General features: G+C 45.2%; 1 protein-coding gene across 3 annotated transcripts; it reads left to right on the forward strand.

Annotated features, from left to right (window-relative positions):
- Nucleotides 1–9890: 9890 nt before the first annotated feature.
- On the forward strand, nt 9891–48401 carry CD82 (CD82 molecule). 3 transcript variants are annotated; one of them, XM_058806598.1, is made up of 9 exons: nt 9891–9958; nt 28886–28967; nt 34062–34134; nt 37453–37577; nt 38683–38757; nt 43458–43565; nt 45216–45407; nt 45699–45782; nt 46285–48401. In XM_058806598.1, exons 2-9 carry the CDS (start codon nt 28905–28907, stop codon nt 46360–46362), a joined length of 798 nt encoding a protein of 265 aa, XP_058662581.1. In that variant the 5' UTR covers nt 9891–9958; nt 28886–28904; the 3' UTR covers nt 46363–48401. The 3 variants fall into 3 exon arrangements, with proteins under 3 accessions (XP_058662581.1, XP_058662579.1, XP_058662580.1); XM_058806596.1 differs by lacking the exon at nt 9891–9958 and adding an exon at nt 10158–10218; XM_058806597.1 differs by lacking the exon at nt 9891–9958 and adding an exon at nt 21782–21806.
- The last annotated feature ends 22393 nt before the right edge of the window (nt 48402–70794 follow it).

Below are 70794 nucleotides of genomic sequence, written 5' to 3' on the forward strand. Positions count from 1 at the left end.
CAACATGAAGATGACTCAGCCACATAGCATCTTTGCTGGCATCCCATTAACTGCTGTGGAGACGATTATTTCTTTATTGCTAAACCAAGTCTGTCAGTGGCTTGGGGCATTTCTATGAAAAATGTAACAGAGGAATAATAATTCAAAACATGTCAAACCAGAAAGCCGTGGCTCATCATATCAGACTCCTTCTGCCTGAAAATCAACCAGTTCAGATGGTTCAGAGTGGGTGAACCAATGCCACAGATGCTGATGACTTCACTGAAGGCAGTGCATCCTTCCAGGAAAGCAAGATCCTCTTCTCATACAAGCTCCCTAACAAGTATAGAAACAGAGAAGAGCAGAGTAATTCTCAGAGTAGAAGCTACATCAGCAGAACTGACTCAGAAGCAAAATTTGCTTTTCAAAGTTTTCCAAAAGGCGTCAGCTGCTCCTGGGTGAAGTGATGCTAGCAAGCAGCGTCCAAGTTACTTTCCCACTGTGGGAACCAAACCCTTTTAAAACTGTTTTGACTGTAACCAAGGAATTAGAGAGATGGATGAAGCCAGCCGAAAGTGTGACAATCTCCTAAAGGCACACAGATGGTGAGCAGACACTGCAAACTGATTCACTTTGAGCGATCACTTTCCTGAAGCACATTTTGGACAGTTTTCAACCTCTCTGAGGACCTGAGGAAACCCGTAATTCCTCCAAGGCAAAATGAGGGGCGGGAAGGGAGAAGGAAAAAAAAGCATGATTTTTCCCTGAAAAGCACATTCCCACATAGTTAGTTATTTATTTGCCCTTTGACATTGAGAGAAGCTCATCTCCAAGAATGATCACCCATGGCTCAGCCCAGATGGAGGTGGGCAACAAATTTCGTTGCTAGTGCTAACCATGAAAAGATTTTCCCATTTTACTAGAAACCACAATCTCCCATCATTCCCATACTGTTTAAGTGATGTATAGCTTGGTAATTGTCCTGAAAGATAAGGGAAAGCCTCCTCTGTGGTTGCATTTGATATTGGCCTGATGTATGGGATTGCTCAGGGGAGGTTGTCTAGAGAGAGCGTGGAATATGCTTCTCTGCCTCTTCTTGCTGGGGAAACTCTGCTGGTGGCAAGCAGCGTCCTGAGGGTTGAAAATTGCTTTCCCACATCTAACACCCCTTTCATAGCAGCCTTAGTCAGTTTTTGGCATGAGGACTAGAATTAAAGAGTTGTTTATAGCTGCTCCAGATACTCCGTTGCACCAGGGACTAAGTGGAGCTGCTGAGACAGCTCAGAAGGCTAGGAGTGAAATGGGGCAGGGCAGGGAAAGTCCTGCAACTGCAAGAGGGCAAAATCTTCTGGAGAGGGAAACCTCTACCCCCAGCAAGTGACAGAAGCTCCTTTTCTTGGGTCAGAGGAAGGGACAGTGGACATATCCCTGACTGACTGACTATTAGAAACACTGGTTGCTGAAAATCCAGCTAACCAGATGAACCCTGACACAGAAATCTTCCAGCTCGATGCTATAGGGAAGAGATGGACCAGGCAACTCTGCAATGTCTCTTTTTTAACTTTCCAGAGATAAACAGGGGACCCTATTAATAATTTGTGATAAGATTGTCCAAGCAGTCGGGACAGGCAGCTGCTAGATGGCATGTCCATCCTCATCCAAACTCACAGGTATCTCACAGCTGTGAAAGTCCAGGATACCCTGCTCATCCCACACATGCACAGAAAAAGGATGATATATTATCTCAGATCTACTCTAAGAAAATGCTGGCACAATTTGCAGTTATTTTGCATCAGGGATCTGCAATCTGATGAACATTCCTCTGTGATTTTAAAAGGATTTAAAAATAAGCTGCACACAGATTTTGCCAACTTGCACTCACTGCTTTCAGTGAAGATGTACTAGGCCTGCAAAGAGCATTTATGTGCAAAACAGCTCGTAAAAAGAAATATACAGTGCTTTGTTCTCCCACAGGAGGGCTAGTGAATTATTTGGATAGAACCCACATGAAGTAAGACGTTATTGGTAGACACTATTTTCCAGATCCTCAGCTGCTGTTATGTGGTATACTTCCCTCATTTATACTAGCTGAGAGTCTAGTCTCTAGGTCTCCAGATCAGAATTAAGCAAGACACCAAGCAGTCTTTGGAGAAAGGAGCTTTTATTTGAGGGGAATGCCAAACACATTAGATTTGGACAATTTTCTCTCAGAGATTTAATCTCAGAGGAACTGGCAGAACAGAAAAGGCCCAGAAACAGGAGTGGATCAAGCACATTAGTACATACATGCCACGAGCCACAGTGTTTTCCATGTAGCTGCAAATACCTGAAGTCTTTAAAGCAGAAACTTCCAGTGTATCTTTAGTCTCTGAAAAACTGGCTTGCACTATATATAAATTGAAAAGGAATCTAAACTTTCAAATTTCCCTACCAAGTAATTCTTATATACTGTAAAAAAATTGGGTTCCAGTGCAAAAAAGCTTAAATCACCTTCCCCCCTGAATTTTTTCCACTATAATATGAAGATAGTTTAGACTCCTTGCCTTTTCTGTTTCTGCACAAGGGCAAAGAGTGTGCTCTTATTCAGTGTTACTTTGAAATCATCCCTTTAAAAAATATTATTTTATTAATTCAGTGAAGTAACAATCTACATTTATCTTGCATGCCTGTGAACTTCTCCAGCATTTTTTAAAGGGTGAGTCAAACCAGCCCTGCGACAAATCTTTAATTTTTCTGCGACATTCTAATTTTTTCTGCGACAAAAATTAGATCAAATTAGACAATGAATATATTTCTTTCTCAAAGACAGACAATAACCAAAAATAAATATTTGAGTTTCCTGAACACATTTAAAACTGATAGGAAGCATATAGCAAAGCTATACAGCTGGGAGGGGAGTCTCACATTTTGTGAGTTTTCTGTGTTGCTAATCACAGGGGAGTTGTGGTGCACCACTGAAACTCTGGGGTGCTTTATATGGTGCAAATAACAAATACTCGTCCCCAGGAGAGCACCACTGGCGATGCAGCCCCAGATTTGAGACTAAAGGGAGACACCAAGTGGAAGAAAGACTCATGGCTAATTGCAAGATGCCAGCGGCCCTCAAGGATTTAATTCCTCTGGGTGGTTTGCTGCAGCTTTGTGTACCCAGGTAGGTGATGCAGGGGTGCATTTGGGCACTTCACTGGCCATGTGGTCATTGAAACATGCATCCGTGGGAGGAAAGAGAGAGAGGCAAAGGCGGAAAAGAGATTCTTTCCAATGCATGATTTGAAATGGCTTAGCATAGCAAGGAGGAACTTGGATGCCTTAATAAATGAAATTGAAGGGAATTAAGTCTCTAAATACTTTTGTGGATCTGAGCTTATGTAAGAAGTATCAGTGTCATAGGATTGTTTGTTCCACTTGCCTTGCTCCTTTAGGTAAATCATGCTAGTGCTGCACACAATTCCCTGGGAAAACACCCAGCCTGCCAGTACCAGCTCCCAAATACTCTCATTTACTTCAGCAGACCTTAAACTGGGTTCTCCTTCCTCAGCTTTTCTGAGGTGTTATATTAATTGGACTCAAAAGGATGACTTCTCACCAGCCTCTGGAGCTGTGAGGTGTGGAAATAATATTGCCTAGGCAAGAGCACCTCTCCTCACACACACCCCTCTCAGATCAATGGGGATCAGCAATGTTCATTCCTCTCAATCCAACGTAAAAGAAAGTTAAAAGAAATTTCAAGAGATAAACGAGTGTTTAAAAACATTTATTCAGTCTTCTATCAGATGAAGCTGGTCCAGGTCAACATGGGTGCCAGAAATGAACGATGTATTAGATCTGCCCAGACGTGCCCATGTTCTTCTAGTGCCAATTCTCTTCTTCATACTTTGAAAGACAAGGGCAGATGCATTCAACTCTGCATTCATGCTATGAACTTAGCAGGAAAGCAGTCTTATCAGTACTCTGGCTCCTTCTTCCTACCATGCAGAAAAATGCACGTACTTAGCCAGCAGACCAGCCTCAGAAATACTGTTATGGAAAGATATTAAGCAAAACAGCTCAAATCTTGTGGGAGGGTACTAATCCCATAGTGCTTTGGCATTTTGTAACCTCACAGTGCAAACCTGCACATAAAATCCAGAATATCATTTCAGTCTGTAAATATTAGATCAAAAGAAGCTTATAGTTGAAACTTATTGTGCTCCAGAAATCTGCCTTTAGAAACAAGATTGTACTTGGTTCCTGGAAGAGCAGTGGACATTCTTGCTGCTCTCTGAACTGGAGGTTGGGATTCAAAGTTACCCCAGTGAGCAATGAAGCCCTGTGCAGCTGCTTGCTCGCTTGCTCACTCCCTATCAACAGGATCAGGGGGAGAATTGGAAAGGTAAAGCTGGAAAACTCAAGGGTTTAGGTAAAGACAGTTTAATAAAAAAATATATTAAAAAAATTAAAAAAAGGAAGCAAAGTCAGGCACACAAACAAATCAAAACAAGGAAATCATTAAGTTCTTCCCATGGGCAGGCAGGTGTTCAGCTATCTCCAGGAGAGCAAGGACTTGTCACATGAAGCGGTTACTAGGGAAGACAAATGTCATCACTCTAAATATCTCCTCCTCTTCCTTTCCCCACACAGTTTATATAATGAGCATGATGCCATATGGTCTGGAATATCCCTTTGGTCAGCTGGGGTCACCTGTCCTGTGTCTCCTCCCAACCTCCCATTCACCCCCAGTTCCCTCTCCACCGTAGCAGCATGGAAAGCAGAAAAGGCCTTGGTCTGTGTGAGCCCTGCTCAGCAATAACAAAATTACCTCTCCATTATCAGCCCTGTGCTCAGCACAAATCCAAAACACGGCCCTGTACCAGTCACTGTGAAGGAAATGAATGCTATCCCAGCCAAAATCAGCATGCCTGCAGAAGACAAAAACAAAACACCTTGTATCTCTAAGGAAAGAGAGCACACCAGAAAAAGCAGGATACTGCTATGTAAGAGGAAGAAAAAAATTTTGGTGTCTACTATAGAAGCCTCAGGAATACAGTCAAGTTCTTCAGGTGTTCATCCATATCTACAAGTGTTTAAAAGAACTGAGCCTGAATGCTCCCACTTTGAAATTAATATCTGGTTGCCAAAGTTGACTGCAAAAGGCACAATGAGGACTGTAAAATTGGGTTAAGTTGTATATTCACCTAGTTTCCTGAAGCCTCACCTTGGGGATGTTCTTAGCCCAGGCATGCCCATGAGCTCAGCAAAACTAGCAAGAGCTCCTTAGTGAGTGGGATGCATTTCTGAAACCCTTCCAGTAATTTTCTGTCTTATCTACCTCAAATGAGCACGCCCATGGCAACAGTCGTGGATTCTTCTCAATCCAGAGACATCTGTGACCTGCTCACACACCTTCTGAGATTTGTTTCTATGAGTACTTTTTTAAAAGGGAAAAATTATGGAAAGCACAGGATGGTAAATCTTGATGATTTGTTCCAGCAAATTTTCCATCTCAAGGATCAGATAGTTATCCAACGTGTATGGAGGCACATGCTTCCATACTTAACAGATCTACTTAACATGCTCCTGCTTAACAGATCACAAAAACGTAGAGTTCAATAGCCCCAAATCTAGTGAAGACACATCCCTGTGTGTTGGATTTTCCAGCACTTATTGAGGGGGATCAACAGTTTCTTGCAAAATACCAAGTTTGGGATTGCAGTTACCTCTGTAATAGTCAACGATGACGGACCCATACTAGGATCCAAAATAACCCAACTACGGACAAATCTGCTTCCCAGTTATATGATGCCTCTGGCAGAACAGTTTACTTTTAGCTTATGCAAGTCCAACTTTTGGAAAACTTCGATTGCCTGCATTTCTCATTTCAGCCAGGGGAGGGCAACTGGTCATCAGGAAACTAAGATCAGCTTACTAAAGCTACCGTGAACTTCCTAAACCACAGAATATGAAAAATATTTTAGTCCTGAAAACACACCTTTTGATAAACATGTCTTTCCTTGATATAAATTAAAATAATCTCCTCTTGCACCACAAGCCTCAGCATCCACTGCACTTTTATGGCTGTTCACTCTAACCATTATTTTTCTATATAATTAATCTGATACTAAATCACAGCTTGGGACAAATAAAAGAGGATTCTACTTACAGTGACATGAACACCCTTCAAATTAGACTCGAAATTTTAGATTGTGCTTTTCGTTCTTTCTATTTTATACTGTGCTATCAAACACACACTAACCATGAACTCTGTTGTTTGGTGATTTTGTTTTTAACTTGGAGTTTAAACAGAAACACACTCCCCCCTCCCCCTCAGCAATTCTTTGCTCTATTTTTGAAGTCTCTTCTCCTTGTCAAAGCAACCTTGAAAGAACTTTTTTTTTTTTTTTAAGTTAGGCAGTTTGTACTGATTATTACAGTCCTTGTCATGATATCACCTGGGCCACTCAATGTTTTGGCCCTATCAGGAAAGAAATCCTTCCTCTCTTAGAGTCACAGTAATGTGAGGCCAATTCAAAGACTTTTTAAGGGAAATAGATATGCAAACACTAGAAATCCACGTGTCTTCCTGTTTCTCTGTTCCCCCCAATGCCAAAGACTAATTTCCTCCTTCTGGTGTATGTGGTAGAGCACAGCAATCTGTGCCAGCTGCAACTCAAACCCTTTATTCTCAGAGATCCTCTGAGACTAAAGAAAAGAAGTTTGGTACCTTCCACTCTTCAGCCTGCAGTCAAACAACCCTGAGACCTTTCATACCAGCTTCAGAGAGATATGAAGAGCTGCCTATACATAAAATGGTGGCAAGTTTCTTGCTTGCATCCAGCTGTTCCAGGATGGCCCCTACCCAGCCAGACATGGGTCTACTACAGAGAATGAGGGGCTGTAGCTCCCTCCATCATTAGCAGCCACCCAGAATTAGCAGCCATCCATGCCATATTTGTGTTTTTCATTGCAAAGCAATGGGGACTGTGCAGCTTCTCACAACCCTGGGCAAGGCTGCAAGCAGCCATAGAAGCACAGCCAGCCAGCTCCGTGCAGAGCATTAGTATTCCCTTGTGCCTGAGGAAACAGACCTTGTGTACAAATGAATCAGAACCTGTATGAAGCTGCATCCCAGGGACTTGGACTCCTGTGCAGACTTCCCTTGTTTACCCACAGAATAGGCCATGACTTGATTTGGTACAGAGATTAATTCCTCCTAAAAAGAAAGTATTCATTTGACAGGGAATGGTTGTTGTGTTTGAAATGAAGATGCAAAGGCAAAAACAGATTGCTTGGCTCAATGACCCATTGGCTGGTCTCTGGCTGCCTTTGAAATGGTATTCAGTTTTCAGCCTTACATGCCACATAATGGTGGGTTTCTCCAGCCTGGGTGTTTTCTTACAAGCACTTTTGTCTAATCACTAGCTGAGAATCCAGCCTGATGTGTACATTGTAAAAGATGCTGTTTATACTTGGGCTTTTAGTCCGCCATCTGTGCAGAGCTTAGCTACAACATCGCAGTAGATCTGTTTCTCCTCTGCTGCCAAGTCCCTGTTGCAAGCCTTCTCAAGAGCATGATTCACGTCAGATTTTCTAATAAAATTCAGGCACTTTGGAAGCTCTTTTTTAAAACCTATTCCCTTCTCTCAGCAAATGCAGTGGTACAGACTTAATGCTTTTTCTGGACTCACTGTTCATATCCGAGTGGCACTCGAGCATAACCAGTTAGGCATGCAGTCACTGATGCATATGTACTCCCACACTGCCCTTGCTAACATGGATCCTGCCCTCAAAGCCTCTGACACAAATGAATTCAGGCACAGAGCTGCTGGCACAATCCATCTGCACTGCACCTTTAATCACTTTTTATTTTCAACCTATTTTCTTTAAGAAACAGCCTTTGCACTAATCCTCAGGGGAAATATTTTGAGCCGAGGCTTCCTTCCTCAAAGTAGGACAATTTTTGTAAGAATCAGAAACAAGCTACATGCTCAGTACCTGTAGGCTTGGATAATCTGTTGGCACAGAGATGAGGAAGACTAAATATAAGAACAGGCAGATGCTATTTCACCTGCCCCACCAAGCCTTGTGTCTTTATAGGTAAGCATTCTGGCTTACAGGGTACAGGTATAAGCCTGACCAGAAGTTTGAATTAAAGACAAAGACTATTACAGACAGGGAAGAGGTAAAGAAAAAGTACTCAATATTTTGTTTGAGAATAGAAGTGTTTTTAATGAAGCTAAATTCTGCTTGAAAAGAGATACTGGAGTGCTGCTGATTTCCAAAAAGACACAATCCCCAAGACTGGTTGTAAATGAGTTTTCAGATATTGCCCTACATTATTCTCAAGCATAATTTGTCTCTTAGACACTAACAACCAGCCTTACAAATTTTTTTTTGGTATGAGGAAGGAGTCTGAGCAAAATCAGACAGCTTGCAGGCCATGGATAGCCTGGTATTCTGCGAGCAGCTGCAGAAATAGGGGTGGTGAGACCACACCCACAAAAACCCCTTTGCAGAGCGAGTAATTTCACTTCCACCTTAATGTCCCTCTTCTTCCTCAGCACCTGCACTTCCTCCCCTCTCCCCAGCCGAGCCCTCATGCCAGCTGACGAGCCTGCAGCTACCTGCTGGTGGCACAGAGGAGGACGTGGAGCCCAGGGTGCTGCTGCACACAATGTGTGTGGTACTCAGCAAGTGTCACCTGCTCTCCAGGTGCAGCCTCCTCCCACGGCCCCTCCTGCCTCACGCCATCCATGCGTGAAGGAGGACTTGTTACGTGGCCTGGCCCTGCCCAGTACATGGCCACATGCTTATCGGGACAGAAAATATGTCCACAGGATAAAATACAGGCTAGTGGGAAGGCTGCGAAGTGCCACTGCTGAAAAAGGGAAGAAGGATGAGTTTAATCTTGGTACCAGGGGAGTTGCAGGGAAAGGTTTGGGCTGGATGGGGCTCTAAACACTTGAATGAAAGTCAAGTAAATTCAGTGAATAAAGCACAGCCCACAAAAGGACCTTTTAAATTATTTTCTTCAAAGCCTGGTGGCATAGTAAGGGATCAGCCTTCAGACACAGAAAGAGGCCCAAGAGGCATCTTGTTAGGAGAGAGTAAGGTGGCCATGGCACACCTGTCTCAGCACAAAAGCCAAACTGGCTTTTGCTGCCCCAGGAATGGGCACTGAGACTTTGAGCTGCACGAGTTGCCTGGTCCTCCCGTCCAGGACAGCAGAATACATGAAGGTGAAGAATGTTGCTCCTCAGAATGGTGAGGGACCTCCTGATCTTCCTTCATGTTAGGATTGGCTTGATGGGTTTGGTTTCAGCATCTGTGAAATGAGGATTTACAGAGAATCACGTTGATACTGTTAGACTGCCTTATCACTTTTATTTTTATTTGTGTTCTCCCAGTAGAGAAGAGGCAGGATCCCATTGGGCTAATTATGCCACGTGCCAAGAACAAAGAGCTGGTGATTTGAGCTTGCTGCCTGTTGCGCAGAGCGGATACACTACACAAAACAGAGAAGCCCATGGAAACAATGCAGTGGCACTGGTCAGCAGAGCAAACAGCAGCCACAGCATGCGAACGCCACACCATCTTCACACTGCTGGAGGCACTGGGGCAAACAAGAGCTTAACGGGGTTTGGAGGGGGAACAATGTGCAGCCCGGGGTGATGTTTACAGGATTCACTGGGGCAGCGAAATAGCCCACTGGAAAAATCTTTCGGTGGGTCATCAGGCTTGCTTTCACTGGGCAGGGAGCCACAGCGTGCGTCTCTCAGCACCAGACAAGCTGCGAGCGGCCTTAGAGGGCTTTAAGGGGTGTTTGTGCGTGCGCTTATTGCACCTACCTGGCGGGCCAGGCAGGGGGCTCGCGGGAGGAGACGGCTCACGGCAAGTGCAGCGAGCAGGGCAAAGGGCTCAGCGCTGCCCGGCCACCTGCCCCAGGGAGCGGGCTGCCTTGGGCTCGGTGGGAGAGGAGGAGGCAGCGGCCGAGGCCTCACAGGTGGGCAGTGGGAAACTCGAGGCTCGGTGTGAGGAGCGAGCAGCACGGGCTCGGAGCGGGCACTGCTGGGCGATGCAAGAGCCCACAGGCGCGGGCACGGCGGGCCCGGGCGAGGCGCCGGCTTGCGCACGGCCGGGCCGGGCAGAGTCCGCCCCCGGGGCCGGCTCAGCGCAGCCGCCGGCTCCGCCCCGGGGGCCACATCGGCGGAGGGGGGAGCGCTCTGCTGAGCTTAGCCGTGCCCAGCCCGCCGAGCGGAGCAGGTAGGCGCGCTGCGGCCCCCCGCCCCAGAGGGGCCGGGGAGCGGGGCGGCACGGGCAGGGGGGTGCGGGCCGGGACGGCGCAGACCGGGACTCCCTCCACGGCGCCCGGACACCCCGCTCCACTCGACCCGGGGGTCTCGGTGTGGCGGGACGGGGCCGTGCCCGGCGGGGACTTCCCGGGGGTGTTCTGCGGGCCTTTCTGGTGGCCGGGGCGGGAGCCCCCGCTGCGGTTCGGCAGCCTCGCGGGGCCGGCAGCCCCGGGCACCCCCGCGCCCCTCCGGCGGGGCTGCGTGCGGGCCGGGGGAGCCGCTCGGGGCGCCAGTCCCCGCTGCTGGGCGCCCCCAGCGCGCCCCTCCACACTCGAGAGGGGGCTGAGCTGTGATCCCCTGGCGGAGCTGCTGTGCGACCTGAGACCGCGCCAGGTGCAGCGGACACGGTGCCCGCAGGAGCGGGTCCGGCTGGCCCGGCGGGCTGCTGCTGTGCGGGGATATCGGCCGAGTGCCTCTGCTGCCTGCCGATGAGACTGGGCATACAGCTGGCTTCAGTCGGCTCTGTCTTGATTGATTTCCAAGATGTGGATTAGATGCTTCCGTAGCGATCTTACCCTATTACGACTACAGAAATCTGGTGCTGGCTCAGCCTGCTGTGTCCCTTTTTCCTTCCTTCCTTTTTAAGATCCCTGTGAGCAATTCAGAGTAGCGCTTGCAGTTCAACAGCTGGATAGATGCTTTAAATGCGAGTTGTATTTGCAATGAGACTGGTAACAAATCTGTTGATAAGGGAATAGCGGCTTGTTGCTCTCCAGGCATGCTGATTCTGCCCCAGAGCATTAAAGCTCTGCTGTGAATGCTTTCATATAAAATGGGGTGTTTGGTACAAAAAAACCAAGAAATCAAGAACCCAAACCCAACCATCCTGGGTTCTAAATATTGGATTCAGTGAACTGTAAAGCTGGTTTAGGATAAAGTGTTTCTCTGTATTGGACAAGCTCTGGTATATTGTGTATAAGATGAGAGCGTGAAACTTACTAGCTGTGCAAGGGAGGGACAGTGTGCTATTGCAGTGCTCCCAGAGGCAGTGGCTGGGGAGAAGAGCTGCTCTTGGAGATGTTTGAGCTGCTGTGTAGGGTGGAGGTTCACAGGGATGTAACACATCCCACCACTTGAGAGGCCTCTGGTTGTTAGCTTCTGACAACACCCGTGTGCTTCTGTGCAAGTGAGGGTGAACAGCTGGAGAGTGCTGTCTTGAAATCTGCCATCAGTGATACTTCCCCTCCATGGATTTTTTGTTTTTTTTTTTACTTTCTCGGACATCTTGGGCTTAAGAAAAATCCCCTTCAAGGCCTGAGATGTGAGCCTGCTGCTGTGAAGCTTGCTCACTGCATGGGAACTGTCAAGCAGAACCCTGTGGTTAGAATAATTTTGGTGGACCACCAGGTCGAAGTGTAGAAACACTGCTCTGAAAATCTAGATGGAGGTGTCTAGTGAGAGGAGTATTCTCAGTAGTGTGCTGCTGTATGCTGATGTCAAGCATATGATAAACTGTAAAAATGACAAATTACTCTGCTCTTACTAAATACTTCATGAACACTAAGTGGGAAGAAAGTGTTAATGAGGCAGAAGGGCACTGGGTGGTACAGTGAGTGACCGGTTCTGCAGTGTCACTGCAATGGCATCAGAAGACCTGCCAGTGTTCCACAGCAGAACCTCTTGCAACAGTGAAGTGGTTTTTAAAATTTACATTTATTTTTGGTCCTTTGGTGGGAGCAGAACTCCTAGAACTGCAGTTGTGCTTCTTTACAAAAAAATAAAATCCTTGGATGTTTGCTCATGCTGGGCAGCCCACACAGGTGAAAGGAACCTTTGCCAACTGCTCTGCAAGCCTGTGTGTGGATTTGGAGTGGCTCAGAGGAGTGAGTAGCCTCACCTCACTCATAACATTGTGTCATTTAGCACCCCTTTTAGAGAAGGATCTTGCTGCCCGAATATCTTTGCTTGGGGTAGCCTCTTTGGACCCAAACCCTTCTTTGGCTGCATTTCTCCATCCTTGTCAAGAGCTCTGGGGGCCACTGAGATGACATTCTCATCCCTGTGCTGCAGGGCCGGGTGAAGTCTTGCAGTGTTTGTTCAGCTTCCTACCTGTGTGTGACAGAAATAGAGCAAGATGCAAGCTGAGTGCCTGGAGAGAGCCCTCCCTGTGGGCAATCTCTGTCCTGCTGCATGGAAGCTCTTCCCTTAAGAGGATTTAGCAGCTTTAATGATGTGGCTCATCTGGACTCTCTTCATTACTGTTATTGTCTCTATTTTAGTTCTCGGGTGACAGGCAGGTGTAGTGTGACCTAAAACTGTAAGCTGGTGCAGGAAATGCTCTAACGAGGCCTTCCCACCGCTCCATGGAGGTTTTCTTGTCCCTGCTGCTCAAACTGCTCTGCTTCAAGCTCTTTGAAGTGCAAGGGGTGGTTTTGCATGAAATTTCCTATCTGACTGTAACCAAGGATAGGTTTTACCACTCTTCTCTCACTCTGTGTCCTGGTCTCATAGCTGTAGGGCAGTAAGGGTCTATTCAGGACTGCAGGTGTTCATCCGGTAGATGTTTAAGTCAGAGGGATGCAGGTGGGAGTTTTGAGACCTCTGGTAGCCACAGGCCCCAGGGCACTTTTCAAACCATGGCTGTGGTTCTTGGTGCCTCCTGGCATTGCTGCATCAGGAGGCACACAGCACAGGCAAAAGCATTGCCACAAAGACCTTTGGGCACTGATGGGATAGGGTCTGTTATGGGAATGCCAGGGGGCTTGGATCATGCTGTATGAAGCAATATTACTGCTCCACTTAAATGGTGCCTGTGGCATGGCAGCCACCTTTTTCCTGGTCTGGTTTCCCTTGGCCAGTGAGTGGGAAGTGCTAGAGGGGGTGGGTTCTGTCAGGGCTCAGGCTCTGTTTGAGCAGCTTGGAAGGCTGGAGGAGGTAGCAGTTATTTCCAGTGGGCCTGTGTGACAAGGGGTGATCGGAGCCACAGCCTTCTTGCGCTTACTCCTCAGTTTCCATTGTGGAAAAACTTACGTGCACCAAAGCTAACTTATTACTGCCAAGAATTATGGCACTCACCTTAGATTGCCTTAACTTCACCTCTCTAAAATAGGAGCATGACATCTTTATCCCCTTCTTCACTCCCCCTGCCTTCATTTGTCTCTGCACATGGATCATGCCATCCAGAGTCCTGGAGTCCTTTTGTGCAGCAGAGGGGTACCTGGGCCCTGTAGCCTACCCACCACCATGTGCTTGTCAGCTTTAATGGGCAAAGAAATAAACTGTGTCCTTGCACTAATGCATCTGTTGGAGGAATGTGGGATTGGAGCTTTCTACAGGCTACTGATTAATGACAGACGTGTGAAGGGATGGCTGGGTGAGCCACCTTTCCTTTAGAACTGTCTAATGAGATGCAATCATTACCTAACCACCTCTGTGTCTTTTTGGCTCTTCTGTATTCTTAGAGGGAATGAAACGGAGGAAAGGCTAAAAATTACAGGCTGTCTTGGCATGGTGAAAGGAATAATACAGGAGGCACGGTCAGCGCCAGCAGTTCCTTGACAGCTGGTTGGCTGTGGCACAGCCTGTTTGCTGAAAGCTCTCTGGGCTATCAGGGCCTGGAAACACTGAAGCAGTTAATGGCTGACTTCAGTCTAGATGGGGTGATAAGTGAAGCAAAGGAACTGTGTAGTGGAGATTGCTTAAATCACTTCTTGTGTGCGCTCTCAGATTCAGAGCTAGCTAATTTTCTGGAAGAAGGATGAGGCATTACTGTGAGCAGCTCTGCAGAAGGGACTGTCTGGCTGCTCAGAGGAGAAAAAGGGAATAAAACAGTAGCCTGTGGGGATGGGAACAGGGATTGGAGACTGCCAGCTCTGAACCCAACCATGTGTCTTTTTGAACACGGGGAAGCTGGGTGGTTTGTGGCTCATCCAAAGTAAATACAGGAGAGAAAGGGAAGGAGACTAAGCTGGGGACAGGCTTTGTCCTGTGGGAAGAGGTGCGTGCACAGGCTGTCTGGCTGACTGCTCTAGTTCTCTGTCTCCTTGGTGGAGCTTCAGAACTGGGACACCACCATTTAAAAGCAAGTCAAACCAAAGTCCAGTGCATGTACTTAATATCTGAAAGTTGCTGGTGTGATAAGTGCCCTGACTGTCTTTAAGGAGCTCAGGAGCTGAGAAGGACCAGAGGAAGAACCTTGCACAAAAGGCAAAGTACTGGTGGAATTTGTTCAGGATGCTGCTGGGCTGCTGATTTTAGTTGCTTTGCAGCACAGCCTTGAGGCAGGTGCATCATGAAAGCGCTTTACCCTTTACTACACAATTGTTACTGAGCTGTAAGCAGATTGCTGATCTCTTCCAGTATGATGATAATCCCATGGCCATGTGTACTGGAGAAATGCTGATCTGGGACGAATGGTATACATTAGGATATCCCGCAGCCTGAAGATTTGAAGTTATATAATGGGGAGTTCCCTTTGTAGGCAAAACAAATCTTCTTCAGTCTCTCATATGCAAGCAAAAGAACAGATGAGCTGTCAGAGCTGCAGCCATGCGCCTTGAGCTAAGCTGGTCTTCCCACAGCTGGAGTTGGGAACTGCCCTTGGTCCCTCCTGTTCCCAGTGTCAAGGAGGTAGTTTGGGAAAGGAAAGGAATTATCTCAGAGGGGTTTGCACAGCAGGGACTGAACATGCTGTAAAGTAGCTATACCTGTAGGGAACGAAGGAGGCTGTTTCCCAGAGTTGTTCTGGAAAAGGGGTTACAGTCACTGGATCTAAACATATTCTTCTCCAGCACCTTGCTTGGGTCACTGTCTCTGTGATCCATGAGGTTTCTGTGCCCTTGCCAGGAGGGTTTAAGGGACTACAGAGGAATGTGATGCCCTCAGCTCCTGCCTCTACAGTTCTAAAGAGAGACAGTGCTTGTCTCTCTAGTTCTAAAAGTAAGCTGCTCCAGGATGCTGGTTTTTCTTGGGCTGGTACACCAGACTGGCACAGGTTTGAGCGACCTGGCTCTGGGGTTTTGTGCATTGGGTTGCTGTGGGGCCACGCCTTAAGCTGTATTGGTGCTGGGCTTCTGGAACAGCATGCAGGGCAGGTGTGGAAGGGGCATTTTTGGCTCTTGACTAGGACTTCAAGGGCTGCTGCTGTCATCCCATAATATAAGAATATGCAAATCCTTAATGCCCGGAGCTGGTATGTCTCCTGTGATAGATGGTAAGCAGTTTTGTTGGGAATCAATTGCAAAGTCTAAATTAAATAGATTATGTGTACTAGCTTAGTCTAGTTAGACCTTTCCAGGGAGGCTTCTATACCTTTTGTGGCATTTCAGTTTGTAAGTGTTCTAGTAACAGAGGAAAAAATATTGGTGTTGGGAGTGTCTTATTCCCTTACTATATGATTTTTTTCTGATTTCTTTTTGGTCATGCAAATGGCTTACTTAGTATTACTTGGAATGTGTGTGGAAAGAAATTGAAAAGAAGTTCTTTATTCAGTGGTGACAGTGTCAAGGGGTTTTTTGGACTTTGGTCCCCAGAGTTATGGCTGCTTTTGAAAGTTGCTATGCAGACTACTCTACTCCTCTCCTCTCTGCTTGTAATAAATTAATTTGTAGGGTACTCTTTGCATAAAAAGGTGCTGTTCTGAGTGGTGTGGTAACAGGACACTGTCTCTAGGGCTGCATTGGTTCTGGGGCTTCTTTCATGTGGTGCTGTGGCACAAAGTGTCCTCTTGCCTGCTGTGGAAGTGGTCATGTGTCTGTTGTGGATTGAAGTTGCTGGTAATGAGTCAGTCTTGAGTGGCTTTGCTGGAATGTCCTCAACTTCCCAGTGTGCTTCCTCGGCCTCTTGGTCCCCTCACTCCCTTTATTGTGTCATGGAGCTAGGCACCCTGTAAGACACAGAAGCAGAGCAGGACTCAGATTAAGGAGAGAGAGTGCTGACCTGCAGGTTAGCAAGGCTGTTTGCCCTTGCTGCTGCCTTGTGTTTTGCACTGACCAAACAGATATGGGAGCTATTCTGCAGCATCTGTGCTGCATGGTTGAAGAAACTGGGGCTTAAAAGGCAGGCAGGAATTCTAATTATGCTCATCTCTGAAGTCTTTCAGGGGAGGCAGGACCAGATAAAACTCCAGTTGCCTAAATGTACTTTCCCAACAGTCTGAGAAGCTGCTGGACTCTTCTTTGCCTTCAGGTCCCTTTCTGATTCCAGCTTGCAGCTATGCACGTGGAATAGCTAAAGAGCTCTCTGAGCTGTGCAGTGAATCTGCCTATTCCCCGAGGAAGCTCTTTTAATTAGAGAGGACTTCTGCTCAGCAGCTGCTGTGGAACAGTGCTAGGCCACAGCTGTGTGGAGAAGCCCTGGTGAGCCCTGTGAAGCAACGTAAAGGCACAGCCCTTCCCTGGTTCTCATGGATCTGCTGCACTTCTCTGACTGCACAGGAGTGGGGGGAGAGGCTTCAGGAACAAGAGAAGTTCCTGCAGGCTGGTGGTGTGGGGGAGTGGAGCCCTGTGTGATAGATCAGCCCTGCTAGTGAGCCCCAGCCCCTCCCTCCAAGTGGGCCTTGGATCCTCCAAGGGTGAGAACACCTCGTGCAAGTGCAGCTGTAATTGGGGTGATCCTGGCTGCTCCTGAGGGGTTGGTGATGCCCATAGCTGCTGGTGCTTCTCCTACCTGATGTGAGAGGACCTGAAATGTCAGAGTTTCCTCTTGCCCTTTCTTGCTGGGGGAGGTATTCTGACTCAGGGCTTCCTGGAATGAAACTGAGGTGACAAAAAGGCAGTTGCCAAAACTTCTTGGGAATTTTTTAATGTCAAAAACTGCATCAAACTGGCTGCTGCCTTGGCAGAAGAGACTACTTCAAGGAAGGGCTATTTTGAGGAATGGCAAGCTGCTTTAATTCCCAAATCCAAGACCTCAAAGGCTTCTTTGATTTGGTGCTGCAGTCCTGCTGGTGGCCTCAGAGCCTGAGTGTTTTTGCATTCATTACCAGTCCATCGTGTAGCAGCTTTGAAGGCTGTTGTGGCAGTGATTTAGACTTGATCCTGTAATAAAACACTAGGTTCCTTCTTTGTGTAGCTTCAGGCAGATAGGAAACCTCTTCCTATCCCAGCCACCAGCAAGACCCACCGGTGTGTCTACAAGTAGGTGGCCATGCACTGGTGCTACCCCTTGGGAACCCAACAGTTGCTTCTTGTTTGCCCAGAAGAGAGGCAGCCTTTGCCACAGGGTGTTTGCTGTCAGGGAGAGCAGCCTGTGCAGCCATGTGTGAGCTGAGGCAGCTCAGCAGCTGTGTGGTGCTGTCTGATGGTTATTCCATAGGTTATTCCTGTGCCCAGGATCTCAGCCCTGGTGCCCTGTGATGGGTGGGAGGAGGAGCAGGCAATGGGGCTTTGCTGGGCTGGGTTTCAAGCTGCTGCAGTAGCAAGGGGTGGGTGTGTATGCTGGGGGCAGAGGGAGCCATGGGTGACAACCATAACCTGCCCAGGTAGCGTGCATGACACCTCTTGCTGTAGTTCTAGGGGATTGGTGAGTTTGGCTTGATTAAAAATTGTGGGACAGAGGCAAGCAAGAAGAAATTGTGTCTGCAATCCTATTATGAAGTAGTCACTTAGCCTCAGTCATGATTTATTGATTAAAGATGGAACAGTCTGCATTTTTTCCCGCTGAAATGGGAGCATTTATGTCTGCACTGAGGCTCATCGGATTATTTGTAAATTAGTTATTCTGAGTTCTTTCTTATTTTAAAGTAAATACCTCTGAACTACTCTTTTCCATCTTATTCTTCTAGCATTCATCCATCAAATAGTCTTTGGAAATATTTATGCTCTAAATATAGAAAAGGAGACCTTTTCAGGAAAGAAAAGGCCACCCAGCTTCTCTTGGTTCAGGTTCAGCTGAACCCATTTTCCAGACCACTGTGCATAGGTCTGCAGACTCCAAGGAGGCCTCTCTTTTTCCCAAAACAGACCCAGCTTTTCAAAGTCTTGCTGTCTTTTTTAACTGCCAAATTCCTAGGGAACCTATCCCATATGTCTGTTCTTCTTGGCTTGAAACAGTTCTGTCCAGAACCTACATATGTAGTGCTTAGAAGGATTGATTGATTATTTTCTTGTTTTGGGGTGGTGTTGGAGGAGTGATCTTAACTGCAGGTGGCAGGTCTGTCACTAATCAGTGTTTTTGTATTGCTCCAGTTAATTCTGCTGGGATTACCTGCATGGTAATGTAACAATCGTCAGGGTAGCAAAACTGCTCTGTGTGTTGTAGCCTGCCTTGGAATTCAGGACCATCTTCATAGAAGGGCAACCAAAAGTTTTTGGTTATCTCTTCCAGCTGGCTAAGTGTTTTCTAGAGGACCCCTTTGCTTTCCAGCCTTGTCTTGCTGAGATTTCTTATTGTGGCATTTCACTTCCTAAAATGCTTAGACTGGGAACAAAGCAGCTTCGCTGCAGCTTCTGTAACAGCTCATGCTGTGTTATTCTTGCTCCTCACAGCGTTGCTCTTTACTGCTGTACAATGTTGCTTTCTTTTCCATTTTCTGTCTCCTGTCAGAAGAGCTTGGCATGAGGAGAGTGTTCTCTAAAGGTGAAAGGAAAAAGTGCTAGACAATGCTGCCGTACATCTGAGAGACTGTACAGCAGCCCCTGTTGGGACTGACTGTTCCAGAGCAAAGTTTGAAATAGCTTCTGTGTTGCATCCTCAGAGTGATCAGGCCAGCAAGGGGTTTGGCTATTGTGGCTAGGTACTGCCAGTTATAAATATGAAACTATTCGTGTTATTTACCATGATGTTGGAGAGGGAAAATGTGGTTGAGGTGAAAGTTTTTGAGTACCAGGAAGTGACTCAAAATATCTGTGATTTAAAGTCCTGCACTTTAGGGCTTTTCTTGTCCTCCTGCCCTTTGTGTGTCATCATTTTGGAAATGGGCTGCTTGAGACAGAATCCCTTCCTCAGGAGCTTTTTATAGTTCCAGCTTTCTCTTTTCATTTGTACCCTTTTGTAGTGTCAAATGGCATCTGTGGCATGAAACTCAGGATGTTGTGAAATATTCATCCCCAGACTGTCTGTGACAGTGCTCCCCATGTCAGCAGGGCAGACCACGCTCCAGCAGGGCACAAGGTCTCCTGTGACCCTGGGGTGGTCTGGTGGAAGTACAGCTTCTTCTGGGGCAGAGGCTGGGTCAGGGAGTGACCTTCCGTGGCTGTGTCACTGCTGCCACACACAGTGGCAGCACACAGTGTGTGTGATTCTGTACCACTGAGGCTGGAGACCCCAGGCTCAGCTGGCACTGCCTGCTTGTAACAAATGGTGTGGCTGAGTTGCCTTCCTTGTCTTACCCAGTATGCGAATCTGGGAGAGATCACGGGGTCCTTTGTGTGAGAATCTAGCAGGAATCCTGTACTTCAGATTGCTGTATTGTCAGCCTGCAGTGGGGGCCTTCAGGTTGGAGGCCCCTGGTGACGGTAGGACAGAGCTTGCTGAAGAGGGGCAATTGTTACAGCTGCTGATCTGTGCTCTTCTGTTCTAGAATCCTAGGTAGCAGTGCCAATGTACTAGCAGGGGCACAGGAGTGGTTAAGTAGCTAACTATTAGCAAAAGGTCTATTTGGCAAAACCAAAGAAAGTCTATTTGGCTGTTTCCAATAACAAGCCAAAAGATGTATCCCCTTGCAGCCTGAGGCACTTTCCTGTGCCAGTAGGACTTCTTTTCACTTTCCAGTCATGATGGGTTAGCAGTACTCTTCCAGCTCTACTTAATCTGTGGGCTAAAGGGTTAAAGCCTCAGCTTCTTTAGATCAATGCCTTGCTACAGTAAAGAGTCTGATACAAGGCATGTGATATGATTAAAGTAGACTATTAGCCTGTCTCTTCTGTTGTTCAAGGAAGATTACTTAATTCTAAAGCTTCATAGTCATTTAGAATAACAAGCCAGAGGCCTCTTCTGTTTGCTCTGTGGTGGGTATTGGATTTTTGCTTTGTTTGTTGGTTTGGGTTTTTTTTCTGCCACTTGAGAGCATGTGGAAGTACTCTAGGGAAAGAGTTCTTGGGGAGAATCCTTGTGGCAGAGGACACTTCCATTCTCCAGTGGGCTGTCAGCTGCAAGGGACTTCATTGCTCTGGTGAGTCAGAGCAGTTTGGCAGGGTGTCTGAGCTCCTCCAGAGGTTTAATCTGAGAAGGACAAGGGAGTGCTCATTGCCCTATGCCCTACTGAGTAGGCAATCTCTAGAACTCGGACTTAGAAGTGTCTGGCTTCAGCTATGAAATGAACTCCAGGACAACCTGCAATTACTGGCAGTGGTGCTGGGTAAGCTCAGCTTCCTTCCTATGCCAGGTGCTGGTGCCCAGGCTCTGCTCAGCCCATCCAACTGTCTGTGGAGGTGTAGGGTGTGAAGGCCCAATAAGCAGAGGGCAGGTAGAGAGAGAAGTTGTTTGTTTAAGTGTTGTGCAAGTTGCTAAGCTGTGGAAAACTTCCTGCCCTTGAAGTAAGACTACTTTCCCTGCTAATTCTTGAAAAAAAGAGTAGGAGGTCCTCATTTCCCAGGTCAAGCAGATGCTGTAACTTCTCAGAAACATGTTTGTCATAAGTGTGTTGAATCTAACCACCCACTAGTTACTTACCCTAGCATCTGAGAAAATGGAAGTAACTGAAAACCAGTTTGTTTGGAAGGGGAACTTTATAATAAAAAGTCCTCGACCTTGACCTCTTGCATTTTATGGGGGGAGGAGGAAGCAGGAAAGATAAAAATCAGTTCTACTACCTGGCTCCTACTTAAGTTTCACAGTCTCTGTTGCTGTTGCATAAAATAGAAAAAAAGGCTTTCTTCCTGCCTGGATTGTGGTAGCTTTTGGGTGCCCTGGCAGAGTCTGAGGAAGGTGTCTTCAAGCCAAGTGGCGTTGGGAGGGATAATATTGTGCAACTCCTTGGAGGAGATTTGTTGACCTCCAAGGCATTGCGTGCATGAGAAGGGAGATAGGGGAGCCTGTCCTGTGCATGTACTTTCACCTGGGATTTCCAGGCTGATGACTGGCACAGGGAAACACTGAAACATCCCTTGTGCTGCAGAACCATGCTGGGGAGAGGCTTATCAGGTAAGCACAAGCAGAATGCTCCTTGCCTGTGCTGGTCTCCCTGCTGCAGTTTGGAGTGCAGGTCCTGCTCACAGGTTTTGCTCCTTTGTGGGAAGGTGTGGGGCAGGCCAGAGCAGGGGGACTGCTTCTGACACACTGATGCCACTGACAGATGGCAGTGGGAGCTGGTGGGCACATCCATTTCAGAGGTTAGGTTTGCAGCCTGGCAGCTCCAAGTGCAGAAAACAAAGCTGAGCTGGTCTCGTTGTTGAAGCGATTAAAGAGCCAATGTAGTCAAGTGACAGAGTTGCCCAACCAGTTTTGTGAAAACTCTGCATTTTTACTGCGTTGTGTGCTGGCTTTTAGTCAGTGTGGAGACCTCTTTCTGGACCTGATCTGCAGAGCTTGTTGCACAACTAACATTCTAATTCATGGTAATTAAAAAGAGAAAGTCCACTAAACTCTACTTTTGGCTATTTCTTCTGTCTGCTATTTTTGGTAAGTTGATTAATTTCTTCTACTTGTTTTTTTTTTTTTGTTTTTTTTTTTTAGGGGGAGAGGAGAATCAAATGACTTCTGGGACAGTTTGTCGGGTGTGGGATTGGTTTTTTCCTCCCATTTTTGGCAGATTTCTATCTCTGGTCTTGATGTATGGAAAGTTTTGCTTAAGTCAGAGAAATGCTGTCCTGCAAATACTGTCATGCTGTGCAAGCATGAGTGTGTAGGCTGAAAATAGCAAAGAACTTTCTCAATTTGCCAGTTGTAGGGACTGAAGACCTACTTAAATGTTGGTTTTCAGTCTGAAGTGTGAAGGCCAGATGTTCTCAAAACGTGTTACCCTGCTTGTAAACATAGAGATAAAAACTGACGCTTCTAAAACCTCTGCTGCTCTTTGGTACTGAACTGTGGGCTTGGTTTCTTTTTAAGGATATGATAGTGGTTTATAAATGTCTGATCACTTCCTGTCGAGCATCAGAAGTAAATTTCTAAAATACGCATTTCCTTTTTACAAAGTACGCAACACATGCTTGCTGTGATAAAGCACACTGAAAAATCTGTGCCATCCTAGGAAGTCCTACAGGTGCTTTCTAATCCAGGGTCTTGCTGGGGAATGCAGTTGCTAGTCAGATAATTCACACAACAGTGTATTAATTATAGAAGTCAGACAGAAATCTGCATGTCTTACCAGGTGCACCAGGAGCAAGTCTACCTTTGCATTGTGAGCTGATAAGTTCCCTCAGAAACTATTTCTCAGGAATAGTTCTTTCCAGTGGTATTTCTGCAGTACCTTCTGCAGCTGTTGCCTTGTTCTAGTCTGCTCCCTTTGCCCCAGGAGTAGCAAATGCCGGGGGACCACACTCACGTTTGAGTCTCTGTCCTGCAGATGTCTTGCAGATGCTGTTAGGGTCTCTGTGCATGTCTGTGCTGGTAGTTCAAAATTTGTAGGTAATTGAGTGTGATGCTGCAGTTTGCAGGCTGATATAGCTATGCTGGTCTTTCTGTGCTTAGCCCTCAGACCATCTCCTCTACCATTGAAGATGACTACTTCAGAAGAAACTCTCTAGTAGTAGATGGAATAAGAGAGGATCTGGTTTGTTCTGTTTTCAAAATTTGTAATATGCAGAAATACTTTTCTATCTTGTACTGACACCTTCCTTCAAAAAGAAAGTGTATCCGTATCACTGAGATACACACATAAATATATATATATAGTATGTAATATATGTGCCTTAATTTTTAGGATCCAGTTTCTCCCTCCATCCTTCCACTATAACTTGTGAAGAGATGCTATTTGGAAAATTTCCATGACAAACATAATCTTGTTTATGTTTTCAAGGTCAATACACAGCTGGTATTATCTCAGTGAAGCTTAAAGCAAAGTTCAGAGAATTCAGACTTGGGTCATTCATCAGCTCTGTGGTTATTTGCTTGCCAGAGACAAGATGTACCTCCCAGGTGTACTGAAAGTCTAAGGCCTTTGTATATTAATGTCAACAAGATGAACTCCTTAGGATATGCTTTGTACGTTAAAGGGGCTGTAACTTACAGTCCCTTCCCTGAGGGCAGTGATGTACCTGGTTAACAGGAGACTTAGTAACTCTGTCATTGTTCATTAACTGGTACTGTTGTGTGAAGCTGTCCTGTCTCATCAGTCATGATCAGGAGACTTTCTGATTGCCAAATGTCTGTTCTGCATGTGCATGGATAGAGAAGCAGCTGGGCTTTGCGGTGAAGGGTTCAGTATCCTGCAAAGAATGACCTCCTCAGCCCCACGGCTTTGTGAGCTGCCCCTCACCCAGTCTTTCCTGCGTGGGGATGTCTGCTTTGGAGCTGGGAAGTGGCCATTTAGTGAGCAACTAGTGTGCTGGCTTCTGTGGCTTCTGGATTGGGATAACACTGTAAAAAGTAACTGCGCTGGCCTTCAAAATGGCCTCAGCCTCACGCAAATTACTGTGCAGATAAACATCTTTATGGAACCAGCAGCATACTGATCCCTTCCTGGGGACACCTGCTAGTTGGGCAGAGGGAGCCAGTTGTGCAGCCTGAGTACAGCAGTGGGAGTTCCATCTCCAGGATTTCTTGGTCGATCTGTCTGCAAATGAATCCAGCTAACTTTGGCCAGTGTTGTGGTGTGAGAAAGAAAAGACAGGGAGGTGAGACAGGATCAGGGACAGCTTTAGGTATTTTAAGTGTCCGGGCTTGTAATATCTTGAGGGAAATGACCTGTTGCAATGTGTAAGACTTAACCTAAGTGAGGAAGGTGGTGCTTGCTTGTTATGTCAAGAAGCACCTGCAATTCTTGAAATCAGGTGTGGCTGCTTTGGAGGTTCCTTCAGTGCATCAGCTGTACTTTCACTCAAAGATCCCCTCTTCCACATCAGATACAAGATGTGAGAGAGGGTCAGGAGCCTTAGGGTATGTTGCAGAACCTTAGTTCATAGTGCTGTCTGCTGCATCTCTGCCTCTGTCAAACTGGAAGTTTCTCTTTGAGCAGGCAGGAGGGATAGCAGATCTGAGCCATCATGCCAACCTTACAGGGCATTCGAGGTGTTTGTGAGGGCAATGGAAATAGCAGCTTGTCAAAGCCAAACCTGGTGCTGGTTTGACCCCATCCTAGCCTGGTAGAAGTTGGTAGTAGCGTGTCCTATAGGGTCTACCTTAGTTTTATGTCCCCTGGTGTTAGAGCCTGAGGGGTGCTGGTCAGAGTACACAGAAACAGCCTGCAGCTTCTTTGTAACCAATCATTTCCTGTCCTTAAGCAATAGGATGTGGAGAAGAGGAGACAGCATCCTCAGGCTATGTAGATACAGTCAAATGTGAATGCTCTTTGCCTGAGCAGGAGTATTTGGACTGACTTTCAGAGCTCAGTGCGGTTGGGAACATGTGTGCTGTCCTTAAGGGTTTGCATGATCTTTGGGCTTTTTTGTAAATCTACTGAGACAGTGATTTACACAGCTGTTCTTCTCTGGTTTGTTTTGTGGTTCTTTTCTTTCATTGCTCTCATAAATGAGCCCCTTATTTGTGCTGTACAGTAACTTGGCAGCTGAGGTGTTTCAGCTGCCAGAGCTCATCAGGGAGAAACCTGTGGAGTGAGCATGAGGGTGGCTGCAGAGGAGGGCTGAGCCCTTCCCAGCAGAGCTGCATGGCCCAGGCATGTACAGAGCTAGCCTGGGCCAAATATCATTAACTTCACTGAGCACCAAGCATGCAGTGCTTGCTGGGTGAGGCAGTACAGGATCTAATTGGATAGAGCAGAACTGCAATTAAAAATTAACTTAGCCTCTCTGCCCCTTGACTGATGTGGTTATAATGTCTGCACATGAATTTTCCCTCTCCTGCCTCTGTGGCCAGTGCAGGTCAGGAGGCAAAGGCATTCAGCTCTGCCCATATCACCTGTCCTTCTCTGGGGTCACCTTTTACAGGAGGGTGACTGGGAGTTTCACAGGCTCCTGTGACAAAAATAAGTTAACCTCTATGCTGTGATAGGACTCCTCTGCAGTTGCTAACAAGTCAGGTCTCTGTCTGCATCTCCTCAGGCACACATGTCCTGGATTTTATGTTCCTGCTCCACATGCAGGTCTTGCTGTCATTGCTGTTGCTGGGAGAATGATGGGCCTGAGACCTGGAGGTCACGAGGGGACAGGAAGTTATCCTGATGTCAGTGTAGCCTGTGAAGACTTGTTCCATTTCTTCCTGGTAGGAAACCCCTGAGTTCTGGATCAATTGATGCCTTCCTGGAATTAGTTCTCCCTTCAGGTCCTGGGCCTGAACCCTGGGCTAAGAAACACCCTGGATCAACTTCACAGCAGCTAACCAGGTTGTGTTGGCAACCAAGTTTTTGTGGCACTAGTGCCTCAAAGCAACACTGCAGAAGTAATCCTGCATATCTTTAGAAGATGGAGAATGAGAGGTTGGAAGAAATGCATTCTGCAAGCTGATGTTGTCTTATGAAATCCTCTACAGAGCTGGCGTCAGTCTGGTAATGACAGGGAAAAATTGCATGTTTATGTACAGGATTGTTGAAAAGAGTGGATGTTGCTGCTTGAAGATGAAAATTCAAATGGTTAAAGCAGTAGGAATGGAGAGGGAGAGGAAAAAACAAATAATTGTGGACAGTCAGTGGAATTTGAAAGCTGCAGACTTCATGTATTTAACCTTGCATGCATTGCTGCAAGACATTAAAGCTCAAAACTTGACCAACTTCAGAAGGCAAACTTCAGCTTTTACTGCAGCACTAGCTATGGTGCTTAAGTTGGCTTTTCGGCACTGAGTGGCATTTGAATATGCCTGGTTGTGCTAACTCCAAGCTCATCTGCTTCCAAACCTGCTTTGTCTGAAAATTTGTTGAGCTTCTGCTTCTACTGTATGACAGTGTTGGTCTCATGACTGTACAATTTCAGAAGATGGAGTTTTGAGGAGTTTCATTGATGTAGTGGACAAAAATAAGTTAATTTGCAAAGAACAGAAAACTGGAAAATCTGTAATATTTCAGTGAAGCTCTAAAGTATCTTAAAAGCTTGAAGCAAAACCTTAGATTCTTTTTCTCTTCTGACATGAAAACTGTACTTTGAATTACTTTATGGCTAGGGGCTATGAAAGAGATAGGTTGCCCTGTGGCAAGAAGAGAATGGTGGATAATGCTGTAATGCCACTGGGGTTGGATATTTGTTTTGGGGTTGTGTTTTTAATAAACATTGAAGATGGTATGCCTTTAACAAATAGCTAGGAGTAGAAGAGCCCTGTTAAAAATATTGTATTCTAGTTACCTCAGGCATATCTTCTTTCCCAGTAAACTTGCTTTGCTGCTTAATTAGCTGAAATAACTTTTATAAAGATCTTAACAGCTTTGCAAATCTGTTTTCCTGAAAAATCAAAACAATGTGGGCAGAGCTTAAGTAGGCAGCATACAGCTTTTGGTGGTAGGAAGCAAGTCAGTGAGTACTGGGACTTGCCCCTCCAGTTTGAAAATTAGAAGGATTGCACCTGGGATCAGATGTCTTAAGGTAAGAAGTCCTGTGCATTGTGCAGGAAGTTGTTAGCTAGCTTAGTTCTTGGCTAGGTTAAAGAAGAGAAAAACATATGTAATTCCCACAAGAGAAATTCATCATCACCTAGGGATCTGGCTGCCTTTGCATTCTGGTCAGACTCCAGGCTCTGGTTTGTGATCCTATTAAGAGGAGATGTGTTCGTGGTGAAGCCAGGAAGTAAGCCAGCTGGATGGGAAAATTCACATCTTAGTTATCTTCTCCAAGTGCTGCCTTAGGTGTTGGTACCTTCCATGACTAGTGGCCTGAGAGAACATTTCTCCTGCAGAGGAAAGCAGGCATTCTGCTAACAGAGAGCCTTCACTCACTTTTCCTAGGTTGGTAGTGATGCAGCTGTTGTTTAGTGCATCTGTGCTGGAACAGAACCAGCTCATGGTGACGGCTGCACCCAGGGGCCCTGAAAATGGCAATGCTGTGTGTTTGACATTTGGTGTACATATGGACCAGAAACTATTACAGGACTTTTCCATGGCTCATTTGAAGGACCTACTTTTGGGTACAACTGGCTTTATGGCCTCTGACCTGAGGAGTTAACTGAAGAAAAACTGACTGAGGTGTTGCTAACGTGGCTGTGCAGTAAGAGCTCCTTAGGTGCAATGACTGCTATACAGACAAGATTTGAGACCAGCCTGCAGCACAGCTGGCTGACATTATATATCTCTTCTGCTTCCCATCTCAATAACATCAATGCTGTGCAGTGGTGAGCTTAGCACAGTCTGTAGCTGTGGTATTCCTTGAAGTTAGAGCAGCAGCTTGAGCCACAGAGTTCAGACTAGTGCTCTCTCCTGGTAGCTGGAGGGTGACCATTGCTTGTTGGGAAGGCTGGCCAGTTACAACAAGGCCCACATACCAGTTCAGCTCCAGGGTTAACCTAAATATTTAATAGGATTAAGCAAAAGCCTTTGATTGGAACAAAAGAACAAACTGGGCTCTGGTGATCCTTGGTACACTGAGGCTGACAGCAGAGAACCTTGCTGACCTTGCTCTCTCTTGGGGCTGTTCCTTCCCAGGCCAGGCTGGTCACACCAGCCTGTTATTGTTCTTCCTCTGGTTGGTGATTCTTAAAGGGGCATGGTGTGTTTGGAGCAAGGAGCTTGGTAGAGCAAATTTTAAGGAACTTAAAAGTTCTCTGTTGCTTATGTAGGAAACAACTGATTCTGGGCCAGGAAGGAGAAGCAAAAAAGCTGACAGAACCACAGAATGGTTGGAAGGGACCACTATGGTCATCTGGTCCAACCTCCCTGTTCAAGCAGGGTCATCCAAGAGCATATGACACGGGTTTGCATCCAGATGGTTCTTGAATGTCTCCAGTGAGAGAGACTCCACACCCTCTCTGGGCAATCTGTTCTGGTGTTTGGTCACATGCACAGCAAAATTGTTCTTCCTCATGTTCAGGTGGAACTTCCTGTGCATCAATTTCTGCCTGTTGCCTCTTGTCCTGTTGCTTGGCACCACCGAGCAGAGCCTGGTTCATCCTCTGACACTCTCTCTTCAGGGTGAGACAGACATTGATGAGGTCCTCTTTCAGTCAGCTCTTCTCTAGGCTGAGCAGGTCTTGCTCTCACAGCGTGTTCTTATAAGAGAGGTGCTCCATCCCTTAATAATCTCTGTTGCCTTTAATAATCTATGTTGCTCCAGAAGCTCCATGCATCTCTTTTACTGCTGTCAGGGAATTGTGGTAGCTTGCATCACTTTTCACCACCAGAAGTAGTAGCTAGGATTGATGTTGTGATTGATGCTACTATTGCAAAGTCCATATAGTGATGGAATTAGCAGTGTGTTTGTGATTAAATCTCTTCTGTAATTGCTCTGTGTCACTCTCCAGGAGATCTTGGCGGCAGTGACTACAGTGAGCTGCTGTGTCCTGTTTTACTGTCCTGAAAAGGCAACTCTGGTATTCCATGGTGTCTGTGCATATGCTCTGAGGTCCACCAGAAACCCAGAGCTCTGCACAGGGCAAGGGTGTTGCTCTGAAGGTGCCCAGAGAATCTGTCTGTGTCATAACTCCTTGTCTGTCTGCTTTCCCCTTAGGTCCTGTAAGTGAAAGAAGATGGGGTCTGGCTGCCTAAAAGTCACCAAGTACTTCCTCTTCCTTTTCAACCTCCTGTTCCTTGTAAGTATTTTGAGCATCTGTAGAGTAAGAAGGAAGGCCTGGACCAAAGCCAGCTAGAAAATGTTTTTTTTTTCTGGATGTTGGCCTAGTGTGTTCATTAAACAAAATGGCCACAGTTTTGGAAGGAGGGAGAGGACCCCTGAATTTGGGGGATGTTAGAGCCTCTGTGTTTGTCTCAGGTATGCCAAGGTGTCCAGTCCCAGTAGCCACCTGCTGCTTCCAGTGCACACAGCTGCCATTCCTGCATTGGGAAGGGAAAGCAGAAGTTATGGGTTCTTTCTGGAAGGAGAGTAGTTGTAACTAGTTTCTCTGACACATCTGGAGCAGCAGCTGAACTGTCCCTGAGCAGCAAAGCTACAAAACCTTTCCAAGTAATGGCAGTGCCCTCCTAAATAGGCCAGCCAGGCTTCAGAGAGCAGCTCTAATTTTGTTTGAGTCCCAACGGCTGGTTTTGATTTGTGACAAGATGAATTAGTCCAAGTCTCCTGTTTGAAACGGAGTTGGGAGGTGGGGGAGACTGGGACAGGCTTGTCTGGGGAAATAAAACAGCCCACTGGGTGCAGTTATTTTCAAGTGTGAGGTTTAGCAAAAGACCAACTCCTCCCAGATTGGGTCTGGGAGGGCCACACACATTCTTGCATGCATCTTTCTGATGCCTGGATGTTGTGTGTCCTGTGGGCAGTGATGGTATTGTTGGTGATGCCTTCTTGCAGTGGAATGGTGTAGTGGGGAAGTGCAAGGTTTCAGCTTTCCACGTGTCAGCAAGAAAATAGCCTGTCTCACATCAGTATCCTTTGTGCAGTGTGTAAGGAAAGGAGGGGTCAGGCTGGGAGAGAAGGGAGGGAAGTAAATCATGATAAGGTGAGCACTGCTTTCTGGTCTCTGTTCCTGCACACATCTTCACTCCTGCTTCCTGCTGGTAGCACACAGGATGAACTTGAGGCACATCTGGATCTGGTTTCCCTTGGCTTACTGTGCTCGTTTTTTGCTCTCTGTGTTTCCTTCCATCCCAGGAGTAGGTAACTGCAGTCTAATGGTCCAAAGTCAGGGGTGCTCAGAGCATCCAGGGGGAAGGTTCTTGGGAGGGAGAGGAGAGGTATTTCAAGTGCCACTAGGTCTTTCTGAGTATGATTTAGTCCACTTTAAAGATAGAAAAAATCATCTGAGTCCAGGCCTGTCCGCCTACTAGTGCAGGACTCCTCTGCAAATACCAGCAACCAGTCTCTCCCCTCTCTTGAAGTGATACATTTTAAGCAGCATATAACAGCCAGTCTACCCTGGGAGGCAGAGGTGTATTTGTTAAGACAGTGTTTGAGTCTTGCTGAAGCCCAGTATCTGGCCACTGTCTAGTTTTCCTTGATGCCCAAACCTCAGTCTGAGTTCATTAGCTAAGCTCTGTGTGGAGAAAGTTCTCTTCAAGAAAGCCAGCCTAGCATATAGGAAGGGGAGAAGATGACAGCCTGAGATACTGCTGTACCTTAAAACACTGTTACTGTTTCCGCTGTGTGCTGTCTAGGGTCATTGTGGCACCTTTATTCCATGTGTCCTCTCTTTCCCTGCTCTGCTGAGCCAGGCATGGTTGCAGGCAGCCTGTGGGGAGAGATGTGCTCTCAGGAGGCAAAGTTGAACTGCTTTGTTGGGCTGACCCACGTCCACGCTGCACTTCCCTATATTTTGCAAGACTGTGAGGATGGCAGGTGCTGAATCCCTCTCAGGGTCCTGGAGAACTCCAGTTTGAGTACTCCTGTCTGGATGGCCAGTGATTGGAAGTAGCTGTTCTTTGTCTTGTGCACGCCCTGCTCCGAGCCAATCCTCTGGTGTAGCACCCAGCCCCCTCTCTGTTGTGGAAAGCTGGTCTGATTCACTAGCTGGACCTGGAGAGTAAGAACTTTGTGGTAGATGTATTGTGAGGTCTGTGCTGACTCAAGGGAGAAGCTGCTTTAAATGAGCTCTTTAACCTTGCTGTGCAGCACAAGCATTGTCTTCCCCTCGGACTGCTCTGTCAAAGTGGGGTCTCCAAAGCCACTGTGTTCTGGCTGGGCTTGATACTTGTCTGGAGTGAAGGTTTTGAGTGTGCTTCTTGACTGAGGGCAGGCTTTTTGCACATACCAGATGTTGAGGAAGGTGGCATACATTACTCCCTCCATCTCATAGGAAGTAGGTGACATGAGACATTTTTCCATTATTCTTGTTCAAGGTCTGAACTGGGGAGGGTACTTGGTAATTTTTGAGCTTTTACAGCGTGGTAGAGCTATATTAATTAGCAGAGAAACTGCTTGTATTGAGTTGCTGTGAGCTGTCTACACAGACAGTTTTTGAATGCCTTGTGCTGCTTTTCTGAAGCTGCTGAGCTTTGTGAGGAGGGTGCTTGAGCAAAGGTGAGCACCAGTGCTGCTGACAGAGCCCTGTGTCTGCTCTGAGCCTTGAGCTTAGCCTATGTGATTGCACCCCGTGCAGGCCAGCCCTGGCTGGCTGAAGTGTGTTCTTCAGCCTTGCTGATGCTTGAAGCCTGTAGAGAGATGCTGGTGACTCTTTTGAGAAGTTGAAACAGCACTTCCCTGCAGCTCGAGGTCTGCGAGAAGGTCATTTGCTATAGCTGAAGTAGTTCAGGGACTTAGTGGTATTTTGCAGTCTTGGAGATTTACTTCAGGGAGGGGTTTGACCTGCTTTGGTTGAAGGGAAGAAGGTTACTTGGACTGCCTGCCTGCTTGCTAGAAAAGATACCAGATAAGCTTGGAGTATAATCCTGGTTTCCTAATCAGAATTTAACACGTCTGCCTTCTTGGCTAGCAGACACGTGCTGCAGCACATGCTTCTCCTTAAAGGGAAGACAGCTCTGCAAGACAAGTTTAACAGTCTCTGGAAACTATTTGTTTGGAATACATAACTGTCTGTCCTGCTTCTAATCCTTCAGTAAATGCAGCAGAAGGTAGCTACCTAAAGCAAAGCCTGGAGTTTTAGAGCCTTTCTGTTGACCCCTGTGCAGGTTCAGTGTTACATCACACAATCCTAGCATGAAGGAAAGCAGTGCTGGGGAAGGAAAGCTGGGAACCCCCAGCTGCTCTTTCCAGATAGATGAATCAGCTTCATCATTGCTTGGTTTATCCAAACCCCTCTTGACTACCTCTCTGTGGGAAACTGCTGACCCTGCAATGAGGGATCTGCATCCTTCTGGCTTGGATGTAGAAGGAGATTTTGCTGAAACTGGGGGTGAAACCTCCGCCCCCCAGGGAGGAGGGGAGACATCTGTTCCCCACTTCAGGAGTTTACAGCAGTGGAACAGAGGAATTAAACTCTGTGGAAAGCAGATGTGATTTCTTCTCTGGAGGGTCTGAAGACAAGCCAGTGGCAGAAGCAGCCTTGCTATGCAATGCAAACTCCTGAAGATGCTGAGCAGAGATACTAGGTATATCCTACTAGGAAATAAATACACTCTTGTGTTTCCCTGCCTTCCCCTTGTAGTGTTTTCCATAGCAGCTCCTGGTAAGCGCACAAGTTGTGGACTGGAGCAAAGATCAGAGTGAAAACAGGCCCTGGATAGTCTGAGCACCTCATAACAAATAACTTGCCAGGAACTCAGCTCAGCAGTCCTTCTGTGTTTTGTCAGCAACAGCAAAACTTAGGTGACATATCAGGGTCAGTGATCCAAAAGGGATGTCACATACAGCCGGGTTTGCATCTTTGGTTAAAACAAATGCTTATTAAAACTATAGTTAAAATGTGAGACTGCCTTAAACTGTCTATTCAACAGTTCTTGATACTACCAAGTTTGAGAGGAATTTTTTTACGTGTCCCAGCTGTTGCATGTTCGAGGGGCCTTTTAGCTTGATCAGCAGAGTGAGCATTGTGGGCAGCATGTTGGGACATAAGGCAAAGGGGAATTCTTTTTTTCTAAGATACAGCAGCTACATGCTTTCTGAAGCTGAGTCAGTATGCTTTGTAGGTGGGAACTTGCTTGATGACTTTCTAATGCTGTCCCCAGAGCTAACTACATGATGCACCTTCTGCCAAGACAGGAAAGCTTGCAAGCAGCTTATTTCAGACTGTGGCTTTATCTTTGTTCAGAAAAGCTTCTTTGTATGAGCAGCTGAAGCCTAGAGTAAACTTTCAAAGTATGGAGCCAATGCCTGTCCATACAACCCCATCTGCCAGCTTGGTTTGGGTGGTGTTTTGGCATTTTCCACATCTCCCAAGTATTAAAGCATTATCTAATGAAGCACAGAATTGCAATCTGTCTTTAGTCCTGTTAGTTTATTTCACTTCATCCTATCTTGAAATCCTGCTGATGTGAGAACAGCTGCTTGCAGTTCTCTTGCAGTTCTTGTCCACTCGTTGTTTCTTCAAAGCCTATTTTGGACCTTTGCACAAGTGTTTTCCAGTCCTAGTTGGCTGAACAGCACAATTTTCAGCTTATCGAACCTGAAGACTTGCTGATACATGAAGGCTAAAACAGAGCATGCTTCCCCCACCTTTCAAAGTGAGATGGGAAAATACATGCATTATCTTGGCTACTGAGTTGAGTGTCTGGATTCAGCTGAGTTCTCACAGGGATGTATTGCTCTATTAATCCTTTCCCCACATAAGACTGTGTGGTGAGCAAGGCAGAGGCTAAGGCTAATGTTTCATAACTCTTGACTCTGCTGAGGCTCAGATATTCTGACAGAAAGTAGAGGCCAAGCCTCTTGGGTTTCTCTATTTAAAAAATATTTAAAATCATGTGTTTGTCTTTCCTTGGTTCTTCACAGAAGCAATGCACTTACCTTTCGCTTCTGACAACAATGTTCTAGCAGCAGGGTGTCCCTTCCTCAGACTGTTTTGAATGGTCCTCCCATACAACATTATGTACTATTAAAATACTGTGTGAAAAACTGCCAAGCAGATCTTGGGGCTCCTGTGCAGTTGGCTGAGGCGTTCTTCCTGGAGTTGTGCTAATCCTGTTTACCCTGGGAGGAGTACCACAGGGGAGATGGGTGGGAACCGCAAAGGAATGATTGTTTTTTAACTGGAAGTATGGATAATAGCGACTGCCTCCTCTTATTTATCTAAGCTTATAACTTACACAAAGCCGTGTGTGTTTTGTTCTTGCTCTTTCAGATTTTGGGTGCCGTGATCCTGGGGTTTGGAGTATGGATTCTGGCCGACAAAACGAGTTTCATTGCAGTTCTACGTAAGGCTGTGTTTTTTCATCTTCCTTCTTTTTCTAAATTGGCTCTGTTCTGGGGCTGTGTTTGACCATGGTGTTGTCTAGGAATGGCAATACTTTTGTGGACAGTCTGTAGCCTGAGCAGTAACATGGTGTTTAGCAAGATGGGATTGTTATCAGGGACATGGTGAAAGGGAGCAGCCCTGGAGACACAGCATTCCTCTTAGTCTTGTTGATTGAAACACCACGGTCAGACTGAGTGAGACTACTGCCTCTTCAACCAACAATCCAAATATTTTGTCTTAAACACAGGGGCTAGTATTTAATCCTATTTTCACTGCATGCTCTGTGTTTTCACAGTGATTTCCTTATTATCATAATGTGCAAATGTCCCCTGTGCCTTAATGCAGTTTTGGTGTGTGAGTCCTCCACTGCTTTCTTTCTGTAATGATCTATTTCAATTTAAATGTTTTAAATGCCAAAGAAAGTAAGTACCTTACTTTGATGCTTCATGTACATTGAAAGGAGGTGGTATGTTTGTTGCTAAGCAGTAGAGAATGCAGATTTGGGGTGTGTGTGAAGTGCTTTGACTACTAAAACATACTCTTGATTACACTTGGTGAGACTTACCCTGGGCATTAGAGAAGTTCTGTATTGTGCAAAGGGCTTAGCTTTCTTCCCCTAAAGTCAGCCACAAAGTTTGACTAGAGTCTTAACAGAGAGTCTACTTTCTGCAAAAACCAAAACCTGAGCTGGCTTATCAGAGTCTGGGCTTCAGAGGACTGTAAATGGACTTTCAGCAAATGAGTATCTCAGCTCCATCTTTCACAAGCTCTGCTTCCTTTGAGATCTTTCCTAGACACACATCAAACTTTTCTGCTTGGTGGTTCTGGTTACTTGTTGTCATTACCTTCAGAATTGCTGAGTTGGGCACCAGCCTCAGACAGTGCAGGAGGGCTGCCTGCGTATGGGGAATGCACACCAATGCCATTCATAGCCCTGCTCCCAGCTACACTGATTCTGCAAAGGGCTTCATCTCCCAAGTCCCCCTGAGCACTCTGACCTGGTTTGAGAGGTGCTGCATGGAGAAGACACCCCTGCTAATACCACACATGCAAATGTTACTCCTTACTCTGCTTTTGTGCTGTGGCAACTGGCTTGCCACTGCAGTACTAGAAGGTCAAGAAGCACAGCAAGAGGTGTTGGTTAATAAAGCAGGGGCATGAGCAGAAGCAGAACATGCAGCCTAAATGGAGCCTATCATGGCCTGGCTGTTTGCAGTACCCCTCACAGTCTGAAGTGTGCTTAGTACCAGTGGGTCAGCAGCTGATTCTCTCAGATTGATGAGTGTTACAGCCACTTGTAGAGGGAGAAGTCCCTGAACTTGGCCCTGTTTCTTCCCATTTACTTAGAATCTCTGCTAACAGAGCATTTAAGAATTTAGTTTCCTTCCTGGAGATTTCCAGTATCAGCTCTCTCCCTGCCCCCTCACTTCCTTTCCCATGCCTTGCCCCTCTTTCCCTCTGCTTTAGTAACCTAGGCATCGGGGAGGGCACCCAGCTGCTGCCAAAGGAGCCTGTTGTACTTGCTTGGCTGCCTGCCCAGCGCAGGGGAAAACACGGAGTGACGGCAAACAAGCAGGAGTTGAATGCCCTCGGAGCCTGCTATTGCAAGACAAGACTCTTGCAGATGACAACTGCAAGTGTGGCTCTTGTCCCCTGACACTATCAGTTCTCCAAGGGGCTTTTGAGTTGGAATTAGCTTTTTCTTTCTTCTAATAAGAATTTGACAAAGCAATGCTTTCTAGCACTGTGGAGGTGCTGCAGCCTGGGCACTTGAACACTGACTTGCATGATAGCTGATCTGATTTTGAGGGAGGGAATAGGGTAGGTTTGTGAAGGCCACTCCTGTAAGGCTACTGCTTCACTAAATACTTTGCAGTATAAGCACGTAACCTGCACAGCAAGAGTCACAGGGCTGGTGAGGAAGCAGGATCCTGGGGTTTGTGGCATATGTCCAGCCAGGGAGAGCTGGCTGAAGTGACCTGTGTGACAAATGGATCTGCTTCACTTCTTGATAACTGAACTTTCTTCTGTTCAGCATGTTTTAGGGAAAAAAGTCTGGAAGCTGGTGGCTTGTGCCAGATATCAGAAGCAGGGGGAAGTATATATTAGGGGGGAGAGTATCAGTCTGGGCTTGATTATTCTCCTTTAACATATTTCAGGAGAATCTCAGAGGAAGTTTGCCTCCTGAGACTTCCTTAGTTCAGGAAACTAAATGCTGAGCTCTAAAAATGTTATTTTCATTAATCACTGGACATCAGAATTCCCCTATACTCTGTAGCTTGCAAATACAGGAATTTCTCTTAATGATAAATGAGGTTTCTAGTTACTGTTTCTAGACAGAGTATCTCTTCAACTTTTGTGCTGTAATGCAAGAAATAGTCTGCAAGAAATAGTCAGCTGACCAGCTCAAATGTAGGAGTTTTTCTTCTGTTGCTTGCAGTACTAAATGCTAAGGGGAGAGGGCTGACATCACCAGCATGTCTGAAATAACCTGACCTAAACTTGGTTGAAAAACTGCTGAGCATTCAGAAGCACAGACATTAGAAACAATAGCAGGGGATATCTAGGAGGATTTGTAAAAGTAGCTAATTTGGGTATTATATCTGTTTTGATCCTGGAATAGCGTCTGTTTGCAGGGTGTTGTGCACAGGTGCTTCAACAGCCTGTGGTAGGTGCCTGGCCACAAGCCATTCAAGCCAGACTTGCTAAGTAACCTGTCACATCATCTGTGCTCAACACTAGCTGTAGCTTGTTGCATGTTCCACTCTGCAGAGTTAGTTTGTCCCAGTGTTGACTGCAAGTGGATAAGTGAAAACAGAGTGGCTACAACAAGAAATAGTGCTTCAGAGTGAAAAGGCTATCCAAAAATGGGGTTTAGGACTTGGAAGAAAGCTTCCCTGAAGATAGCAAAGGGAATTGAAGCAAAGAGACAGTAGTTATGGAGTAGATCATCTTTTATAATACTGTTACTTGCAGTACATTCATGAGGGAGTAAAATTCCAGTAAGGAGATAAGCCTTGTTTGGAGACAGTTATTTGTTTGGAGTGACCTTGGGTCTTCCAGGCTCTGGAGTCCTGCAGGATGACTTTTAAGTCTACTTTCATCAAAAGACAACCAGAAGCATCTATTTGTTACTGTGTTTGGCACACATCTGTGCAGTCTGTTTGGAGCGGACAAAGACAATTATCAGTAGATATGGACACAGTTCTATAAATGGTGATGACAGACGTATATTTTTGTCAGTAGCTAATGTTGTTCCTTCTCCTGGCTCCTACAGAGATGTCGTCTCCCTCCCTGAAGACTGGTGCATACATCCTCATTGGTGTTGGGGCACTTACCATGCTGATGGGGTTCCTGGGCTGTCTTGGAGCCGTCAATGAAATCCGGTGTCTCTTGGGTCTGGTGAGAGTATTCATTCCTGTTTTAGAGCCAACCTTTAATACATCTCCTGCAAAATATCTGTTGGATTGTAGATGGGACTTTGGTCTCCTGGGGATGTTATTTCTGCTAGGTCAACTTAGATCTAATTCTTAATTGGCACACATTAAATTCTCCAGCAGTCAGCAGACTGCAGCAGAGCTCCTCAGACATTACTGATAATAAGCTCAGAACTGTGAATGAGAGAGGATGTCACTGACACTTCTTGCACACAGTGAGTTGAGGACTACCAACTGAGAAGCATACCCTGTCCCCCTTACCCTGACTTCCCAGTTGGTACTGTGCTCTCAGTGGTAGAAGAGCAAGTTCCAAAGTCAGTGAAAGAAAACAGGAAGAGTGATAGTATCCTGTTATGCCACATCTGTGGAAAGTGCAAGAGTTGAGAGAGACCTGTATGTCAGGACCTCTCTTCAGGCATTTCATCTATAGGAAGCTTTCTGTCCGTGATAGGTGAGATGATACATACATCTCAGCCTGCTACATGAGTCTGTCTTATGCAGAGCAGATATGTATTAGAAACCAAGCATGGCACACACTGTGTGTCCTGGTATTAGCAGTATCTTGTCTAGCAATAGTAGCTGCCACCATTTAAAAGTAACCTCAGCAGTTTGCTGGTGAATCTTAAATTTAGATCCTCAAATAAATTAAATAGCATGTTTTAAAAGGGTAATTGATTTTTCTAAAAAAATATATTAAAAATTAGGTTTGTAAAATTGACTCTTTTTTTTCTGTTGAGGCTTGAGGTAGGCAGAATCCAGCTGATTGATTGAGGCCAGAATGGTCTGTGAATGGAGTTGGATGTGGGAGAGAGTCCCAGTCAAGATGACACGTGCAGAGAGGGCGTGTAAACCCTTTCCTTCCTGAAGGCTTTCTGTTGGCCTAATGGGAGAAGTGCTGAACTGCACTGCTCTGACATTGGTTCCAGCCTTTTCCTGGGAAGGCATTGTTGATAGCAGAGTTTGTCTGCAGGCAAAAAGACATTAGCTCATGTTGTGTGTAATTTCATTAACTTTTGTATACAGACCTCTCTAAAGACTGACAGTGATCACCTATTGTTTTTTGTTTCCAGTACTTCACTTGCCTGATGATAATCCTCTTAGCTCAGATTGCTGCTGCACTGGTCATCTACTTCCAGAAAGAAACAGTGAGTCTTTATTACCATGCATCTTTTCCTTAGTCTTGGCTTGGGAGAAGGGTGATACCTAGAAATTCTTTTTTCCAACTGGGCTATCCTGCTATCAGGCATAACTAGATTCTCCTTTTCCCCTAGCTCAATAGCTTTGCTATTTGATTTTTCTGTATCTGCCTCAATAGTGCTGTTTTCTTAAGGATTATGAAACTTTATTTGGTATGCAGGCATTATTTTTGGGTAGTGGGAATAGTGGGGAAAAAAAAAAGTCCTAAAATGCTTTAGACCATACCTTCTCTTGATCCTGCTGTAGACAGCTATTTGGGCAGGTAGTAGCAGTGGTTTCTACCATGTTGCCATCCCTGGTGTCTTGAGGAATTACCAGCCTGAGCACTTTTTTGACTGGTCTTCCTCCTTGTGCCATCTTGTTCTGTCCTTTCAGTCTTTCTGCATCTGTGGGTGGAACTCTTCTTGAAAGAGCTGTCCTCTTTCCACAGAAGCAAACCCAAATATCTGATGGTTCCCGTTCTACAGCTGGAGTTTAAAGCCAAGTGGTTTAATATTTTGAAGTGGATTCCTTTGTCAGGAAAGCAGTTTCACAGTGTGTGCTTCTAGAACTCCAATATGCTTCGTAGTGTAAAAGGGAGCTACCTGGTTTTGAGCTACCTAAGTGCATTGCAACAGTCCATCTTGGTTATAGGTTGACTGGCCAAGGCAGTGCCTGATCAGGTCTTCAGTTACTTAAGAGCTAAACTGGGAGCCACATTTATGCAGTGGAAACAAGTTATAGCTGTGGGGTCACTATTGGCTTCGGGTACAAGTTGTGGGTAACCCTGTCCTTTGCTGCATAGCTGTATATACTACTGTATGGCTGTGCTTACTTCTCCTCAGCCAACTCTTTAGCTAGATGGCTACAGAAAGCAGAACAGTTGAGGAGGTTATGGATGGGGCCGGGTGGAGAAGTTTGGGGCAGGGGGAAGGTGCCTGCCACCAGCATAACTGATGTAAGCTTTGTTACTGTGGTGACTGAGCAGCTGTCGGCTGGGTTCCTTGCCAAATGTGGTGTGACTGTAGCTTGCTCTCTGGGCTGGAAGAAACTAAAGGAGAAACTAAAACAGTGACTAAAACTGGTGTGTAAAGATAATTCTCAACAAACAGCTCTGACTAATGCAGATATGGAGGTGTGGAGATGGGCATTCCCCTGCGATGGGGAAATGTGACTTCAAACCAGGAAATTCTGTACCTCTGTTAGCATTTCTCCTCCAGTTGCCAATCTATTCTAGAAAACTCCAACTTTTAAGCTGTAGTTCTTCATTTAAACCTCATCAGACCAGGGAGAGTTTAAAAGTGCTGGGGATTGTTTTCCACAGCTGTTGGAGCTGGTGTGACTGACATCATCACTTTTATAGATCTGGGAGAATGGTCAGGGAAGCTGGGCTTTGAACAAATGCTCCTGTTCAGTCCCTAATGAACAAAATGAATGGAAAAGCTGTTCTAGAGCCATTCTCTTTTCAGGGATCCTCCAAAGCACCTGCATAGAGCACTAAGAAAAGCTGCTTGAGGAAGGTCTTGGCTGAAACCTCCAGCACAGTGGTTTGGGGCTGCGCTTCAGTGCCGCTGTGCGAGTCGCTCTGCTTCGCTGGCTGTACGTCATCCCAGGGCAGCTTGGAGCACAGTGAGGCACACTGAAACTGCTCAACAGCCAGTCCCCAGATATCTATTGTGTTCTTTGTGTTTATTTCTTTCTGACTTCAGGAACTTGGTTAGATATAAAACAAGGAACAACAAGTGTGAAGGAAAATATTTTGGATCCAGAATGTAGCAAGATGGTACTCAGTCCTTCACTTGTAACTGAAGTATTTATTTCTATGGATTCACTTGAAGTTATTATTGGCATATCTGTTTTCCTTTTTGGTGTCAAAATCCTCCCCCACACTGACAAATGAAAGTATACTGGAATAGAGTTAGTGTAACTGTAAAAGGCTGAGCCTCTGACAGGAAGGCTGCTGCTTTGCCTCTCCCATGGGCATTGTTAGAGGAATGCCCCTTCAGACTGGAATTGCCCAGTACTTTTGGGAGGATGTTGATGCAAGATTCGTTTCCCTACATTTGTTGGTGGCTGAAACTCTGGGGTGGGGGTTTTTTGTCGTCAACAACATAGTAACATCACAAATGCTGCAAAGGATATTCTGCTTTGTGAACTGAACGTTGCTATCACCTACATCTAGTAGATCACAAGCCCCTAAATGTGTGAGAGCCTGGGCAAGTTCTCTCTTGGCCTAGTTCACACAGTTCTGTGCAGCTTGGCTCTAAGTGCCTTAAGTAAAGGAGATTGGTGGTGTTTTGGGAATAGCCCTACTTGCTACCTATTGTTTGCAGCAGACAGGCCTGTGTGATTGCATGCAGCGACTTGTCTGGGGCTGTGGACTATGCATGAGTTTCAGAATCTGAAGTGACATGGCAGAGGAGAGCTCCCTCCAGTTTTTTGAGCCTGCTTTTGTGTGCAGGCTAGATGCTAATAAGTGCTGAGGAAAGGATCTAGCTTGTATCTGACAGGGACAGGATAGATGACTGACAGTGTCTGATAGGGGAAGAAGCCTGCACAATCTATTGTGTGATCAAAGACCTGGTCTTGCCTCTGGCATTCAGCTTTCCCCGTCTCCCTCTTCAGTAGCCCATGTGGTGGGGAGACTGACAGCCTTGCTGCTTTCTGGCAGTGAGCTGTGGCTTTGGTGCCTAGGATCTAAGTGCCCCTGCTTGGAGGTGGTAGGATTGTGCTTTCGGACACTGGGCTTGCTAGAGTGGGAAGGGGCAAGAAGCCCTGAAAGCAAGGGTAGCCATTTCCTGAGGTATTCATGTCTCACACAGTGCTAAGTCCTGATAACTTTAAATGGGTGGAGATGGTTAGAATGTTGAAAGCCTGTGCATTCTGTGTGCCTTTCTGGCTTGTTGCTCTTTTAGTTTTCCTCTGCCAGGTGCTTAAGGGTGAACAGCTGCAGATGCCTGTGTTTTCCCTTTGGGCTGCTTTATAGGTTAAACCCACAAGCAAGCTGCCTATGTGGCTCCAGAACTGTGCCACTGTTTGCATAATATTCCCCCTCTCTCAGATTGCTTGCTACAACACCTAGGAAAGCCTGAATTTTTTTTTTCTTTAATTTGAAATGCTTCACTTTTTGAAACAAGAGCTGTTTGCAGGACTTCTTTGCTGTTCTTTTGTAAGACTAAGGGCAAAGCAGACATACAGCTTCCCTATGCAGCTGTGGTTGGGGACATCAGGTTCAAGTCCTGTCTGCTTGTGGTGGGATCCTGCAGAAGTGGCAGTAGGCTCCATCTGACCCAATAGCTAAGGGGCGGGATGGGCCCAGGGTAGGAAAACAAACCCAGCTCTCCTTGCCTCCCTCTGCATGTGGAGCAGCAGTGTGCAGGAGGGGTCAGGGTGGGAACTCACAGGTTCAGTAACTGATAAGGCTTATGGCAGCAGCCAAGGCCAATCTCATTAGTGAGAATCAGGTCAGGTTGCCTTGATTTGAAGGGAAGAAAAAGGGAAGTGAAGTAATTAAAAGGGGAAGAGATAGACATCATGAGAAGAAAGATCATGCAGCTCCCATCCGTCTGGCCTGACATAGCTGATCCCAGTGAACTGAGCTGCAGTTTTCCTAGGAAGAGGAGTTGCTGGTGTAGAGAAGCTTCTCTCAATAGTAGGCAGTGCTTCCTCTTGCTGAGTGTCCTGGTATTTGTCATGGTCATTGAAAATGCTTGATAACAGAAGAAAAGAGAAAACCCATTTCCACTGATTTGAAATATGCTGTAGCACCACAGTCAAAAAGGTAATAGGTGGGATGGGAACATCCTGGTGCTTAGGTTGATGTAAGTCTATCCTATGCCTTGGGTAGTCTAATGGCACTTTTCTTCAACCTCTTGTGAATCTGGGTCTGTCCTTAGCAGTCCTTATGTACAGGCTGGTTAAGAAGAGCTTCAGAAGTAGCTGGGAGGGAGAAGGTGAAGGAGTCTGCCAGGTGGTAGCTTGCACCTCTCATCAAACTGAAGGGTGTTGTAAATATCTCTGGAAAAGGAATGGTGGTGAAGGGATGATTTGATACACCTGAACTTTGCGATAAGACTGTTAATGAGCAGTTTAGGTAGTTGTAATACGTCCTGTCTTAATATAGAAACAGGACTTGTGGGAATTTGGGGAGAGGTAGATCAGCACCTTGTGAAAAAGGCAGGTTTCCATCAGCTGTGTATCAGCAAACCCATCTCCATTCATGAGCAGAGTGGTTTACACCTTCTCTGAGCAGTGGAGATGAGCTGCAGTGGCAGAGATCCTGGAGCAGGGTCTCTGCTGCAGTACAAAGTTAGAAACACATAACCTGTGAGTCCTTAAGGCAGTGTTGTCCTTCAGCTTGCACTTACCTTCCACATCTGTCTTGTCTGGGGCAGGCAGTTAGGTGTTCAGCCTGTGTCTTAGCAAGTAACCATACTTGATCTGTTTCCTTACTGCTCTCCTGGTTTGTAGGCTTTCCCCATGTCCTGGCAAGGACTTGCTGGTGCTTTGGCTGTTGAACAGCAAAGCTGCTGCCCTTACCTGTACTTGTTAATTATTTGCAGTCAGCTTTTATGAGTGACTGTAGCTTTGTATGTGTATCTGAAAGACCAAATAAAAGGCTACAAGAACTGATAATCTAACTCTCCTGCCTCTTCTTTTTTCTTGCCAGTTGAAAGTTGAGTTGTCTGGCATAGTTGTAGATCTGATTGAAGAGTATGACCCTTCAGATGAAGATAAGAGGAACTTGCAAGATGCATGGGACTATGTGCAGATACAGGTGAGTCGTGGGGGGCAGCAAGAGGTAGATGATGCTATTTGTCAGTGCAGGCAATGACCTTTAAAGTAGGCTGAGGACAGAAAAGCAACTATTGCATATTGATCTGGCTGATCTACAAAGTGGCCTGTGAGGTTTGGTGCCTGCAGACTAGAAAATGGTCTTGCTTGGTGCTTCTGTTTCAGACCCTGAACCATTCTTGTCTGCTAAGTGTTAGAGCTAGCTAGTGTTGGCTGTGTGCTAGTGTATCTAGCCTGTCAAATGGCTCTCCAACACTTCTCTTTTTCTGCTAGGCCTCCTGAATACTAATGTGTGAAAAACATTCTGTACATGATTTTTGTAACAAAAAGTCCCTAGTTTATTGCCAGGCAAGTCAACAGCACCACCTGCCTTACTACTTGGTGCATGTTGTTTGCTTATTGTGATGGTTCTTTTGCAAGTATCGGCGTTCTTGGGAGCCATCCAACTGCCCATGGTTTCTGTTTTAGCATCAGGGTCAGCTCTTGAGCAATAGAGGGTATTCAAGCACACTGGAGTCATGACAGCTGTTTACTGCCAAACCACAAGCTTCAGAGCTGGCTGGCTGTTGTAGTTAAACACATGGCCAGCGTGGGACTGATGGGTAGTAAGTATAAGTAACAGCATTTGTCTTCTGTCTGTTCTTTGCTTTGCACAACACTGACCTGCAGTGTTTCTCCTCCTTGGAGAATGAGTTATGTATGTTTTTTCACTGCAGTTGTAACTCCTTGGTAGTGAACTCAAGAGAAGCCTGATTCTACTGTGGAGAGAGGCTGCTGCTTGGGCCCTTCTTTTATGTAGGAACAGAAGAAAAAGGTTTTGCAGAGATAGAGAATTTGAGTGTTAAGAGTCTACTTCATCTCACGCACTGGAGTTAGTATTTGAAAGACGGTGGGGTTCTGTAAACTGGGAGTTTAAAGTCCAAATCTCTTGTGAAGGAAATGTAGTTCCTTCTGGAGGCTGTGTCTTCACAGCACCCTTTTGGAAACCAAATGCTTGTCCTGATGTGGATGTTCAGCTGTTTGTATCTCATGTCTATTATAGCAGAAACGTTACTTTTTCTTTCCGAGCAAAGAAGGATTTTCCCTAAACTTCTACCTTGACATAGGACAGCCTTTCTGCTCTGTACTGCTGGGCAAGCACAGGCATCCATGCTTAGGATCTTACTGCTTGCTAGACTTCCCGATGTGCTTTTCCCTTCAGCAAGTAGGGTTTTATCACGTGGCTCTATAGGAATGTAAATGTTTCTTTGGACGGAAATTTTCCCTATCCCGTGTTGCAGCCGGTCCGTGCTGCTCCCAGGCGGGCGCTGGTGCGCGGTGCCGAGCGGGGGCTTGGCGGCCTGGGGACGCCACCGTGTGGCGGCTGCTGCTGCCCCGGGCCGCGGCGGAGACCGGGGCCCTTGAACTCTTGTTAGCAGAGTGACTCTTCGGTAGGAAATAATGTCCCTGTGTTCTGGGAAGCTCTGTACATAAGCAACCAGGGTGGTGTTTAGTGCTGCTAATTCATGCAGACTGTATGGCATGACTGTTCTTGCACCGAGAGCTCCTGAGTGCTTCTACCTGCCTATTGTCATGTGCAGTAATCTTGCCAGTGCAAAGGGTAAGACTGTAATGATTTCTCTGTCATTATTAGATTGCCTGCTGTGGCTGGACTGGAGCAAAGGAATGGGAAAACAATGAGATTCTAAGGAACAAAAGCAATACTGAGTATCCGTGCTCCTGCTCCAATAGATCTAAGGACTTAGTGGAAGGAAGAGGTTTCTGTAATCTGGAAGACCCTCTCAATGGCACTGCATCATATGCTGACTGGCCTGTTCATGAGCAGGTGAGTGAGCATGTCTGGGCCCTGTGAAGCTTCCACTGAGGCTGCCTTGTCTTTGTTCCTCTGAAAATCTAGAGCACTTCTTTCATGTCCTTATTGCTTGAAGTACCTGTGGAATTTGGGGCAAGGGGGGACAGGGTGACAGGGATCCTGCCATTTTCTGCAAAAACTTCCATGAAACATTGTATAGCATGTAACTGGGATAATTCTGTGTGCAAAGATATGTTATGGATTTTCAGTTTTGACATATTTAGATCCATGCTTCTCTTCTTTGTGGATGTGTTTTCTCTATAGGGATGCATGGATGGTGTAGAGGAGTGGCTGAAGGACAACCTTGGTATCATTCTTGGGGTTTGCACTGGTGTTGCTGTTATAGAGGTAGGTAATTTCCTGACATGAACCAATAATGTCTTCTCATGGAGACTTTTTTAAAGGCAAAGCTGTTTTCTCAAGTAATAGACACCTGGTTTAATGACAGTGCAGTTCTAGCCTGTGGTTGTGTCTGCCTGAACTGTGGCTTTTGTTGACTGGATTAACAATCGAACAAAGCCTTGTCTACTTGTGGTTCTGCCTGCTGTATCTGACTTTTGGCAATTCTGTAACCAGAATACTGAGGCAAGCAAAATCCCACTTTAGTGAAATCCCATTTGTTGCCTTAAAAAGCCCATAACATAGTTTCCAGATGAAGTCACATCTTTATGAAGCCAAATTTTTTGTCATTTCAGTTTACTGCATTTGCCTTGTGTTGAGGACTAACTCTATTCACCTGTATGGTGTCATTAAAAGATGTTCACTGTATTCTGCTCCCCAATATCACCTGTTCTTCCCACCTTATCTGTCTGGTTGCTGATTTTGTTCCCGCTCTTCATACTTGTTCCAGCTGCTGGGGATGATACTGTCCATTTCGCTTTGCAAGAACATACACAGCGAAGACTACACCAAAGTGCCCAAGTCTTGAGTTGGCTACTCCAGAGCTACAGCACCGCAGAGAAAGGAGCAAACAGAACATTACTGCCTCATACACTGTCCAACAACCATTATTTCTCTGACATCCCATTTCTGATACCGCTCTGCTAAGAACTGTTAGAGCTGCAACACAGCCTGATCTTCTGGCAATAGGGCCCTTGGGCCACCTGCATCCTGCCTCTGGATTATTTCTACTTCAAGAAGAAGAACTTAAACTATCTTGTGTCACATGAGACACTGATTAACCTGAGGGGACAATGCTTTTGCTGTCTGCTCCATGTTAAACAATACTATTCATATCTTCATTTTGCAACCCACTGGACCTAACATACAATAACTTTTCTCTCCCTTGCTCTTCTGCACATCTTTTCACCTCCCCACTGAAATCTCATGAGCCAGGAATTCTGTTGAGATTCCAGTGCTTTGGTAGCTTCACTTGCTTCACTGACTTGTGGTGGTAACTAGTCATGCTTTATAGGCCTTCTCTTCCCTTGCAGTTGACCTGATTCAGCTCCTACTGTGCATCTTCCAGCGTAGGTTCTGATCTGAAATACAGAGAGCTACTGTCACACTCACTTCTCCTGTTTCTGGAGTCAGCTATGCCTTGCCTTCAGTGGAGCTCTTCCCTTTGAGCATGATGAGAAGCCACCAGGAGGGAGCCAAGCCTACTTGTTTATTCCTAGTGTGACCTGGCAGATTGTGGTGGTGGTGCTCAGCTGCTTCTGGAATGAATCCCTTGGGTTTTGGATTTGACACGTTTCTCCCATTTGCCTCTTTATCTTCTCCTCTCCCCCTAGCTCTGCTTTGCTGGCTCCTGTCAGCTTGGAGGTTACTTCAGAGACTGCTGCATACTGTGGACTCAGCCCCAGGCTGGCTCTGCTCTTTGCATTCTTGGTTTGCCAACTTTATAGAGATTACAATTAATTTGATTCTTCCCCTGCTCCTTTATGAACATAAAATTTGTTAGCTGTGGATTTAGATATGAATATGGAAAGATCTGACTGGATTGCTGATGCTGTATATTGGGAATATCACTGGTATCAGTGCCCAGTATAGGTTCTGTAGCTGGGATGTAAAGATAAATTGCTTTTATTTTAGTTGTCCATTCTTCTGACTCCACTGTGGTCTGGAGCCATGGCTGCATCCTGAGTTCTGCCTCAAGTGCCAGCACTGCAGCAGATAAGTAGCAGATTCTGCAGTTGTGCAGGCTGCAAGTTTCTATGCTAATGGCTGGGCTGTTTGTTCTATTGACCCAGTGGTCAGCAGCAAGGAGTGATGTAGACCAGAAGAATGTAGGAAATGCACAAGAAGCACTGCCCCAACTGCTTACATAAGAGAGCTGGGTGCAAATCCTCCCTTTCAGAGGTGTCTTGGGCACAGCAGATTTCCTGCTGTTACACATGGTACAATGACTGTGACATCAGGAAGCTGGATGGCAGATAAGTGGATGGTCCTTGCCAGGGACCTGTTACAAGGTACTTGGTGAGTGAGCCTTTGCCTTACAGAGGTGGTTCCAGGACTGTCTCCTGTCAGGGGTGGGGCAGGTAGTAATAACCCTACTCGGTAAAACCAACTTGGTTTTCCTTCTGGGAAGAAAGGCTGGTGCAGAGAATCAGGGCCCCAGCAGTGAGTCCCTGCTCTGTCCTCATCTTTGAACAGAGTGATGACTGGGGAGAATGACTGGGCAACTGGTTTTTGTGGAGGTCTGATAAGCTTTGCAATTCTGAGATATCTGCCCCTTCCTGCACAGATCCTTCAAGCTGACCTTTTCTATAGCAGAAGGCACCTTTAGCAGTAAAGCTTGCTAGCTTTTGTAACACAAAGTCTATTCTCTAATGAGTTCTTATTTGTAAGATTCTTGTTCAGTTACAGATGCCAATGCTGACCAGCAAGTAAAAAGGAGCCCATTCTGGATTTCTTTTTTTGTTTTTGTCTGTTTTTAGCAATGTCTTCCTACTGGAAGAAATGCATGTACAGATATAAAAGTCTAGAGCGTGAATATTTCTGTAATAAAGACTTTGCTAAAAAATATATCTCTCTGCCTGGGACTTGTGTATTGAAGTGTTTTCCCCTTGCTTCCTCTCCACCCCTTTCTGCTTTACGTGCAGATCACTGACATCTTGTTTGTTCAAAGTACCAAAAGGTCTGATGCGCATGTGTGAGATCAGTGTGGGCTCTAAAGATCCTGCCCAGCAGTGGGAGGTTACAATTTTTCTGGGCTGTATTCTAAAGTAAACTTTTTCTTGTTTTATGAAGTATGTTTGTCTTAGGGTGAGCTGACTGAGTGATAGTTCCTTGAACATGCTATCTCCTAAGCAAAATACTTGAAGATGTTGCTTCAGATCTGCACAATCTGCACAGTTTGAAGTCATAAGCCTTGGGGACTAATTCTGATGAAATACAAGGTTGCTGCTATGCCCACAGTGCATACAGCTCTTGCAAGCTTACCTATATAATTTTTTCCTACTCACTTTCAGTAGGATTCCTCAGCCCCTGCCCTGACACTGTGAGAAGGAAGAAAGCTAGATGGCCATTTTTCATAGTTTATGTCACCACATGCTGGCCTTGACTGAAAAGCTCTTCAGAAGTAGATAGACCAACTATATAAATCTTCTTGCTTTTCTCAGCTTAGCAACTGAGAAGTGGATATGAGCTGGATCTCAGAATTCCTTCAGATCCTGCACCATATTGGTGCATCTGGACCAATGGCTTAGAAGAAACTAAGATGGTGTACTAATGAATTTTACAGCTGTTGCTTTAGGAAGTAATAAGCATGACCTAAGTCCTCATATGTGTTTTGAAGAAACAGTGAAGTTTGCAGAGCAGGCGCTGGGATGCTACAAGAAAACACTGGTGGCAACTGTTCTAAGTCAGGATTTCAGCAGCCCTGACCAGCTGAGTGCAGAGCAAGAGGGACTTAAATGGATCCTGGAGCCACAGTAGGGTGCAATGATCTGTCCTACTTGTGAGTACAGCTTGTTCCTTTAGGCTGTCCTGGGCTGTGCTTGAGGAGAGCTTGGTTCTTGGTCACATGGAGTGTCCCCTTTCTGTTTGATTTCCCAGAGCACCCTGCTTTAATCAGGAGGTAGTGCTTTCCCAGGGCCCCACAACTTGGAGGGCTACACTACTGGCAGAACTGCCAGCCCTGACAGATGGCTCCTAGGTGGGAAGGGCGCTGCTGGTTTCCACCCAGCCTGTTGTGGAGCTGGAAGGAGAAAGCAGGGGCCTTGAAGAATTTAAAAAAAGACTGGATGTGGCACTTGCTGTCATGATCTAGCTGAACAGTTAGAACATCGGCTGGACTAGATGATCTTATAGGTCTCTTCCAGTCTTGAAAATTCTGTGATTCTGTGATTCTGTGACTTGAGGACAATTGCTTATTCCAGCTTGTGTCCCCAGCTCTGCCCGAGCTCTGTGGAAACCACTTGCCTTTGGCCACTGGAGGGAGGTGTTCCACCAAGAAAACCCAGCCGGGCTGGTGCCTGGGGAATGGGAAGATGACACTGATCGCTTCCGTCTGCTCCCGGTTACTCCTGGCAGCAGGGTAGCTAAATTAACTTGTAATTACATATGCATTCTCCTCGTAAACGATTTGTGCTACATGCTTGGCATTTTTAGGGATAATTTTCCCTTCCATTTCTTGGGGAAGCACACAATTGGATATTTTGTTGCATGTCTTCCACTATTGTGAGAGTTGTGTTTCCTTCTTGGGTTTCTGCTCTACCTAGGTCTGGAAGTTCAGCATGAGGGAATTCCCATGATGCTTCTTGTCCCCATTTTTCCCTGTTTCCCTTCATCCTCAGTTCCTTTGAGTTGTCAGTCAGAGGGGAAGGAGAGTGCATCGAATACTTAAAAAATTTGATTTCAAAAAGATTCCAGGAAGAAAGTCCTCAGATCTTCAGAGATTAAGAAATCTGCTGCTGCTCCTTGGGCCAGGCTCCCAGCTCCTCTCCAGAGGTGGAGATTTGCTGCTGGAGCTAGAAATCAGCCTAGCACTCAGACTTCTTGGGAGCTGCAGTGTTTGTCTAGCAAAGCCCACAGGGCCAGCCTCTGCAGAAGCTCAGCACATGGAAGCATTTTGTGCACAGCCAATAAGCTGCTCTGTGGCTGTCCCAGGCCAATAATTAATATTGCAAGAGCAGAGTTGTGACCATCCTGTGGCCTGAAGCAAGGCCCCTAGTAATGAACAGGTGACGTTTCTTGTTCTGTGTGATCATGAAGCACTCACGAGCTGCTATAATTCTTTCCATGAGGTGTTGTTTTCTTTTCTCTGGAGTGGGAAAAGGAATTGCATTAGTTAGAGTGGCTAAGGGTAAGTCTGTAGGTCACAATGCATCTTGTTTTCTGTATGGAACATACCCCAATTTAACATGTGGCAGCTGTTCTTTTCCCTATAATTCTCCCATGTGTGGTGGTGTGGCTGGTCCCTGCCAGCTTTGTTCAGGATTTAGGCTGAATGTGGTAGACTTCAGAAAAGCCTGGTTTCTGGCTGCCAAGGGACAGACTGCAAGTGCTGGTGTCAGACTCTGTGACATTGTTGAGGAAAGTGAGGAATGGGCAGCCACAGGGGCTCACTGCTGAAAAGCCAAAGGACCCTGGGGTTCTCACAAATGCTACCACTCAATGCCATAAATGGAGAACATACCCTCAATTATTCATGGGCTGGCTCTACCCCATCAGCCTCTGAGACTCTGCTCTAGCCTTGGCCTTTTATTACATATAAGCCTCAGTTAGCAGCCAGCATTTCTGAATGACATCTTAAACCAGGTTGATACTAAAAGCTTGTCAATGTAAAAATCTACTAGCATGCAAGTCTTCAAACACTTGTACACTGGCAAAAGGCCCTTAGCAAAAAATATGCAATTAGTGAACCAGAGCTATTAGTAAAACGTTGCTAGTAAAGCTACTAAATGTGCTTTAGCCATTATAAACACTTTCTAGCAGGTGTGTGCTGGCAGAGTTCATGCAATTTTTTTGCCTTGGGGCAGGAATCTTCTCTGCCAAACATGGGAAATTACCTTCTCCTAAGTAAATTCTGTAACCCTGGCCATGAATTCTTTCTTCTCACAAGGATAAATTGTCTGGTTTCTCTCCTCTAAGCTCCTAATAATACAATTGATTGGGGTTTGTGAGCTGTTTGGCTTTTGTGGGGAGGAATTAGGGGAATATTGGATGCTGTGTACCTGGAGAAAAACTATTCTCAGTTCTCTGGGCAAAAAATATTAGCTCCATTTAAAATAGGGATTTAAAAGAAAGATAATGCTCCAAGTAATATGTAGATGCTTTATGAGGTATGGAATCTGAGAGGGAAGATGCTGCTTTAGGCCCCAAGGATGGTATTTTCATGCACTTCAATTAAATTTCTCTCTGTTATCTTCTTTCCTATAGCTCTCTCACTGATGAATGGCATCATGGAGTAACTCCTCTGTCCTGAACAATGCAGAGTTTAGCAGAAAGTATGGAAACCTACTTCTGTAACTACAACAGGCCTTATCTTTAGGAAACAAGAGAGCCTTTTCCTTCCCACCTTTGGGATCCAGATGTAACTCCCATTTCTTCACGTTTCTTTGAACAATGGCAGCAGCTCAGGGATTATCCTGATATTGCTCTTCATTCTGTGAGTGTTTACCAGGTTAGGAACTATACTGACATCAGACCTAGGCCTCCTGCAGGACCCCAGGTCCTCACTGTGTCACCAGACTGCCAAACTTCTACCATCATGTGTTTCTGGCCAACATTATCTGCTGTTCATAAGCTTAAATCTTTTCCATGTTGTCTCTCCTTGTCCAAACAATTTTTCTGGAGATTGTCTGTCTGCAATTCTTCTGGAATCTGTCTGCCACCATCAGGTAACCAGCTCCAAAGCAACAGTTGTGACAGTGCAGGAGATCAGAGGATTGTGCACCAGACTAACTTTTTCCTTCTTTTTGCCCTCCTTAGAGTTACAGACTCGACATATGGAAGTTCTTCAGAGACAGCAAGAATCCCAGAGCATGTGATCATCTGTATGGCTTACCCAGAGTGCTTCCTGGGTATTTTCTGCATAGCCCTTCTGGAAACTATTTGGGGTTTACTAGGGTGGAAATGTGAGGTCCTGTCATGTTATAGTATAGGCATGTGCTTTGTGCACTGAACTTGCAAAATGATGTCAGAATAGTATAACTCATGCAGTGATGTCTGCAGACAGCCTGGAACAATAACCCAGCACAGTGCAGACCTTTAATTTTGGCAGAGGTTTTTTCACTATACTCTAAAGTATTCAAAAATAAGTTGTTCTTTTGATATGATGTTGTAATTAACTCTGGTAAGCACTGATTGGGATTTTTTTTTGCATAACCATTTTTCCCTTGAGGATGTAAGTTCCTCTAAAACAAAGTGGTTTTGGTTCTTTTTTTCTTCTGCATAAGCAGACTGAAAATAGTTGAATAACTTCTGATTGAGGGATTTCTTCTGCTTTCTCAGTGGTTACCTCATAGTAAAAATTATGTAAAAGACTTGAGATTGAACAAAATAGGATTATAAAGCTATATTCTAAACTTGTGACCTAAAACCAGGGTGTGTTGGTCTTCTGAGGTGGGATAGACTAAGGAATGTTTGCCAACCCTTTCAGTGAAGAGTTTTTTCTAGTGTTCAACCTAATCCCCTTTCTTCCCACTCCTCAGTGCTACTTGAGGCTGTTTCCTCCATCCTGTCACTTTTTACTTGGGCAAAGAACCTGACACCTGAGCACTTGTATTTTGGAGAGGCTTCTCTAGACAACTGTGGGCTTCAGTTGCTACAGAACAAACTTCAGAGCTGCAGAACAAAGTAGGGCAGAGCAGAAGTGAGGTGGGCTCCATGTGGTGTGTGAGGGAAGCTGCCTGGAGAAATCAGTGGATGCCTTTCCTCAAGACCAGTGCATTCTCAGTCACCTGGAAACTGAGCACAGTTTTACACAGGATTTTGCTTCAGTGCCTGCATGGCAGCAGGTGTGTCCCTGGTGTCACGTTGGTGCTTGGTGGGAGCTAATGTCTCCTTGTGTGCTGAGAAGCTGGGGAGAGAGGTGGTGGAGAAGCTGAAATGATGCAGCCACTGCTACTGTTGTGTGAGGTTTGGTGGGTGTTTTTGAAGAGATTTTTTTTGTCTTGTTTGGTTTTTATGTGGAAATGCATGAGTACCAGGTCTGTATGAACCTGTGGAAGTGAGGTGGTGTGGAAGGTGGGCTGGGGCAGCATGGGAGCCTCTGGAAGGTGAGGTGTACTCTTAGGAATGAACTGCCTGAGGAGGAGGGGGAGGCCTTGGCACATGGTCTGGAGGTAAGGGAGGTGTCTGGGACAGAGAGTGGTGGTGTGGGCTTGGCCTGACAAGGCAGTGACAGGAGGAGCCCCCCCAGAGCAGTGCCCTGCCCTGAGGAGCCAGCCAGCATGGCCAGGTAGGTTGGTTTGCTGAGCAAGTGCCAGGCCGTGGTATGGCCATGAAGGCCATATTATCTGCAGGATGAGTTGCAGCCAGCCATGGTGGGGATGCAGGAAGAAAATTTCTCTGGAAGAGTTGTTCTCAGGGGACTGGGACTTACAAGACAGGTAGGCTGCATTTCAGCTGCAGCAGTATTTCAGTACTGAACTACTGTTTTCATTATTTTATCTGCTGTAAGGTGCAAAGCCACCTGACAGTGAGGTTTGCCACACTGGTTCTTGCCAGCAGTGAGAATGGATGAACAGAACCTCTGTGCTTGATGTGAGCACTGCAGTGCAGGGCTGCTGTTGTGGAAGGAGCCAGCAGGGAATGCAGAAACCACAGCACCTTTATCCTTAAGCGACTCTGTTGTCTTTCCCATTAACTTAAGGATCAGTTTGAAACCAGTTGTTTATAAAACAATCTGTGAGGTTGCCAGAGTAGCCTTTTGAGTAGTTCCAAGTATTGGCAGTCTGTCTATTGCCTTATACACTCTCACCACAGATGTTATGAAAACAATCTCCTGCCTCCTGTAACACCGAGATTGAACATTGGTTCTCACGCTTGCTGCCTCTTCCTGGAGTCCCCAGCAGTTCCTGCTTCGGCTAATGAATACCAAAACTTGATGAGAAGGTTTGGCTGCAGGATGCTGTGGGGTCCAGTCTCTTGGCTGTAAGCAATCTCCTAACACTGGTAAGCTGTGAGCAGAAGTGGGAAGATGTCCTTCCAGGGACAGAGGTATGTCTGGGACTTGGGATCCTTCTCTTGCTTTGTCTTAGATTTCCCTCAGTATCCCTATGGTCATTAGTGAAGAGCTTGCACTTTGTCAGAGTAGTGAAGCTGGTTACACCAGCTTTTATGTGATGAGAAGATGCAGAGAGCACATCACAGTTCAGATGGCTATCATAAAATAAAGTTGGCAGTTTCATGCCTGGCTATAGTGGAAGCTAATTAGCTCAAGTCTCTCTCATCTGAGCAAGGCAACAGCAGGATTATATTGTCTTCCTATTAGGCAATAGTCTTGCCTGACATGAAATGAGATGTCTGGCGATTCTCATAATTGCATACAGCTATTTACTCTTTACCAACACTCAATTGTCTCACTCTTTAATAGGCAGCAAAATTGTAATGAGATCTTCTTCTCTCCTCTTGAATTGCTCACAAGCCATGCTGGGGACTCCTATGCTCCAGTACCAAAGGGAGGGTAAAGCAGAGGTAGAGGAGAAAGCAGTGTCTTTGTCTCTACCCTGAAATCAGCTTGGTGGGAAAGGTTAGTCTGCTAGCTTCTGCCATAATGATGGAATCTCCTGAGTAACTGCTTCATTCTCAACCCTTTATTCTCCCAGACCAAGAGAACTGGGCTGGGATTAAGAGTTATCATTCTGTTCTGCCTTTCCTTGCCTAAAGGGCAAGAATAAAGGCTGGTTCCAAGAAGGGCCATGGATATTTAGGTGCCAGTCAGGACAGCCTTAGGTGAGGCCAGGCTTGGAATGCATTCAGGAGAGTTTGAGGACTAAAAGGAGTTTTGGAAATTTATCCAGGACTTGTAGTTTTAAGAGAAAGGTTGGTGAAGGTTTTGGTAAATGCATGAGGCTTGATGTCTCAAGTGGTTACTGGACTGGATTTAAAACTAAGATCAAGAAAAAACTTTGGCATGATCTAAGGCTTCACTTCAGCCACAACCTGGTCTGATCTTGATGTGGAAATCACACCCCAAAAGCTTATATATAGGGTGCTGCAGACTCATCAGCTGTAGATCTTGTCACCATTATCCTACAGTTTCAAGTTGAAACTGTTTTTCTGTGAGTCACACAATATATCAGAGTGCTGATTCTACTCCTTGGAAATCAAGAGTCAAGCTGTGTAATAAATCAGAAATATTTGATCCTGCCTTACTCCAATTATACAATTATATTTAATTTCAGTTTTCCATTGTCTAAAGTGTCATTGCTTTGTCTTTTAGCAGTTTTTCTCCTTTCAATGCTTTTTCTCCCTCCCTCACCTCCCACAACTCTAATCCTTCTTAAACTAGGGACTTGAAGAAAAAGGAGTGTGAAGGCAGTGTTGTTAATAGGATAAAATATCCCATTTTATCCCATATTTAGTTGCAGACCTAGCAGCTTGAAACATTTTGATTTCTTAAAAATCCAGGGAGTGGGGCTCTTTGGCAGAAATTTATCTTTTCTCATTCCATGAAGGTTTCCAACTCCATTAGGCCTTGGAATGGAAAATGCACTTTGGAGGCCCTTGAGCAAGTTGCTTTGATATGAAAAGGGCTCAAGTTCCTGTGATCTGTGTGTATGAGGATTTCTTTCTTGGAAGCAGTTCCTCAGACCCATGTTGCAGAATGCCTTGTCATCCTAGTGCTCTAATGCTCCTTTCCAAAACGCTCTGAGGGGGTGGTTTTGTTTAAGGGGAAGAGGAGGCAGAGGAGGGAGTTTCCCTTGTGCATGCCAAGGTAAGAGACAAACCTCTTCTGAAGCTACTGCCAGTCCTCATAACCCTCATCAGCTGCTATTACCAGAGAGTTTATGAACTTCCTCAAGGGCTCATTTCAAACTAAAGTGTCCATGTTCCTTCTAGAGCCTGCTGCTTACCAGCTCCATCCCAAATTCACAGGCACAGGAGAGATTCTCAGAGCTTATAACTCTTAGCCATAAGCTCTCAGCATACTACATTAAATGCTGCCACCAGCTTCAATCAGAGAATGCAGGGTGCCTCTCAGCAAGAGAAGATGAGGAGCTGGTTTAATTGGGACTTTTGAAGATGGGGGCCTAATTAGGTAATTTTGTTCATCTTGCCTGGGGATAGTAGGAATCACTGCAAATAGCCAAGGGAAAGTTTTATGAGTTGAATATCTGCTGCATCTTCTTGTTCTTTCCTCTGCAGGCTAGAGCTCCTCAGACTGCTTTCAACTGATTTCAGGATTTTTTATCATTTACAATTGCTGCTCCCATCACCCCTTCAACAGCCTTGTTCTACTTGGCTATTTCCCGATTGGGAATGTGCATTCCCCATCTGTGATCCATAGTGGAGAGCAGCAAACCTCTCTTTGGGTCAGATACTTCATCTAAGGGTGAGGTGATTCCCAAACTTTTCTCATCCCAGAAAAACTCTGGTTATGTCATCTTCCAAAGAGGTAGAGAGCTTTGCTTTCTTTTGTGATTTCCTCTTTCTGGCAAAAATCTGTGATCACTTTTTTATGTAAAAGAAACTGTAGGTTTTTATTCATGTTGAAATGCCTACAGATTTTTCAGTGAAAATTAATAAAACCTGGAATTAAAAGAACAAAGGGGATGTGCACTGAATATTCTTTCTATTTTTCAGTAAATGAAAAATCTTCAAAAGGAATCTGTTGCACATTGCTCTTTGTGTCTAGAAAAAACAATTTCTTGTCTAGCCCCTGTATGTATGTAAAACACCTTGCCCTTTCCCCTCTCTAATGTTAAGATTTATAGGCTTCCTTTCCAACTGCTCGTCTTTCTTCCACTGAAGGAAAATAAAAACAGCAATAAATTTCCAAATTCAGTTGCCAAAACTAATTCATCATTTGAACATGGGCACCAGCTCTGATAAGATATGGACCTGCATCATTCAGCCTATTCCATGAATTTTTATTTAGTTACTGTTCTTACTCCGTTGGGAAAAAAGTTCAACTGAAGCCAAAAATTGGTGGGTCATTTTCCATCTAACAGTTCCATATGTTACCTGCCAGGCCCCCGTGTGACAGAGTTGTGGCTATTTGGGAGCACTGTTCTGTTATTCTGTATTTAGCTCCAGTCTCAGTACTGGGTATATAAAATGAAATGTGTTTCTCCTTTCTTCTCCCTTTTCATTTATAGCTTTATAAAAATCCCCAGCCTATATCCCAAGGCCCACTAAATCTTTAGTGTCTTTTAAATCAAGTACACAAACATTTGTGATAAGTAAAATAACACATTTATATGAACTATCTCATTCTCCTAATAGGTCTCCCTAAATTAACTTATGTCACTAGTAATGTGTTAGTACATACATTTGTATTCCTGTTTTTCTGTAATATCTTCTCAGGAATTTCAAAGATGCAAGTCTCCAAGTCTATCAAACTTACATACTTATTTTTCCTAAATGTCTCTATGAAACATAGATGTATAACTTTAATTTTTAGAAGAATTGTATAAGCATGATAGAAGAATTGTGTCACATGGTAACCCTCTTGCTGTATTTAATTTTATTTTTTTTTGCTAGAAAAATTTAGCTTCCTTATTTCTGATCTGACATGGCCTGAATGGTATTCACTCTTCAGCAACCATCTATCTTGGCACACTTTGGATTTTGCTAAGTGAAGAGACATTTTCTTTCATGCTCATAATGTTTCTGTGAAAATTGGTAAACTAATCCAGTGGTAGTGGGGAGAGAGAAGTAGAGGCAAGACGGGTAGGAGCCATAAATTCAAAGAACCTTCTTACAAAGCCAAGTGCTCCCCAAAGCACGCTTCATCTCTCTAACTTTGGGAGCACACCTGGGGTGCCTAAACTGACAGCCTAGTCACAGCTGAAAACCTAATCTGAGCTGGGAGGTGAGCCTTCAGTGGCTGAGGCCTCAGACCAGAGATCAGAGTCATTACTGCAGGGCCCTTGGTACCTCTCTGCCCCTTGTCTGTGGAATCTAAGCATGGGTGACTCCATTACACTCACCACACACTGTTACCCTGCCCTTTGATTAATGTCAGACTTGGCAGGTTCTTCCAGGTTTCAGCTCTTGAGTAAGATCTGGAATGTCTCTTGGGCTAAGCTTGTGGCAAACATATGTAGGGGTGTAGACCACATGTGTGGGGGTGATGGGGGGAAAAACATAGTGTGTGGAAACTTCTTTCTCTCCTCTCCACCCTCTTTGTCACCAATCCATTTCCATGGTTTAACATTTGTGATCTGAGGAATCTGTTCCACAGGCCCTATTTCTGGCTCATTCTGCAAGTTATTCTGTTTAACAGGCCTTGCCAAAAGTGGTTGATGACAGCATGAGGAGAAGTCTAATGGCTTTCAGCTACGCTATTCACATGAAACCCCGGCTACAGAGCTGACATTAAGTGAAATTACTGCTGAAACAGAACGCTCTCATCTCTTTCAGTGAAACCTGTTCTTACTGAGGTGTGATATCCTTCCCTCAGTGGCAGTGCATGCCATTAAACTGTTGAAGATCTACAGATCTTCCCAATTTACAGGATTATCTGGCAAATGGTTTTGCTTTGCTGAGTGTGCTGGAGATAGGCTCTTTCCTCTTCACTGAACTTCACTGATCCCAGACTTCTAGTTTGGGGTGGGTTTGGAGTTTTTTTCGTTGTTTTTTTTTTTTCACTGTAGGTGGCTTGGATCTAGGCACCTCAGGAAAAGTATTGCTCGTATAGTCTGTGATGCCTGACATGAGATGAAAAAGGCTGTTTCCAGCACTATCAAAAAATGATTGCAAGGAGACTACAGAATTTCTTGAGGAAAGCAGGCTGCTGGCAATGCTGGTTAAAACTGGGGAAATGTGTGAGAAGGTAATGAGAATTCATTGCTGGGAAGCAGAAAGGTAGGAATGGGGACAAGGTCACATAAGCACTGTTAATGTCTCATATCTCTGGCTTCTGAAAGCCTAGGTGCTCCTACTGGAACTCCAATGGGCAGTTTCCGTGGCAATACCTGAGGTGGGAGTGGGCACCCCTATGTCCAAGGAGAGCAATTCTGCTGCTCTGGTAGGGTCTAGATCTAATCTCCTCACTGCTGGCCCATGAAAGGACAGAAAACTGGAGCTTTTCTTCTGAGATCCTTACCAAACTGCAATTCTGATTAGCTGTGGCTGGGCAAGAATGCCAGGCTTCATTAGAAATTTCATCCTTTTGAAATTCCCCAGGAGCCAAGCAAGGATAAAAGAAGCATCTACCAAACAGGGGACAATAATGAGCATGTAGGCTGCTGGCAACAACAGGCTGAGTGAGGTACATCCTGGTGCTGCTCCCTAATATTCTCCATTAACAGCCCACAGGCATCCTGGGGAAGGAAATACAGCAGACCAAAGGCCAGGGAACAGACAAAACAGGAAAGGTACAAGCATTCAAGACCCCTTGCAAATGAATCTGATTTATTAAAATGTATCCCACCTTCAGTCAGAAGCTTTATCAGGTGCCCTCCTGACCCTTTGTCCTTCTGTCTCTTTGCTTTAAGCCTGTTGTCTAGCTGGGAGTTCTGCCTTGGCATTTGTAACCGTGTCATTTTATCAAAATTGCTTGTTCTTCGACTAGATCCTTTTCTCATGGCTCTTCAATTTGAGCCAGCTGAATTTTGCTCGGTCTCCAGTAACTATTTCTTTTTCTGCTGTCAGTGAGTATGGGAATGGAGGAGTTTGCCTTCTTTTTGTCATTTCTCTAACTCCTTCCAAGCAGCTGGAATTTATTTTAATAAAGTTCATTTCAATGGAGCCTGGAGCCATAATACATGAGGCTGTGATCTCAGACGAGCTCATAAATTAAGAAGGGTCAGCTCTGGTCGCTGCATGCATAGGAGCCCTCCAAGGACACCCTGTGTGCTGCTCAGCCCGTGCCAAGGCTGCAGTGCCTGCCAGGCTGTGCCTGCCCAGGAGGCTGTCTCCTTTGGAATGCTGTCTCTGGCCACTGCCAAATGCTTCAGAGGGAGATACATGATCCCTGCTTTGGGTGGGTTGTTCTGAACTGATCTTAAGATCCTTCTAGACCTTTGTGGCACGCAGTGGCTGGTCTGCTGTCTCCTGTGTGCAGGGGTAGCTGGGGGTACTGGGCTCTTGCTGCTCACACAGTGCCTGGGCCACTTGCTGACAGTTGTACAAAAGGTGCTCCTGCAGGCTGCTCTCCTGCCAGCCCCACCCCAAGCTTCTCTGAACGGCTTGAAGGGTCAATGCACCACAGAGATATCTTGAATTTGTGAGGGAAGGAGCCAACTTGAACATGCCCTTTGCAGTTTTTCCCCTGAAGCTAGGAAATAACTATGTGTTTTTACATACAAAAGATATATAGTCTTGTCAATAAGACTCCAAAAGACACTGACCTCCACTGTTATGCTGTAGTAGTTCTGACTTCCCAGAAATTACAACTTATTTAAATAAGAAAGAACTTTTCTTGTTGAACTTGCAATTGTTGGTTCACATTATGTCTCTGACAGAAAGACTGAAATGCATGTCTGCTTGCCTCCTCCGCTTATTAAATGCTTTTCTGTGTGTAAATCCCTATATTCAGCAATTATGTCACCTCTAAAACTTCTCTTCTGTAGGCTGAATTAATTGGATAGAATAAGCCTTACATTTGAAGTCTTGTTTTTCAGTTCTTGTGGTCCCTACTACAGATAGCCCTGCTCAGCGATAAAGCCTGTGAGCTTTGATATCCAGCAGCATGTTTTTAATTCAGATTACAATAAAATCCACTGATTAGCAGTAAAATAATCCTTTAGGCAACGCTTGACAGTGGTTTTTCTTCATCATTGAACCTACTAATTTAACCTTTCCCCTCCCAAGTCAAGGAAACTCTGAAAAATACTAGGCATTGTTTCCTGTTAACATTTAACAGCTTTTCTAATACCCTGATCTTGACTTAGTGTTTAAAACAACTGTGAGACATGGTCTCTGTTTTCTGGAACAGCACAATGTGGAAAGAGAGGCCCTCAAAGAGCAGGAAGGCCTCCAGGTCAGGAACTTTCAAAAGCTGTCCTGTGACCTTCCCACTACAGAGGGATGTACCAAGCTCAGGAGAACCCTCTTCCCTTTTTCTATAGTCTCTGGTGGTGTTGAGTGAGATAGGACTATTTGTTTTCCTTCTCTTGTTTTTCTAGTCCCTTTTCCTCTTGCCATAGTGTGCTACTTCACCAGCCGTGGAGTCAGATTTGCATAGAGATATTATTCAAAGATTAAATTTGTACCACTGCTCTGCTTCCCACTTCTCTTTCTTGGTGCCTTTTCTTTTGCATAGTTTCAAGATTATCTCAAAACTTTGGAATAAACAAGCTAGAGTCAAACACTGTTTGAACAGGCATTAGGTGGGTTTTTCCACCGACAAAATTGATAACATTTCTCATTTCTGACAAGAGATTAATTTTGTGACTCCCTTCAAGTTTTTTTCCTCAGCCTAGAAATCTGCTATCTGTCTGGAGTGCCGAGTGTTTCAGTTTTTATTGCTTTGAATGTGAAACACATCAATAACAGACAGGGAGATGCTAATCTCCAAGTCTCACTTGACTTTGAGTTTGTTTGGTGTCTGACTTGGAGTCTGCAAAGGGACTGTGACGAAACAGTGTTAATGCTTGTCACTAATTAGCTTCCTCACCTTCTCAGTGTCTGTGCCATCACCTGAGAATATTGCCTGCATGGTATCACAGGAGTGGCAGATACTCTGAATCTGGATACCAGTGCTGATGTACACTCCTGAAGTCCTGTATGGACAGTGACAAGGACTCAGCCAGATGGTTTTGCTTGAGAATGACTGGATATACTCTGTAAGGCTGTGTTTTATTTTCTTCCTGCAGCAAAGATACTCTTCAGCATCCAGACTGCATTTACTTATAATCTTTCCCAGGGTCAGTGTCCAGGATGTATTGCAATGTCTCTTGCATTTTGTGGTGTTGGTATCAGGAGGCTGTTACTGATTTCAGGTGTGCTACAGGAGCTTTCTTAGTAGCTATTAGGTGTCCTGGATGAGAGTGCTGAAGTGGCAGAGACTGTTATGCTGCTTATAAGGTTGATGCAGGAGAAAGGTATACTGAGTTGAGTCAAGCCAAATGGAGAGTGGGAGGAAGTTGAGTCAGAGATTCTAAGCATGCATCAAGAAGGAAACTTCACACATTTTTCTCTTTCTCTTTTGCAGAAACAAATAGGATTCTGTAATGACCTCAGATGTGTTGTGTGAATGGGTGTGGATGTGGGTGACTCTATGAGTGTCTCCATAACATGCTACAGATGTTTTTCTGTTTGCTTACTTGTTCTGGACATTTTGTTCAGTTCAGCTTTGTATTGTTTTCCAGACTGTTATAAAATAACTCATCCTCAGGCACTGGGCACTAGTTGGTGGAGGTATAGCATCCACTCATTTCACATTTACCACCTCCTGAGATTAGGAAGAGCTGCCTTCCTGTGCCAGAGTGCACCAACAGGCTCTGCAGCACTCCCTGCCCCTAGCAAGGGTTTTGGCTGCCTGTGCCCAGGAGCAGGGCTGCTGTGTGCAGCTGTAACCTGGGGTGAGACACTGTGAAACAAGCTGTGTGAGATCTGTGTGGAGCCTTGGCAGAGTCCCCCCTGGAGAGGCCTGGGAGAGTGGTGAGAGGCACTGTTAAGCCCAGGTCCCTTGTCCTTGCTGCAGCTGTGTTGCAGATATGCCTGACCACATTCCTACCCCCTGGTCCCTGACCCAGTGACTGGAATTCACAGCCTGGCTTGAGAGCTGCCTTGCCTTTGTGGGCTCGTGTGGCAACTGCTGGCCTGAGTTCAGCTCTGGTGAGAGCCACTGGACACACTCTGCTGCCTGCACTCGTGGGTGGGAGCACTGCCCTGCTGCCACCCTCAGCCCCTGCAGAGCAGCCCCTCCTGCTGCTCTGACACCTTGCATCTGGCAAAGCTACAACTGAGATATGCAGGGCATCCCAAGCTTGTACTAATAAAACCAACATCCCTCACCACAGTGTAGTTTTGGAATGCATCCAAGAGGTTAAAGGCTTCATTTGGAATACTGATCACCTCCTTTGCACTAAGGCAAGCTTTTTTTGGTGGTGTTCAAGCTTCCAGGGAAAGGAAAACCCGACATCAGAGATGGAGGGAGACATTTGCAAGACAAGATTGGCTTTTCATACGTAGTATCACAACTTCAAAGTCCACTAGCTAGCACCAGTAGCACATGATTTATTTCAAAATAGTTCCACGTGATAAAGTATTTTGAGTGATCATATGTGCCTTTGGTGGGGATTGTTTAAATGTATTGGGTTTATGGAAAGTCAGTTAAGAGCAGTCCCAGCCTCAATGCATTAATGAGTGATGCAAACTGCACAATAGGTACAGCATCTCACATGTATTCACAGGGTTCTACACATAGAGTGCTTTAAAATAGAACCTCCTTATAGTTTTTATTTCCAAATAACACTGACAGCACTTCAGAGATCTAGCAGTTCATGTGAGAGAAGCCTTCCAGCAAAAAATGGGAATTGCTCTGGTTGTCTTTCATGTGAACTGGACCAAACTTACCACAGCCTTTAGAAAAGTAGTTTTCAGCTGCTTCTGTTTTTCTGACCAAAGAGACTGAAAACAGAGAGTGAAACAAAAGCATCTTACAGGCCACTGGAGGAGATAGAAGGAGACCATGTGAGGAGGGATTTTCTGGCTGTGATTCCCTTTTTTGCTTCCAAAGCCCTTGTCATATTCTGTATTCCACCTAATCCCCCAGATTCCAGTGCCAGCACCACTGGGGCAATCTGTGTGTCCTTTTCCAATCAGCAAATGGGGTAGCTTCCTACCTGGGGATGACTGACTCCTGCTGCTCAGAGATTCTCTTGACAGTTCCCACCATACTGACTGAATGGACTTTGCTTGGAGTAACAGGCCCTGACTGATGAAGCAGGTAAGGAAGGAGGAATACAGCAAATGATCTGATTCCTGACTTTCCCACATGCAAGTATCCTAAACTGTGGGAAAAACTCATCCACACTTCTCGAAGCCTCCACAATCTCTTCTTTGTGTCCTCTTTGATGGCAGAACTGACAGGAACTAAGTGAGACAACAATCAGCCTGTATACTTAATTAGTGCAATTTCCCTCAAGTGGCTTGCTGCTTTTAGGCATAGATATAATCTGCTGTGCATGACATCCATATCATTGATATTTGGAATAAAAGGTGGGAAAATATCTCCTTTTTCTCTGTGCTATCTCATCCATTCCTCATTGGTCACTAGGGATGTCTTCTACAGTCAAAACAGGACGGGGGGAAAGTACTGATGGGAGCTCAAAGGCACAGCCTAATGAATCTTGCCAAAATAAGTACCTGAGGAAAGGCACTGAACTTCTTCAGTCTCTGTGGCCCCCCTTCCACGCAGCAGAATCTGGGTGAGTGGTTCTGTGTGACTGCAATTGTAAGGTCCATGCCTGTATCTACAAGGAAGTTCTAAATACTAAGAACATGAACCTGGGAGAAGCTTGAAGTTCCATAAAGATGTGGCAGGACCAGCAACTCAAGAAACAGTTAGAAGTGCGTCACTGAAGAAGAAAGTTTATTATGTAGTGAGTATTGCGTTTGTTTAAGACTGCAAACAGATACATAGTATTTTCATACATAGTATGAAATCAGGCACTTGAGCTGCCTCCCAGTTCCCCAAACCCACTGGTTTTACTGTATCCACACTGCTACAGACCCTCAGCTCTTCCCCCAGGCAGCAGCAGAAGTCAGCAGAGTGTGGACATGGATGTTCCCTGCCTGGTGCCTGCTTGCTGTGGCCTTGCAACACAGGACTAGATATCAAAGGCCTTGGGTATTTCCTTGCTTTTCCCTAGCTCCTCTTGAAAAGCTGGCACCCACTGAGCTTTGTCCAATGACTGAAATGGGACCAAAATCAAAGCTATAATTTGTTTTCTGATAATCTCCTTCTTAGCCATTGGGAGCATTTAAGAGCAGAATTATCCACCTGTTGTCCATTATTCTACATGCCTCAAGAGAATTTCTATAGATAAGGCCTTGAGTCTTATCCACAACCTGGGATGTTCCTGCCCATGGCAGGGTGAGTGTGACTAGAGGATCCTTGGGGTCCATTCCAGCCTCTTAACACTCTATGATTCTATGATTGTTAAAATTATTTTTCCATGCCATATTCTGGTCCCTTTCTGCAAGAAAATCACACCAAGCTTCGTCATCTTCGAGTCTAAGGGTCTGGGATCAAAGCAGCTGAGATTGATCCTGCTCCTATATGTTAGCTCTTTTGACCAATGCTCAGGAGAGCCTATGGGGAGGGATGGAATGCAAGAAAATATAGTGCAGAAGGCAGTCTCACACCTGAGGAGCTGCAGCCGTACCAATCACCAAAGATTAGGAACAGGCCTGCCCTTAATAGGCCACAGCTGTGTCCAATAAGAAGATGAGTGCTACAAAAGAGTGGGTTAGCTGGGTGAGGGGAGAGTTGGAGTTTGTTGGCTGTGCTGTGAGGAAGGAGAAGAAGGAGAAGTTGTTAGTGCTGTGAGGAGCTGCACATGAGAAATTGCTGAGACGGTATGGGAGCTCTGCAATAAGATGACAACAAGCCTAGTTCATACAGTTTAGCTGCATTTGGACATAGGAAGGTGAGGAGGTAGCTCAGCTCATCCTGACTCAAATGTGAGTGTAGTTTGTTATGATTCTACACATCCAGCTGCTACTGTCAGAAATGGCAAATTCTATAATATGGTGTCAATGGCTCCACTTCTTTTCTTATCTGGTCCTAGCCACATTTCAAAAACATGGTTTCTTAAACTCTGCTCCCACTTCTCAATTACTGCCATTCCTGTTTCAGAGAGTAACCTGCGTTGTCATAAGGAGCTGTTGAAAACTCCAGGGGAAGATTAATCACAACATTAATTTAGAAACCAGTAAAATATGAGTGATAGTATTGCTTCCCCTGGGGCTGTGGAAGAGTTAACAGTTTGAAGACAGTCAAACACAGATTCTAAATGGGGCTGCAGTCCTTTCAGAATCAACTGTTCTTTTTTGATAGGTTTTTGAATGGGAGGACTTGTAGAGGCTTCTAAGTAGCAATTTGGAGGGTAAGTATTAACTAATGGTTGATACTTTATTACAGTGCTAGAGGGCACTGTACTGTTGAAGGTACTGTTTATGGATCAAATATAATAGCTAGGAGCTAGACAGTTTAATGGCTTGAGATTCCTTTGCACGTTTTGTTAAAAAGACATGTTAATCCTGACAGTGTTGTAACTCATAATAATTGCACTCCCCCTGTCGCAGACACTCTCTCTGTTAAATTCTTTGTTGTCCTCACCCTGTGCGCTCCTTTCTTCTGAAAGTGTGCAAGAAAATGTAAAGTGCTGCCATTCTGGATAGAAAAGCATTCTGTATGCAGTTTGCACTGTTGCAAATGTCTGCATGTGGTTCAGGCCACGTGAAGTCTGCATTTGCTTTTCTGATTACAACTTGGGAAGCAGCCCTGCATGAAAATGGCCTTCTATCCAGTCAAATCAGCTTTGGAGTTGATAGATAAGGATGAAATGCACTTCCAACTGCTGTCAGTTCAGATAAACACAACTTAAAGCCCTTTTTACAGAATGCCCACCAGTTGTCTTAGAACACTATCAGAAAGCTGGTGTCCATCTCTGTGACTCTAAACAATTCTCACCTTGTGCACTTCAGTGTTACATGTTTCTCTGGGAAAAATTTGTTTCATCTCTGCTGCTGGACTTTTAATTTGAAAATAGGAAATAGTGACACTATCTGAAAATTCATGACTCGTCTACAAAGTTCTTTTTGAAAGTTTTGTTCACGCTTCTTTCCCTCTAAGATGTGTTTTCATAAACAAAACGTTCATACATTTGTCTAAAATATTAAAATAGTTTTGTTTTTAGATTAGAATTCAATTTCTAAGTTAAACAGGAATATTCACTTTTTAAAGTTTGTCTGTTTTTTCTCTTATTCTCACTTTCATTTTTTCTTACTAAAAAGAGAAAAAAAGGACGTTGAGGGTTTTACCTGCTTTTTAGAAATATTTGTAGTTATCGAATTTCCAACAAGTATTTATTTTTTATACACTTTTGAAAACCCAATCTCTAAGTTTTTACTTAGAAATTTATTCTAAAGTAACTTGACTAGTTCTCTTTCTGAACTTCAGTCAATGTTATCATCTAAGTTCTTCCTGTATAATCAAAACATGAGGGAAAGTATGTTATTGCTGTTTCTGGCCATCACCAAAAATAGCAGTCCCAGACAGTGATATCATGACAGCAAAGCAAAACCTTGAATGATGACAGTCTGTGCTTTTACATGGTCCCAAACAGAAATACACACAGTCAGCAGACCTGTGAAATCTACTGTCCAGAAGATTTGTGGCAATGATTGGAGTGTCTTAGGAAAGAGTTTTCTGGTGGCAGGTGTGTTGTGGGTTTGGTCTTGGGTCACTGCCCAAGTGCACTGAAGGGACAACATGAAACTGAAGGTCAGGGAGACCCAAAGCTGTGAGGGCAAGCACCAACAGGGCAGCTGTTCCTATAAAAATAATAACTTTTATTGCAATTTTCTTTTACTGCAATTTTCTTTTTCTTTTCCAAATTGTGTGTATTAACTCAGAAGAAAGAAGATCACACTGAACACCTGAACTGTCTTCAGTGGCCTTTCCTACCTTTCAGAAAATGACTTCTTTCTTCACCTTGCATGGCTGTGCCTGCAAATCCCATCTTGCACATTCCCATGAGCCTGTTTACAGTGCAATTTCTGCTTGGCAATGAACTGCTATTTTTTCTGCTTCCCCTCCCATCCCCCTGCTCATGTTCTAAGCAGCTGTGAGGCGGGCTGATCCTTCTCAGGAAAAAAATCTAGCTGCTGGTCTGTCAAAGGAAGAGAATGAGCTCTCCACACTGCTCTGCATCCCATGGTTGGTCCTTCCTTCCTTCTTTTTCCCTTTCCCTTCTCCTATTCATCTCAGCTTACCTTTTTATTTCCCTGCTGCTGCCTTAGAAACTATGGTGTTCTCTCATTTTATTCTCTCCTCACCCATCTTCATGAGTTGAAGATATCAGAATCATGAAGGAAATTTTTCCAAGTCCAAATAATTGTTTTGAGGAGTGACTGGTTATTTTTTACATATTGGGTTTTTCTAGGGAGATACTTTACAAATATGCTGGGTTTGATTAAAATGGCAGCTCATATCAGAAAAGTGAGAAAGGCACCAGCACTGTCTGACATTTACCTGGAAGGCAGACAAGGAACTTGAAGGTGGATTTACAGCATTTCAGGAAGTTTCTTCCAAGTCCTATGCATCTCCCTCTCTAAAATACAAGAAATGCCAATGATTCCCACATATTAGAAAATGGTTTCCTTACTAGCTGTTGCACATCTGTGATTAGTTTATAAGGGTTTCATTTTGGTCCTAGCCCCTTATCCTACAGTACACTGAAGTGTTTGAGTTGTTTTGTGACACTGCCAGTGGCTACAATCTTTATCCACAAAATCTTTCTTGTAAGAGTTCTCACCATTGTGTTTTGCAGTGGATGGCACAGTCTTGGGTGCCACAAGAACTTGCAAAACTACTGGACTAAGACAAGGAAGATGAAGATTGGTGCCCATTAGAAAGTCTCAGGTAACAGTGACTGCAAATGCTCCTCATTGCGGGATGTGTGTTCCTGGATGTCTGGCTTACTCAGCCCCCTTACAGCACAGTTGTGTGCTCCTGGGTGCCATTTCAGTGCTATGATTTACCCTTTTCTCAAAATGTAGATTAATAATGGGATGCTGGCCAGCACACAGGGAAGCAGGCTAATGGCTGAGAGCGGGAAATAGCCAATTAAAGGATCAAAGTCAAGGAAATTAAGCCTTGAGAGGAAAGGGCACAAATTAGGGTGGGGTTGGGAAGAGCAGGGTAGTACTGGCCCTCAGGGGACACACCAGAGTAGGAAATGGGACCAAAATCAAAGCAGCTGAGGGTAAAATGCAACTGCTGTCCCTTGTAGGAATTGTCTTGGAAGGGAGAGAAGCAGCTCAGGAAGAGAGAAACGGAAAAGCTGTGTAATATGTACACCAATTTTGAGAATTGTTTATCTCCTACACCTTCGGGGCACTCCTGGTGAGCTGGGCTGTGCATACAGGGCTTCCCCTGTGGTTCAGCACCTGCATTAGGTGCCTGCAAACTCCTGCTTCCCTTTTTGGCACTGCTCCACTTCCCCTTACTCTCCTTCCTTGCTGCTGACGCCTGCATCCCCCCTCACGTGGTTCCTCTCTGTTATCTCGCCTCTGCTTTTGAAGTAATACTTAAAAACATCCTTACTGATATTCCCCTGCTTTTGACAAGCTAGATCCTTCATTTTAAAGCCTTAACTATATGTAGATGTGACCCTACTAAACTAAACCAGCGATTTTCAACTTGGTTCAGCATGGCAGTGAGAGCATTCCTACTTTGGACTAGAGGGAGGCTGCTGAAGCCAACATGAGGTGGCTTGAACAGCACTGAAATAGGACATTCCAAAGAATGTGCTCATATTGTGCACAGAGTGAAGTTACCCGAGAGACACTTCTGTTGTAAAAGGGTTTTTATGGAAAATTAGATGTTTACAAAACAGGGAAAGCACTGAAATATTTGTTTGGGTTGATTTCCCCCCCGTGAATCATTTAAATGGCAATATGCAAAGCAAAGTAATTTTTCTTGTATGTCACACTGTTTCATTAAGGCACTAACAGAAGACACTTGATCTAGAAATTAAGATAAGTTGCTTCAATCAGTACTAAGTAGCAGGTGCCCTTAGTGATTAAATGTAATAGAGTATTTCCATTATTCTATTAAGCTTTATGTCAGCAGTTGTCATAGTTCCTCTCATGTACTGAAATACTGTGAAAACACGTTCAGAACAATATTTTGAGATCTTGGAATTAATGCTTTCTGAGAGTGTAGACAAATAGGATTTTCTTTGCATGGAAAATTTACAAAATTTTTTTTGGATCTATAGCAGATTAAAAACCAGGAACCAAAATATTTTCTTTTCCTGTGAAGGATGAAGTATTAGGTTTAACAATACAGTATACTTCTGACATAGTGTAGGGGTTGTTTTGCTTCTTTATTTGCTATATTATTTGTGAAGAGTGCAGAAGTGCCTTTCTCTGAGGAGTGTGCTCTGTACCTGTCTCAGGGTAGTGTGCTCTTTCCCTGCTCTTTGGTGCTTCTCACTGTTATTGAGGGTTTTGGGGATAAAACTAAACCTATTACACAGCAAGATAGTTTATTATTACATAGGTTGGAAAAGACCTCTAAGACTACCAAGTTCAACCCAGTCCTGCCAAATCCACCATT

The sequence above is a fragment of the Ammospiza caudacuta genome, chromosome 6 (genome assembly GCF_027887145.1).
Source record: "Ammospiza caudacuta isolate bAmmCau1 chromosome 6, bAmmCau1.pri, whole genome shotgun sequence".
NCBI classification, from domain to species: domain Eukaryota; kingdom Metazoa; phylum Chordata; class Aves; order Passeriformes; family Passerellidae; genus Ammospiza; species Ammospiza caudacuta.

Excerpts from the sequence above, each read along its gene's own strand:
- CD82 (XM_058806598.1), top strand. The coding sequence starts at position 28,905 with ATGGGGTCTGGCTGCCTAAAAGTCACCAAGTACTTCCTCTTCCTTTTC. Across the intron at positions 34,135-37,452 it reads GAGTTTCATTGCAGTTCTAC|AGATGTCGTCTCCCTCCCTG; the intron begins GTAAGGCTGTGT and ends TGGCTCCTACAG. Across the intron at positions 37,578-38,682 it reads TCCGGTGTCTCTTGGGTCTG|TACTTCACTTGCCTGATGAT; the intron begins GTGAGAGTATTC and ends TTTTGTTTCCAG.